Raw genomic sequence first — 72089 nt, forward strand, 5'->3', positions numbered from 1 at the left:
TTAGCGTCGTTACCGAAGCTCGATCTGAAAGAAAAGATGCATACATTATGTAGCATTTTTGTAGGATATTGAAACTGTTGAAATTTATTCAGTGATCAATATAAATATTGTGTGTCAATCTCTTGTTTCGGTCATATTCTTCCCGAGTAGTTAGCCTAATACACTTAGGCTCTCAGTCCCTGTTTAGCTGTAGCCACTACGTGTGTGAGATCTTTGTCTCGTATACGCGTACGGGCATTGCTGTTTGCACGTGTGCGTGTGCTAGCATTTAGGCGTGGCAGGTGCACCCAAGGCTTTCATGAGTTAGGGCGTGTTCTGCTTGAGAAGAATAGTGACCTTAAGAGAAGACAAAAAGAGAGTAGTCATTGTTGCGACAAAAAGAGAGCACGATTGCGCGCAAGAGTTTCCTGTCCTCCGGCGAGTAGAGCGCATGTTGTGCGCAAGAGTTCGGCAAGTAGTCGGCGAAGTGTAGCTTTGGAGGGTAATGCCCGTTGAAAGACGTACACAAACAGGTAGTCGGCGAGTTGCCCTGCATGCGGAAGACAAGCCAAAAAATAATTAGAAAAGTGACTGAGCTTGATTCATGGATGATTCACGACGAAGCCGTGGCGGTCGTCGATGAAACCGCGGCGGTTGTTGATGAAGCCAACTAGTCGGAATAGATTCGGACTAGTCGTTGACGGTGTGAGGTTTGCCCGACTAATTTTCTAGCCGAGACGAGGAGTCGGAGTAGTTGTTGGCGAGCGTCACGACGTAGTCGGGGTAGTCGTCGACGAGCATCACGATATAGTCGGAGTAGTCATCGGCGAGCGTCACGACGTAGTCGGAGTAGTCGTCGGTGAGCATCACGACGTAGTCGGAGTAGTCATCGGCGAGCGTCACGACGTAGTTGGAGTAGTCATCGGCGAGCATCACGACACAGTTGGAGTAGTCGTTGGTGAGTCGCCCGTCGAAGTAGTCGAGAAGAGTAGTTGAAGTAGTCGCTAACGAGTAGTCGATGTAGTGGCCGATGAGTCGATGCGTGTGTACAGTTCTGTGTATGAATAGCAAGGAGCATGCAACCTTCTGATGTGTTTTTTTTTGTGTGCACATAGCTAAGCTCACTTATTTCCTAGCAGCACAGCTTGATGCTCCATTTGTCTCCAAATTTGTGCTTTGTCAACTTGCTCTTTGTGTGGTGCAAAAGCTTCTGGTAGCAGCGACACTAGAAAATATAATAATATATTGATTATGGTCTTTGCTGGTGGAGCACGTCAGCTTTGCAGGTGGAAAACTCAACGAGATTGGTGCTTGACTGCTTGTGCCAGCTTTGAATTTGAGTACCAAAACTGTTTCCCGATAGGACTCTGGCTCGATTGCTGTACTCCGTCTCGATTATGCTTCCGCCATTCCGCGTTGTAGCAGCTTTTGGAGATGGATTCGTTGAGGAGTGATTCTCGCTTGCTCTGCGATTGACTTCGATTCGGAATCCAATTGATCGAGTCAACTTGGAAACATACTGTAGGATAAGGCAGAAACCAGTCATGATTCGGCGACTCCAATATGGTTGTTACCTCCGTCAATTGGATCTGTTGTGTGTAGATTGCAGCTGCTGATCGATTGATGTCGAACTTCAAAAGACGCAGCAGCACAATGATTTTGATGGTGAGGTCCTTCAAGCTCGCCTGATGATCTCGACGATCACCCCTACCTAGCGCGCCAGCTATCGGTGTTTTAACCTGGCAACCTATCAAGGGAGTACCCGAGATAGTGTTTTGGTTGGTGGGTGTCGCCAAAATCAAGGAATCGATGGTGACGCAGGGATACAATTTAGATAGGTTCGAGCCGCTAGATCGCGTAATACCCTACGTCCTGTGTGTTGTATATTTGTATTCGATTGGACTTCTTCTGAGGGGGTCCCTGCCCACCCTTATATATCCGGGGAGCAAGGTTACAGGGTAGCTTTTGAGTACAAGAATACTAGTCGGACAAGGCTATAGAGCCCTACTCTAACTTGGTAGGGTAGTTCCCCTGTATTCCGACTAACCCTTCAGGAGTTCCATGTAGTCTACATTGCCCTGTAGCGTAGTCTTCATGTCCTAATACGTCTCAAGTATGTTCCCTTGAGTGGGTCCATACAGACCTTCTGGTGGGTCCGGGCATGTATGGTCGACAAGCCCCCGAGTACTTTGTAGTCAAATGAAAGGGTTCCGAGTACTCAGCTGACATTGCTCGACTAGTCTTCGGTGTTTGTTGAGTACCTCTATCATGGTTAGCCTTTCGAGTACTTGAATTCTATCATGCGACTGGAAGGTACTCCTGCCCCATCTGTTTTGAGTAGTCTGTCTTCAAGTCTTTTATATGGAAGTGCGATGAAAATTGCACTCCATATGGAGTAGCCCCCGAGTCTTAAGTTTAATCGAAGAATCAGGCTGAGGGTCAAACTGAATTTGCTTCGGCTTTCCTTAATCCCTAAAGAAAAATAAAATTATGTTCGACGGGCAAGGTGTATGCAGCCCCCGAGCACTTTGATCAACTACGTTCAGGCGATGAAGGGGTCAATCATGATCAATGTGACCGTTGGACTTCAATCTCGCGATAAATGTTGAGAGTATCAGACTGTTGCGATATTACTGGATCTAGTTTCAGATTCTCGGGGCCATTTTAGATCCGTTGTTCTGTTATAAAAGATAGGGGCAATAGGCCCCGTGGTTTACACTTCGGGCCATTCTCATCTATTCATTCTCCATCTTGAAAAAACCCTAGCGCTGCCGCTTGTGCCGTTGCCGCCATTAGCCAAAACTAGCGATCTCAAGTAGCTTTCTCTTCTTCCCCTTGTGCACCCCATGGTGATGCGTGTGAAGAAGATGGGGAAGAAAATTTCCAAAGGAAAGGCCGCGAAGGGATCGATGAAGGAATCCAAGAAAGGGAAGGAGCCGCAGCTTCCCCCACCCAAATGTGGGCCTACCGATCAGACTGCCCTGCCGAATCAAGCTTGTGCTTGGAAGATGTCCACCATGAGAAAGGAGGCCATCCAATAGTTGGTAGATGCAAAACTGTTGCAGGAGGAGGCAGTCGTTAATTGGTGATGCGCTTATGGCAATCCCTAGAATTTTGAGGCCCATCCAAAAGAGACAGTAATTTGGGTTCATTTTGTGGAGAGAGGACTTGCTATTCCTACATCGGAGTTCTTCAGAGGTATCCTCAACTTTTATGACCTTCAGCTTGTTCATCTGAACCCCAATGGGATATTGCATATCACAATTTTTGTGCATCTTAGTGAAGCATATTTGGGGATACAGCCCCATTTTCATTTGTTCCGTAAGCTCTTCCGCTGCAAGCCCCAACCCAGTCAAGATAAGATGGTAGTACTCGGAGGTGCGGGGTTTCAGCTGAGGGACTCTGATCTGTACTTGGAGTATGAGATTCTGGCATCCCATGGCGCCTGGAGGGAAAAGTGGTTTTATATTGAGAACCATGATCCTCCAATGCCAGTGATCACCGGGTATCGGCCGAAGTACTCGAGCAAGTGGCTCGAAGAGCCTAGCATCGAGGATAGTCATCAGGTGGCCGAGTTGTTGTAGAGGATCGCAAGTTTGAAGAAGGCAGGGCTGACCGGGGTTAATGTGGCCGCCAACTTTTTGAAAAGAAGAGTGCAACCATTGCAGTTGCACCAAACCTGGGGCTATGAATACTCAGGTTTTGATGATTCTTCATGAATGTTTGCTAATGATATATCTGATGAAGCGGTTGAAGAATTGTTGTGCAAATTTTTCAAGAATTTCTAGGGAGTGCACGAGATTGAAGAGTCTATTTAAGAATTTGACAATTGGTATAAACCCAGAGAGGTAACTTGCTTTCCTTTTGAGTACCCATAATTAGTAGTCATCATATTTGCCAAACAGTAATTCCTTATACAGGAGGATGTCCTTTTATACTTTTCTCCTCCTCGTCCTCCTGATGATGATGTTGCAAAAAACACGAGATCTGTGTACTATGTGCGCTTGCCTGATGATTCCTCAGAAGAGGAGGAGGATGATGAGGACTCTGAGCTATTTGGTGATTCAATTATAGTGTCGTCTGACTCTGAGTTGTCTGATGAAACTTTTGTGCAGTCTTGAGTTTTTAAAGGGTATCAAATTGGGGCCGATACTCCAAAGTGTTCAGGAGAAGATGCTGGTGGAGAAGAGGTCCAGGCTCCAATGTCGAAAAAGAGACGGTCTGTGGTACAAATATGGTCGTTCAACAAGCATTTGGAGACGTTCAAAGCTCCACCACCAGTTGTTACCTTTCTGGAGTATGAGTACTTTATATAACTTCTTTGAGTAGTCTAATTGATTTGTTATGTGCTTGCAGGTTGTTGACGATGTGGATGAAGACCTTGAGGAGGGCGCGGACGCGACGTACGGAGCTGCCAAGACTACCACTGAAGATGTAGTCACAATAGCGAAAGATGCGGTTGCCAGCGTGATTTTTTTGGAAACATCTGCTGAGGCTGCTGAACTTGAAGTTTCGAGTGGCGGGGTGGGTGATCTGTCAGAAACTGCTATAAGTAAAGCTGTGAAAATGCCTAAGGCAATTTCTGGCGCTGCCTTGCCCAAAGTCCCTGCTAGCGGTGAGTACGCGAGTACCGGTAGTAGTCGTGCGTATGTTATCTCTGAGATGGTTCTTTTAGGTCTTGGAGAAAACATTAAGGAATTACCACTCGTACCGGCTAATGAGCCAGCTCCAAGTGTGTGGCGAAATCACCCAAATTAACCTGACTAAAATGCACTTATGTCGCCTGACACGGGATCATGCACTTTAAGCAAGTCAACTTGGTCATACGTTGGATTTCATCCGATAAACCACTTACTCAGGATCGAGAAGCATTGCTCACACGAAGGTGGGTGGCACAGAGATTACAACATTCCCCTCAGATTAATATAGTTCAACAGTTTATTATATCAGAGTTTTCAAAATTCAAACAGAGTTTGCAAGGATATAAAAATCGAAGAAGTAAAACAAGAAGAAGCTACACGACGATACAAAATACCATGGTGAAGCCAACCATGATATCCATTTCAACAATCCATGCTGTCTGAGGCTGGTTTCCACTCGATCGACCAACTCGGAGGGAGTTGGGTCGGCGAAGTCAAATTGGCAACCATTTCCTTGTACTCAGCACTACCTGAAAATATAGCCACAAGCAAGGCTAAGCAACTAGTACTCAGCAAGATTGACCCGATAGGTGATAACTTACTTCACCGACTCCTAGTCATGAAAGGCTTTTTGGCTGTGGGTTTGTTTTTGCCAAAAGCACCTAGAGTTGGTCCTTACTTTCAATATTTTAGCTCAAGTTCTAAGTTCATTAACTAGTCTAGATTAGCAACTTATAATAAGCAAGCATTGTTTCCAAACAATTAAAGACCAAGCATTAAGATTAATATCATCATCATGTTCCATCTTTACTCAGTGCAGAATAGCGATCAAGCAGTCCCTAACTGTCAAAGGTAGAAGAATTGATTCGAATTTATTAACCATGCATGGTAAACCTAATCCCACAACATCTGCGCACCATGAAGGGTTGCTTCACTTGTCAGCCGTCCCCATTGATCCCTTAGGCACGTGTCAGGTCCAGACTTCCTTTGGCATGCAATGCTCCATAGTTCTTGCCTCTTGCCATACTGTGACTGCACTTGCACCCACATGATGCACCCTTGGAATGACGTTCCAAGGATAGCAGGAATATAAGCCCCACCTGAGTTCAAGCAGGTACTAGTCTTCTCTATCCCTATGAGATTAGTACTTTCAAACTATTGATCACGAACGCTGACACGTTTCGACCTTAGCAAGTTCATTACTAGACAGATGGGGCAAACCACCACATCGGAGCCATTCCCGATCCTGTCCGTCATCCTTATAGTTGTAGAATGAGTAAACAACAACTCCTATAACTCGCGAGTGACAAGCAATCACTCGACTTTTACCGAGTCCTATTTAGCATAGCAACTACTCGACCTTAACAACTAGTGTTTAGATTCAAAGGTACTAAGTTCATACATCTACGGTTTCAAGCAACTCCTACAAACGTAAATGCACAATCATAAGCATCAACATATTGCATAAATTTAAAACATGGATGCATGCACCGGGGCTTGCCTTCAGGTTCAGAAAAAGTTAGCAGGTCCTCGTGGCCTTGATCTAGCTCAGGCTCAACTTTCACGTGATGTAGCTCTACAGCGGATTCCTCTTCCAGCGTAGGGTGGAGCTCGTAGATTCCGTCGGCGATATTAGCTTCTACACGTAATGCACTTCAGAGAGTTCAAACTTTCCATGCTTTCACATGAAGGATTCAAGACATGACTTATTGCTGAAATGAAAGTTGCATTTTGACCATATTCACCTAAACAAGGTTCTAAGTTTCATTATCTTCATGGAGTAAGGTGGGTTGTGGTTTAAAACTCGGGGTTGACTTTGATGGTGATTGTGTACATATTTAAGATTCTTACAACTTAGAGTTTCACAAGGAAGGTGGGGTCACTTTACGGATTGTTCGAGGTTCATTTGGAAAGTCATTTATTTCTGAATAGTTTTTTGTACCTCTTCCAAAAATTACCAATTCAGTTTACTAGGATTTACATTTCTTTATTCAATTAAACCGATTCCTCATCCAAAATTTGTTTCCACAAACAAACAATAATGTATGACACTGAGAAATTAGTAGTACCTCACTTATGTCATCAATGAGTTACTGTAAAAATTGGGATCCATTGGATTAGCACAAAAAGAATTAAAATTATTTTATTACCTAGGGTAGCATGCACTTAACCATTTTTATCTCAAAACCTACAGTGATTCTGAGGGTGAAACTTTAACAATGGGTTAAAGGTGTGTTATAGAGACTTAGGTGAATTTTTCATGATTTTTAGAGAAGTACATCTATTTCCCATATTTTACTCCTATTTATCTTGCTCTAAAAAGGAAGGTGGGTTTCGTCAATCTTCAACCAAGGTTTCATATTTTCCCTGTGAACTACACTTCAAAACTAAGCTACTCCAAGTGGTTTCATATTTTTCTCAGCTCTAGATTAAAACTTATGCAAAAAGTAAGATTTAACCCTAGGTTTCAAATATAAAGCGAAAATAGTGAGTTAAAGTTCTACTCCAGGGTCTTCAATATTTTTCCAAGCTTCCATACTCATAAACATATACCACAGAGTTGGATTTACCTTTTTAGCATTTTTCTTTGATTTACTATGATTTAAAAGGTCTAAGCAAGAAATAAAACTATAGGGTATTATTTCCAATAGTAACATGGGCAAGATTATTTTTGTATGAAACTAGACAGTTCACTGAGTCCAACAAAAGTGGTTTGGCATTTTTTTGATTTTTCTATGATTTATGGTGTATTTACAAAGTTTAATCTAATTTCTGCTGAATTAAAACAATTAACCGGAAATGACTTACAATTTGTTGATGCCAGATTTCGTCACTAGTAAAATCGGCGCCAAGAAGAGAGGGAATCGGAGAAGCACAGTTGGGAATCGATCGAATGGTGCTACAGTGCGAGATCGGCCGATGACTTCTGCCTCGCTCCGGGTCGAACGTGCCGGAGTCCTAAACGGTTGCCTTTCGCCGATAAGGAATCGGCCGATTAGGAGGATGGGTTAGTTGGGCCTGTATGGGCTTGGAAAGGAATAAAAGGATGAGGGGGAGGTTAGCCCATGAAGCGTGGAGTAACCAACCTGGCACGAATCGTGCTTGTAGATATTCGTTTTCTGTTTGAATTAGGGATAGAATTCTAGTCGGTTAAGAAGTTATCTGTACGGGGCTATAAATAGCTACCTTTGTAAATCTATAATCATCAACAAATCAATACAACAAACTACTTTTTCCTCGTACTTACTTTCAAGCAGGCGACTTCGCCACTACTTTCCTCTTTTTCACGAGTTCGTGCGGGTTGGCAGGGCTGCATCATCTTGATCTCCGGCCGATTCTGTAAGTTCCGCTTATCGAGTAATATCTAAGCTTTAACTTCGGGCGTATCGCTGTTGTTTCGTTTAGATTTATTCACTAGTTATCGATATTTACTAGAATCATAGGGTTTTTGCCTGTTGTTCTAGTTTTATCACCAGTTATCCAGCTAGGAATCGGTAGTTTCGGCTTCATTCACTTTCTGCTATTAAATTCATCTATTGCCGATTAGATCTATTCCTGGTGTTGTTATCATAGCTTTGTATCGATTACTCTAGTAATTTTCCGTCTACAAGGCTACAGTGATCGGCTTGCCTATAGCCGATTTCTTTATTACAGCAAATCGGTCGATTCGCTGATAAGCTCTCTCGAGATCGGAAACTTAGCCGATCGTGATTTCTGGACCTAACACGTATTCTTCCTTGCCAATCAACAGGTCAGATTGGCTGGCACGCCGCGCGAACCGCACCAGGGCAATCACCCGAACAGGAGTTAAGCAGATTCTCCCGGGTCGTGTGTCGGATGCTGGGATTCGGTTGACCAATTTCTAGCGCCAACACACTTTTGGCATGCCTGGTGGGACCAGTACAACCGCCATCATGTCGAAAGCTGCTGAAGTCTCCGAAGATAACGTCATTGAGGTGACGGAAGCAGATCTGAAGGACGACCAGAAGGAAGAATTAGATAAGTATACGACGCAGTTCCGGAAAGGTTGCCTAAAATCTTTCAGTCGCTCCAGAAGCGAGGAGACTATCAAGAAGAATCCATTCCCTGCTCCCCGCCAGATCACAATTTTTGAGGATTCGGACAAAATGTCCGATATGATTCAACAGTCTATTTATCACGCCTTCGTTGATCAATCCCCGGTACTTTCAAATATGGTGCACAACGCTGTTGTCAACTCCTTCGCTGGTGGGATACCTCAAGGGTACAGGGGACCGGCATATTTTCAGCCGATTCCACCAAACCAGAATTATTCAAATTCGGCTTCACAGCCGATTCAATTTTCTGTCGGGGGTTTAGGTGCTTCCTCATCATCAGCTCCTATGGGGTATAACTCCATCCAACTGTCTTCTACACCATTCCCTCCAGTTAGCCCATCACCCTGGGGGGCACCTTCAGCCATGGCCGGTCAGAATCAATCGGCCAGTCAAGGAAACCCTCCATTCCAGGCATCCTTCCAGGCGGCCATTTGGCCGACCGTACCACCATACCAGCCTGTCGCTCCGGAGGTCAACAAGACAGCAGAGCTCATGCTATATGATGAAACGAGTGGTTCATTCAAACAGCCGACCTTTACTACACAGCCGGCTTTCACTCAGATACCACTTGCTTTCAATCAGCCTCCGTTTATTCCGCCTCCGGTTTACCAACACGTGCCAATACCTCAGCCAACGGTTCACCAGCAACAGCCAGATTGGTCTGCACGTATTGCGGAGGTGATGCAAGAACAATTCGGCTTAAAGCCGAAAGTACAAACTTACACCTACAGAACACCATACCCGTCTACATATGACCTATTGCCGTTTCCCCATTGGTATAAAGTTCCTGACTTCACTAAGTTTTCGGGGATGGATGACACTTCGACCGTAGAGCACGTGAACAGATTCATCATCCAATGTGGGAAGGCAGCTACGCAGGATGCCCTACGGGTACGATTGTTCTCTTCATCTCTGTCTGGTTCGGCCTTTCAATGGTTCACGACATTGCCGCCAAATTCGATTATCACATGGGCCGATTTAGAAAGACAGTTCCACAAATACTTCTATGCCGGGGTGCATGAGATGAAACTGTCCGATTTGACCAGCCTCAGGCAAAGAAGTGATGAGCCGATATCCTCATATGTACAGAGGTTTTGGGAAATTAGGAACAAGTGCTATTCCCTGGCTCTAAACGACGCACAGTTGGCCGATATAGCTTTTCAAGGCCTTCTGCCTCACATCAAAGAAAAATACGCCTCACAGGAGTTGGAGAGTTTGAGCCAGATTGTCCACCGATTGTCTGGACAGGAAGTGCGTTCCTTCGATCCACGACGGAATTTTCAGAAGAAAGTGGCGTTCCTGGAAGAGTTAGAGGACGAGGAAGACGTTGAAGTCGGACTTGCGGAGTGGATCAAGGGAAAAAAGCCGATATCATGCCCATTCGGCAAAAAGGAGCCGGAGGTGTTCGGTATTGACACGACGAAGGCCGATAAAATATTCGACCTTCTCCTCCAGGAAGGACAGATTAAACTCTCGCCGTACCATACAATACCTTCTGCCGAACAACTAAAAAAGATGAAATACTGCAAGTGGCACAATGCCACATCCCATGATACTAATGAGTGCAAAATCTTCAGGCAACAGATACAGTCGGCCATTGAGCAGGGCAGACTTAAATTTGAAGTGCTGACAAAATCGGCCAAGCCAATGAAGATCGACCAGCACCCTTTCCCCACCAACATGGTTGATACGGGAAAGAATTCACTCCAAACAAAAGTGCTGACGTCTGAATCGGTTAAAAAGAGTGGCGCCATTGACCCCAGAAATCAAGCTACGCCTGAAGATGTCAAGGGGAAGCGGCGGATGGAGGATGACGATGGCGAATCGGAAGAGCCACGCATTACTTCCCAGTTCCTGCTCCAGAAGTATCAACGTCAGCATGAACGCTCAAGCTCCCGGGAAGAAGCAATGCGACGGCACGAAGATCACTGGAGGTGCCCTTTCTTCATCCACTGTTGGGAAAACAACCTTAGGCTACCTTCGACCGATAATTGCCCAGAATGCAACGGTCCATATCGTGGCAATCGGCCGTTCAACAGGTCTCGCTCCAGAGACGGAAGGCCAGAACCGATCAGCAGGAATTGGCACAACCAAGATGACCAACGCCCTCCCGTGCGTGATCGGCTGGGGGGCAGAAGTGACCGGTATGATCGGTCGGAAGACAGACGCCATGACAGGCAGGGGGGCAGGACTGATCGGCATGACCGGTCAGAGAACAAGGCCAACGTTCACAGCCGGCTCGAGGAGATGGCCGATGCTCGGGTGACAGACAAAAACCCGTTAGGACGCGAACCAGAGTGGGAACGCGCCAAGTCAGGGGGAAGACCAATAAACCCCAGGTGGTGTCCCGATGGATTGACCAAGTCTCAAAAACGAAGAATCCAACGTCTCCGCCAATGGGAACAGCAAGAAGAGGAACAACAGAGCACGACGGACAAGAAGGAAGGAAGGCCTCGGGTCTGGCGCCCCAAAAGAAACAATAAAGGGGATGACGGATCGGCGGGTGACGAATCGGCAGCCGAGATCGGCATGGTTTTCATACTGCCGATGGAATTCATGACTCCCACCGATCAACAGGATGTGTCGGTGATAGAAGAACAGACGGCACAGTTGGCTTTGGAGCCAATGATTGCCACGTTCGAGAAGCCCGAAGATGACGAACGACAACACATGAAGGCGCTGTTCCTTAAACGGCATGTTGACGGCCGCCCCCTCACTAGATTGATGGTGGATGGAGGAGCTGCAGTCAACATCATGCCATACGCCGTGCTCCGGAAGCTTGGAAAAAGCGACGGCGACTTGACCAAGACAGACATGATGCTCAAGGACTTCGAGGGCAACGTGTCAACTGCTCGCGGCGCTCTCTGCGTCGACCTCACCATCGGCAGTAAGACCCTTCCTACCACCTTCTTTATTATTAATGGCAAGGGATCCTACAACATGCTACTCGGCCAGGATTGGATACATGCAAATTGCTGTATTCCGTCAACAATGCATCAATGTCTCGTACAATGGGTCGGCGATAACATCGAGGTAGTCAAAGCTGATTCCGCATACAGCATCGCGACAGCCGACACACAGCAGTGGAGCTGCGAAACCGTCAGGTGCATATCCGGCAGAGTATGGGAGACCGATTTCCTGAAGGTCACCGATTTTGGCCTACAGCCGATCCGAGCAGTCGGCTCCGAAGACTCAGAATAGATGGATCAGTTCGCACGAGAAGATAGGAAGCTAGGGCACGGTTTCACGTCGGCCGATTCATTAGAAATGATAGATTTAGGCAATGGTACCAAACCAAGGCCGACTTATATTAGTGCAAATTTAGACCCAGAATACAAGTGTAAATTGACAAATTTGTTAAAGGAATTTAAGGATTGTTTTGCTTGGGAGTATCATGAGATGCCCGGTTTAGACCGATCTATTGTTGAACATCGGCTACCCATAAAACCAGGGTATCGGCCGTACCAACAGCCCGCACGGCGCTGCAATCCCAAGATTCTACCAGACATAAAAGCTGAAATAACTCGGCTAATCGAAGCAAAATTTATTCGGCAATGTCGTTATGCCGAGCGGATCTCCAACATTGTACCAGTGTACAAGAAGAATGGAAAGCTACGCATTTGCGTTGGTTTCAGGAATCTTAATCAGGCCACACCGATGGATGGTTACCCCATGCCGACGGCCGATGTACTGATCGACGCTGCCGCGGGGCACAAGATTATTAGCTTCATGGACGGAAACACTGGGTACAATCAAATACTTATGGCCGAAGAGGACATACCCAAAACGGCCTACAGATGTCCAGGCCACCTTGGCTTGTTCGAGTGGGTGGTGATGACTTTTGGCTTGAAGAACGCTGGCGCTACGTATCAGAGAGCCATGAATTACATATTTCACAAGCTCATTGGCATTCTGGTGGAGATCTACATCGATGACGTCGTAGTCAAGTCCAAAGGACATGAAGAGCATCTGGCCGATTTGCGAAAAGTGCTAGAGTGCACCAAGAAACACGGGCTTAAGATGAACCCCAATAAATGTGCTTTCAGCGTATCCGCCGGACAGTTCTTAGGATTCATGGTGCACGAACGAGGGATAGAGATCAATCGGAAGACCATAGCGGCCATCAACAAAGTCGTGGCCCCGCAGAACAAAACCGAACTGCAGTCTTTAATCGGCAAGGTGAATTTCATCAGAAGATTCATATCTAATCTATCTGGGCGGATTCAGGCATTCACACCACTGTTGAAGTTAAAGCCTGACCAGGAATTTATATGGGGAGAAGAGCAGCGCAAAGCACTGGAAGATATCAAGCAATACTTGGTCTCGCCACCAGTATTGGTTCCTCCTCAGACTGGTAAGCTGTTCAAACTATACTTATCAGCCGATGAAAAAGCTATTGGGTCGGCTCTAGTCCAGGAGTTCGAAGGCAAGGAACGGGTGATTTATTATGTCAGTAGAAGACTTCTGGACGCTGAAACAAGATATCCTCCAGTGGAGCAGTTGTGCCTATGTCTTTACTTCTCATGCACTAAACTCAGGCACTATTTACTGTCGGCAGAATGCGTGGTCGTATGCAAAGAGGATGTAGTGAAGTACATGCTATCACTGCCGATCTTGAAAGGACGAATCGGCAAATGGATCTTAGCATTGTCAGAGTTTGACCTACGGTATGAATCGGCAAAAGCCGTCAAGGGTCAGGTCATGGCCGATTTCGTCGCCCAACACTGCGGACCAGAGATTGCCCTCGTAGAGCCGACACCTTGGACTTTATATTTTGATGGGTCGTCATGTGGGGTCGGATCAGGAATCGGCATTGTTCTCATATCGCCTCGGGGGGCAAGGTATGATTTTTCTCTGCCGATAGAAGCTACCGCTACTAACAATCAAGCAGAATACCGAGCTGTATTGAAGGGGTTACAACTATTAAGAGAGATCAAGGCCGAGTCTGTTGAAGTCTACGGGGATTCCATGCTTATAGTAGATCAGCTGACCGAAAGATCCGAGTGCAAGGACGATGTGTTAAGAATTTATTACGAAGATTGTTTACAGCTCTTAAAATAATTTAGATCGGCAGTAATCGAACACATCCCAAGGGATCACAACGAGGGTGCCAACAAGCTCGCCCAGCACGCATCTAGATATCGGCCAATTCTGGGCGCTATGGCTCTAGAACTTGCGGCCGATGACTGGCGAAAAGAAATTGCCGACTACCTGAAAGATCCGTCTAAAAAGGTGGAACGACGAGTACATTTTCATGCTACTAAATACGTACTGCTCGAAGACGACCTATTCTACCGAACGATCGATGGTGTTCTCCTTAAATGCCTTGGAACAGAGGAGGCCAAGACTCTGATGGGAGAAATCCATGAAGGTGTGGAGCACACCAATCGGCCCATAAGATGAAGTGGATGATCAGGAATAATGGGTACTACTGGCTAACTATCCTCGAAGACTGTTTCAAATATTATAAGGGGTGCCAGGATTGTCAAAGGTTCGGGAATGTCCAGCGTGTACCCGCATCGGCTATGAATCCCATTATCAAGCCGTGGCCGTTCAGGGGATGGGGAATAGACCTTATCGGCCAAATTTACCCACCGTCAAGCAAAGGGCACAAATTTATTCTGGTGGCTACTGATTACTTTACCAAATGGGTAGAGGCAATTCCGTTAAGAGCCGTGACATCGGCTATCATGGCCGACTTCGTAAGGGATCACATCGTCTACCGATTCGGCATCCCTCAGACTATAACAACCGATCAAGGAACAATGTTCACATCGGGGGAGTTTGAGGAATTTACAACCGATATGGGAATCAAATTGTTAAATTCTTCTCCATATTACGCCCAAGCCAATGGTCAGGCAGAATCCTCCAACAAAGGGATAATCAAGTTAATCAAAAGGAAAATCGAGGAACAGCCAAAGAAGTGGCATCTAGTTTGACTGAGGCCCTATGGGCGTACAGGATGGCTTGTCATGGGGCTACCAAGTTATCTCCCTACCAGTTGGTGTACGGTCACGATGCAGTACTACCATGGGAATCGAGGGCGGGATCGAGGCGTATTTCGCTCCAGGACCAGTTAACGGCCGATGACTACTCATCACTTATGAAAAGGGAACTTGATGATTTGGCTGGCCAACGATTGAAAGCTCTGATAAGCATTGAAGAAAACAAAAAGAAAGTAGCCAGGTGGTACGATAAGAAGGTCAAAGTCAAACAATTCTCCCCTGGGGACTTGGTGTGGAAGTTAGTATTGCCGATTGGGTCGAAAGATCCTAAATTCGGAAAATGGTCCCCTACATGGGAAGGGCCGTACAAAATCGGCAGATGCGCTCCAGGGAATGCTTACATTTTGGAAACAATAGAAGGAGAAGAATTTACCAGAGCTCTGAACGGAAGGTACTTAAAAAGATACTACCCCAGTATATGGGTCGGAGCATAAGGAATTAACTGTAACACGATCACACATAGCCGATACAAAACGGTTCAAACACATAGTCGTCCAAATCGGCCGATTGTATTCATTCGGTACGGGCGATGGGTTACACGGCCGACAAAACACTAGTCGCCCTTAGAACAAAAAATACAAATAACTAATTATTCTTCTTCTTGCGCTCCCTCCCAGTTCGGTCCAACTCGTTCATGATGCGGAGGTATTCTTCTTCTATTTCTTTCATTGAAGCTTCCGCTTCAACTTGACGAGGGAGGAGATGACTCCGATCCATGGGCGGGCGCGAAGTTCCTACCGCCGCGTCTTTGAGAACGACTCGCGGAGGAAGCAGATGGCTCCTGTCGGTGGGAGGTCGCCGGCTACCATTGCTCTCCACAAAGTCCAAGACCGCACGAGCCGCCGTGGTGACATCGTCTCGAGGTTCGTCACAACGATGGCTCCTGACGGTTGGAGATCGGCGGCTACTATCACTCTCCACGAAATCCAAGACCACACGAGCCTCCGCAGTGACGTGGTCTCGAAGTTCGTCACGATGAGCCATGATCAGCTCCTTATCCTCTGACGTCAATGGGTCCTCAGAGTGAATGAGCTCAATGGCGCATACGAGCTCAGGGCTAAGACGCTGAGGCTGAAACAAAGAAGGAATAAGAAGGGACATCTTCTTCCTAGGATCTAAAAACAGAAAGGGAAATCAAGATCAAGATTTCACCTGGTTGACAGAAGAAGAAGAAGCCGACGAAGACATGACGGAAAGCCGCACCGACGAGAGGAGTAAAGAAATGAAAACCGAAAGCCAAACTGGTACGTTTGGAAGGAAGTGCCTAGGCCGGTATTTATAGGAGAAAGATGCGTGGAAATTTGGTAAGGCTACGTCCCATTGGAAATAAGAAAGGCAATAAATAGGAAGGGCATCGCGAAGGACGGTCAAAGCAGATAGTAAATGTTCGTACAAAACAATCAGTGTTTTACAAATTACCCAGAAGGGTATCGATAGCCGTGATTGCCCGACGCCGGATCTGTTCGGCAGAGTCTAGGACCCGTTGGTCGTCATCCGCCGATCCGGGGACTTCTGATGCACTGCGGTGGAGCTTCAAGGCCTCGTGGGCCAGGTGCTACCTCTCTCGCTTCTAATCGGCAATGACAGACGGGAGTTCTTGGAGCCTTTTCTCTTCGGCACTGATTGCCTTGGTCACTTGCTCCATCTCCTTGGCGAGCTCCGCCCTCCGACGTTTGAGGCGGTCTATCTCACCGATGATCCCCGGGCGGGAGTCCTCCAGAAAATGGATACGCCGATGCGCCTCTTGAGCTTGACGCTTGAACGCGTCCTCTTCTTCACGAGTCTTGGCTAGCTTGGCACGATCGGCCATGTGACGAAGGGCTCTGAAGACCGGGATCCTCATAGACTCGATGAAGGCCGCCGGCGCCAGCGCCTCCTCCGCCTCTTCTGGTACTCGTCCGCTGACGTCACTGAAGAGCTGCCGAATCGGTGAAGCGTCTTCTACTAGTCGGCCGATGTCCCCTTGAAGGAGGGATCGGATACTAGCAAGTTTGGCTCGGACGTCATCAGGAACGGAGCTCAAGGCAACTTGGCGAGAAGCAACTTCTTCATCGTCGGAGAGGGCGACCGCAAAAGAAAAGAGGCTGTTGTCGGGGGTGTCTTGTTCCTGGAGATAATAAAAAGGAAGAATGAATCGGCTGGGAGTAAAAGCAAATCGGCTGAGTAAAGCCGGAACATAACTTACCGCTTTGAAGCGAATTTCTTCATGTTGCCTTTGGGAAGCCATCACGCCTTGCTCAGGGGCCTGCGCCATGGGTTCATCAGAAGAAGAAGACTCCACAACGATCGGCGCGGTGCTTGGACCAGCTCCCTGAGAAAAGACCGGTGGTTGAGGAGCGTTTGGTGTGCCGATGGCCTGTGTCAGAGGATTGAGTAAGTACATTATGCAAATACCAAGGAAAATCGGTAAAATAGTGCTATACCTCAATGGATGGAAGCGGGGGCGCGCCGATGGCCGATTGGGTTGCTGCCGATTGTTGTATTTCCATAGGAGTGCTCTGTGCAGTCTAAAGATAAGAAGGGTTAATATCAGAACAACAAACGGGAAGAATAAAACTTAGGTTTACCTGAACGGCCTCTAATAACAATGATGCGGCGGCTGCCCCAGCTTGTGCGACGGCTTGGGTTTCGGCATCTTGGATGACCTGAGAGGGTGGTGCGGCCGGAGTTTCTGCCGATACGAGCACAGGAGGATCTGCCGATTCTATACGAGCTCGGACTCGGCGACTGGTCTTCTTGGTGATCGTCTTCTGGACTTGTTTCGATCGGCCGGCAATCACGTCTACAGACGGAGCATCATAGCCGATGAGAGGATAAGTGGTGTATGGATGATGATGCTCTATTATCCGACCACTCCGGCTGTGTGTTGGGGGCGTGCGATTCTCGGCCTGAAAAAATAAGTAGAACCATTAGCATTCAATCACGTTAAGAGGAGTAAAAATCGGCTAAGGAAAATACCTCGGCGTTCGGGTCGATGTTGGCTGGGTCCAAGAGGTTACAGTATGCCGATACCGAATTGCAGAAGAGAAATTGCTTCCAGTCGGCCCACCAGAGTTTGAACGGCTGGACAGCAAAGGGAGCTACTAGCCAGTTGTTCAGGTCAATGGTACTGGAGTCCGGAATCCGGTCTCGTAACTGACTGTAATCCAGACCAGATGTGAGTTCATCTCTAAATTTGATTCGGCCAGCAAAATACACTTGAATCGGCAGCTGACCCATGCCGAATTGACGTGCTGCAACGGAAGGGTTGTAGAACTCATACGTAGGGGCATCCTTCCCCGAGAAGAAGTTGGCTGGCAAGATTCCTGGCTTGATTAACTCATCATAGAGCTCTTCATCAAATCAGCTAGTGGTCGAATCAAAGCAGGTTGGGAGTTCAAAGATCGGGTCATCCCGCTGATAAGGAAACCAAATGGTTGCATCTTCATTAAAGCCGTTATAGAAGCATCGAAAGTACTCGGCTACCTTTATAGCAGAATACGTGCAACCTGGGAAAGCTGATGCCGCTTCACCAAAGGACATGCATCGGCGACGTTCGGTAGGGTCTTCTGCCGATTCGATGTTGGGGAACATCATACGGTCCACCCTCTGCTGAGTGATCTCGCTCATGTAAAGGTTCAGCCACAAGTTGATGAACCACCAGGGTCCGCCTGGATTTCCGATCGGCTCTCCCTTGGATAGTCTGATGCCGATTTGATGGAGCATGTGGTACGCCGCCCCTAGCAGATGTTTCCCAAGAGGGACATGGTTTCCTCTGGACAGTGCTTCAGCTAAGGCCTGGGTATTGGTTGACGGGCCGGCGGCTCTTCCGCAAAAGAAATGTTTTTCTAACCACATCATCAAGAAGGCCGTGTGCTCCCTATTCTCAACAGTCCCGGTTCTTTTATTACTTTTGATGAACCCCTTCCACCCGCCGATTCCTCTTGTGTCCAGCCGATGTGATGTTGCGGCTAGAAGGTGGAAGGGTGTGTCCGGGGAAGAAATGTCAAGGCCGGTCAACAGGACCACATTGGCCAATGTTGGGGTCATGGGTCCGTGCCCAAATAAGAAGGCATTAAGTGCATCAGACCAAAAATAAGAAGCCGCTATTACCAACGGCTCATTTTTCTCCATCTGGGACAAGGATAGGTTGATGCACTGGCCGATTTTGAGCTCCTCCCATGAGACGCTCTTTGACGCGGCTACCCGTTGGTACCACTCCCTCCAACCTGGGGTTTCATTCGGCCAGGACCTAAAAGTACCCAACCATTGATCTAAGTCCATATCGGACAGTTTGAAGGGTATCCTGTGGGTTTCCAAATTGATAAGCTCTATTGGATCTGGGTTCCCCATAGGTCCGAGACAAACAAGGTCGGGATTTCCCGTAAGATGGATGGTAATGCGATGCCTAACTGCCTAAAAAAGGAAAGGGGAGTGTAAAAAAGTAAGAAACAGATCTAAAAGTAAATGCATTGCCGATAGAAGAAGGATTCGGTATTTACCTCTGGGATGAAGTTCTGAGTAATCGGCGTGGTTGCCGGTGCAGATGCGGACGATGGGGCCGCGATGGGGATCGCCATTGGGATCTCCGATGAAGCTCCTTCTTCTGTGGATGGAGCAACGGCCGTCGCCACTACCGCCGAAGGCGCTACTTCTGGAACGTCGCGCGCTGGAGAGCTGCCGGAAGGAGCCGCCATTGGAAGAGAAGGGGAAAAGTAACAGGAGGATGGCGCTAGAAGGCTTCGGCGGCAAGGGAAAGATGCTGAAGAAAGAAGAGGGCGCGCGTGCTGGGAGAGAGAGACGTGAGCTTGAAGATGAAGTGCGGGGTGAAGCGCTATTTAAAGGATGCCTGAAGGAGGGTAAAAACGGAATTTTCACCGCGCCGGCGTTTCGAGTTTTTCGGGAGTAGTGGCTGTCGTGGGCGCCCATTTCGAAAAGATTGCAATCATCAGCTGGAAGACCGCGAAACGGAAGGATATTTTCATTGCGGCCGTTCAGAGGGGAGATTATAAAGAATTTCGAAGTAAAAGATTATGTTTTACTCCGAAACTGGGGGGCATGTGTTGACGCCAGATTTCGTCACTAGTAAAATCGGCGCCAAGAAGAGAGGGAATCGGAGAAGCACACTTGGGAATCGGTCGAATGGTGCTACAGTGCGAGATCGGCCGATGACTTCTGTCTCGCTCCGGGTCTAACGTGCCGGAGTCCTAAACGGTTGCCTTTCGCCGATAAGGAATCAGCCGATTAGGAGGATGTGTTAGTTGGGCCTGTATGGGCTTGGAAAGGAATAAAAGGATGAGGGGGAGGTTAGCCCATGAAGCGTGGAGTAACCAACCTGGCACGAATCGTGCTTGTAGATATTCATTTTCTGTTTGAATTAGGGATAGAATTCTAGTCGGTTAAGAAGTTATCTGTACGGGGCTATAAATAGCTACCTTTGTAAATCTGTAATCATCATTAAATCAATACAACAAACTACTTTTTCCTCGTACTTACTTTCAAGCAGGCGACTTCGCCACTACTTTCCTCTTTTTCATGAGTTCGTGCGGGTTGGCAGGGCTGCATCATCTTGATCTCCGGCCGATTCTGTAAGTTCCGCTTATCGAGTAATATCTAAGCTTTAACTTCGGGTGTATCGCTGTTGTTTCATTTAGATTTATTCACTAGTTATCGATATTTACTAGAATCATAGGGTTTTTGCCTGTTGTTCTAGTTTTATCACCAGTTATCCAGCTAGGAATCGGTAGTTTCGGCTTCATTCACTTTCTGCTATTAAATTCATCTATTGCCGATTAGATCTATTCCTGGTGTTGTTATCATAGCTTTGTATCGATTACTCTAGTAATTTTCCGTCTACAAGGCTACAGTGATCGGCTTGCCTATAGCCGATTTCTTTATTACAACAAATCGGCCGATTTGCTGATAAGCTGTCTCGAGATCGGAAACTTAGCCGATCGTGATTTCTGGACCTGACACGTATTCTTCCTTGCCAATCAACAGGTCAGATTGGCTGGCACGCCGCGCGAACCGCACCAGGGCAATCACCCGAACAGGAGTTAAGCAGATTCTCCCGGGTCGTGTGTTGGACGCTGGGATTCGGTTGACCGATTTCTAGCGCCAACACAATTTAACCCTTGCATCTAAGGTTTAATCGCGTAGGGGTCCCTAGTTCTTGCGCTAAGGCCCCTGGAAAAAGATAAAAGACACAGGGAGGCCCCTGGCGGCGGCCGGCGGCGATCTTCACCCGATTCCGACGATGCAAGGCTCGGGCCAGGGCAAGAAGCTATCGGTGAGAAGCACGTGCTCACCCAGGGTCGCTTGGTAGCGGTTAGGGCATCAGAGAGGGCTTGGAGAAGATGGAATGCCATGGGGACGAGGAGTGGGTTGCGGCAGCGATCCTCGAGGTGTTCCGGCGCCGATAGTACTCCGGGAGGGTAACAGGCAGCTCGAGGACGTTCTCGGTGATGCGGCAGAGCGAGCAGTGATGTCAGCGAGGTGCGGGGCGGCGCGGAGGTGGGGGCTCCACGGGAGACCTGAGCGGTGGTGCAAGGAAAACAGGGGAGCGGTGGCGCTAGAGGTGGCAGAGGGTGGTGTAGGCGGCGCCATAAGTCCTTTTATAGGGCTGGGGGAGCAACGGGTCGAGGCGGGGATCCAGGCGTGGGCGGATAAGATCAGAGGGTGCTGTGGGCTGTGGGCCGGAGCTCCATTGGTGGTGGCACCATTGGCCAGGGTGCGGAGACTGCGGGATAGGATCCCTCGGTCATTGGCCTAGGGTGATTCGGAGCGTGCAAGCGCGGCTTTGCTGTGGCCGTGGGTTGGCGGAGCGAGGCGCTCGTGCGGTCACTATCCGGGCGTCGATAGGCGTGCGGATCTTGGCCGGTTTGAGGTGGCGGCGTGGCATCCTCCGGTGGGCGGAGCTAGCTCGGGATGGGATAAAGTGGATGCGCAGCGCCAGAGAGCGGGATAAGCGCGCTCGCCTACTGGGCAGCCGGGCGCACGAGTTGTCGTGTCGCGGTCGCCAGTTGGGCGACGGTGAGCTCGTCGGTGGACGGCGGCCATGCGGCGGGTGGCGCACGGGCAAATGTGCGGGCGCGCGCTGGGCGGGGTGCACGTCGGGGCAGTCCAAAAGGACTGGTTTTGGGGGCCTTTTGCTGCAAACTTTTCAAAAGAAGTCATGAAACTCCAAAAGTAAAATATGTAGACCTAACGTCCAGCTCCAAACTTTACAAAAGGAGTTTTCTTAAAATTGAAATGGATTTGAACTTATGGATTTGCAAAGTTTGGCAGAACTCCGGCCTCCTAGGACTTAGACAGATTTTGGTTTTGCCATTTTTCAGCATTTTGGCCAACTTTGGCACAAAGTTTGAGTAGCTTCCCATTTGAATCATGCCAAGATGTAATCTAAGGAATTGTTCTTTGATCTTAGGACTCCAACTCATAGTAAGGACTTTTCTCAAGTTTAGTTCAAATTTTAGGAGGAACGGGCTTGCCAAGATGCGCACTTTGGGTGTTCTTCCAGACTTAGCGCAGAAAAACATTTGTGCTAGTTTGACCGTTCTGAGCGACTTTGACCAAGATTTTGAACAAGTTTGGTTGTGAATTAGACTTGGGTCTGTATAACAAAGTTGTAACACACTCGTAGCACTACAACTTCTATTAGTGGTTTGACTCGAGTTTAGATATAGGATTGTGAGATAACAGGTTGCAAAGTTGAGGAAAACCATGAATTCCAGGACAGGTTATTTGCAGGATTTTGATGTACTCCTGATTTGATTCTTGTTTTTGACCTCCTCCCACTCCAAATTAGCCAAAGTTTTATTAATAAAAGTTGTTTGAAATTAAAAAATTATAACTCCTATTTGGGCAAAAATTCATGTTTGTATATAAAATCTCAAGTTTCCTATTTAACTCCAAAAAGAGCTTTTTAGGGGCAATTTGGACCTTTCACTTCCTCTACTTTGTGACTAATGAGTTTCTTAAGTTTAACTACACCTAATCAAGGTAGAGTTGTTATAGAGTGTTCAGCCATCCCCCGTGCTGAAGGAACATCGACGTGTTCCTCCCCGATCCACCAAGTAATCTATTGCAATGGTGTGATTACCTACTTCGATTAGTTTTCACTTGAATCATGTTTGGTGTCAGGACTTCTGAGGATATTGTTCTCAAAGAGAGGAACTCAAAACAGGTTGAAAATCCATTGGGCGCTAACTCTGCTGCGGTACCCGTTGTTGATTTGACAATCGAAGAGCCGACACAAACAGGTGTAGTAAATCTTGCAGCTGCCATACTGCGGGATGTTATATCTTTGCTTGAGGATCCGGCGTTGCCAGCCTCCACGGATGTTAATGATGAACCTTCTCCTGCAGCTGAAATTGCAACGACTACAACAGTGGCCAGCATCGAAAAGGGGGCTGTGGTAGTCTCGCAAGGTGTCAGGACATCTGGGGAACAAGTTATGGCAGTTGCTAATCATGTATCGAAGAAGGATGTTTTAGAGGCTGGGGTTTATTTTTCCCAGCAACTAATCCTTATACCAAATGTGGCAACCGAAGCTCCGAAGCTACCACAGAAGGTTGAAATTTTTGACAAACCCCTGAAAAGCTGCCGCCGATATCGGGCTTTGTAAACTTGCACCAACAGATGGTGGTTTATACTCAGATACTTGATTTGAGAGTTTAATTACGTAGCCTGGTGCCAATTGCACTCGTGAAGAGTACTAATTATACGATTGTTGCAGGATTTATATGAAAGATCCCGCAAGAATATCCAAACTGTCCAAGAACAGAGTGAGGCTGTGCGCCGTGTGGCGCAATTGGAAAAAGATATCACTGAGGAGCACCGGCGCACTGCTGATTTGTTGAAGAAATATCAGATGTCGTTGAGTCCTTTCGAATTGAAAGGAATGATTTTGAAGTCAAGAGGAGTCGTCTGGCAACGCGCAACAAATCTTTGTAGCAGAAACTGGAGGGTGAGTACTTGTACTCGTATTTTGTTGATCAAAATTCTTGTATTCTCTCAATCTTTCTAACTGCATTGTCTTCATTCCTTGTAGAGCTAAAGGGTCAAGAAGCCAGACTTAGTAGCCAAGTTTTGGACTGGAGGAATGCACATAGTCACGCCGTTGATGAGGTTAAACAGCTCACAACTCAGCTAGCAAAGCCGAGGGAGAACTGCGAAAAAGAGAGGGGTCGGTGATGGAACTTTGTTGTTATGTTGGCCGAAGCTATGCTTGCTGTCAGAAGTCATGCAACTACTTTGCAGAAGAAGGAGCAAGATCTTAAAGAATTATTTGACGCAACGCAGGCTTTGGTTGATGTAATAGAGCCTCCTGAAGAAAGAGTGGAGTCCCGTCCCTTAATTGCAAGATTGAGGGATGCACTGGCTTTGATCACCAATATGGCCAAGTCTGTTTGCAAACAGGTGTTGGCGATTGTGAAGTCGTTTTATCCAAAGGAAAATTTGGCGCTGGTTGCTGACGGTATTGTCGGAGATTGTAGCGATGAAACATATCCACGGTATTTGGAGGAACTAGAGCCGTTCGCCAATCATGTAGCGGGTTTTGTCAATGTAGAGTAGTCTTTAGTTGCTGCAAAGACTTGTAATTTTACTGATAGACTTAATGCATCTGAACAAGTATCTGCTGTTTCTCTTGGGGTGTTTGACTATTGTATACATGAGTTCTTGCTTGTGGATCTCTACTGTTTAGTCTTGTGAGTAGTCGTCCATGTAGGCCCCAATTGCTGCAGATGGTTGTGGAGAGCGCGCATGTGATCGTAGTGAGCATTGCATTATTGTTGTAAAAAGTTGCAATGACACACGAGTGTACTATAAAGGACTTGGCAGTTTGTATTCTGAATGGTGCATGTGTGAATTTTGATTCTGCTCAGGCAGGCTTTCTTGTGGATGTTGTCCTTGAGTAGGACAATTCGAGTTACTGTGGAGTCACAGGTGCGCTTATTCTGCTTGGCCTTCCAGCTATAAATAGCCCCCCGACTGCCATTGCTTGAGATGTGGATCTGAGTATAGCGATGGTTGATCTTAGGCTACTTCTCTTTGATAGTATCAAGTTTCCAATTTAGCGGCTTGGTGCTAGAAGATTCCTCGTAGTGAGGTTCCACATTCCCTCCACAAATCTCCTCGCTAGGAGAGATAACTGCGATGCTAGAAGAATCCTCGTAGGAGGATATGCCGTGTGCTCGATCTTTTCTCCTACTCTCTGGTAGTAACCATGTTGGAGCTTGCAGGTAAAGGATGATGAGCTTCATAGTCTTTATCCAGTTGTCTGGTCGAGGATGGAGGCGTGGTGCTGACTGCTCACTCTGCCTGCAACGTCTCGGGACGAGACTCAAGTACACGACGTGTGCTTGAAGTCCAGTTCCGAGTACTTGTAAGAGGGAGAGGGTGTTGATGAAGGGCAGCAGAACTGGAGTGTGTGAAGCTCCAGTCTCCGTCTATGCCACCGCCGAGGGTTGGAAAAGGGCACAACTGACTAGAGCGCAACTTCCTTGCGTGCACTCCTCGCTTCTTGGCGGTTCTTTTTTGTGGATTGCGAGTAATCACCAGGCTCAAGTGTATCCTTGTGATATAATAAAAGCCTGTGACTTCTGTTGTAACTGCCAGTAGGCAGTTGCTTCTAGTCGTTGTTGTACACTTGTGTTGTACTCTGAACACCCTAACTTCTTAAAGTAGAGTCAACTATTGTAATCCTGCAAAATTTTGTTAATACGAAAGTTGCGTATAAGAAAGAAGATGAGTATTTTTTGTGTACTCTCTATCTGCTTGTTGCAAAAGACTGATTCTTAAGGCCACTATATAAGTTGTGGAGAGCTCGTATATACTTGTGTTTGACAAGTCAAAGCGCTAGAGCTTGTGGAGCTGTACAGCTCAAGATGCTTGTGTGAAACAAGTGGAGGTCAGAGCGCAGGGGCTCGTAGGGCTGAGTGGCTCGAGTTGTAGCTAACCCGCCTTGGCGAGCCGCTAGACTTGTTGAAAACAAGTCGAAATCAGAGCGTGCAGGCTCATAGAGCTGAGTAGCTCAAGTTGCTGCTGACCCGCTTTTGCGAGCCACTAGACTTGTTGAAAAGTCGAAATCAGAGCGTAGAGGCTTGTAGATCTGAGTAGCTTAGGCTGCAGCTGACTCGTCTTTGTGAGTTGCTAGTTTGTAGGTAAAGATGAGTAGTGGGTAGTTGCCAGTAAGAAATTCATTAGTTGAAAAATGAAAGATTGAGGCCTGTGAGCTGAGTACAGTGCCGCGTAGTCAGTTGACTATGGGTAGTAATGGCATAGGTGCTCAATGTTCCATGAATTTGCGATTTCTTTGCCGGAGAGTTGCTGCAGCCTGTACGATCCTGGTCCTATGACTTTGGACACGATGTAAGGCCCTTCCCATGGTGAGTTAAGTTTGTGTAGCCCCGTTGTGTCTTGAATGCGCTTGAGGGCCATGTCGCCAATGTTGAAAGAACGTTCTTTGACATTGCGATCATGATAACAGGGAAGTCCTTCAAGGTATCTTGTTGACTGTACGAGTGCTGCACATCATGATTCTTCCAAGCTGTCGAGGTCTAAGCGCCTTGTTTCCTTTACTATTCCTTCGTCGTATTGTTCGATCACAGGGGATTCCCACATGATGTTAGTAGGAAGTATGGCTTCTGACACGTAGACAAGGAAGTAGGGTGATTGCCCAGTGGGCTTGCATGGTTGAGTATGTAGTCCCCAGAGAACGTTGGGTAATTCTTTGAGCCACTTGCCTCCTTTGGTGTTATCGATGTCGTGCAGCCTTTTCTTGAGAGCTTCAAGTATCATGCCGTTGGCACGCTCAAGCTGGCCATTGGCTCTTGGGTGAGCGACAGAGACATAACGAACATCAATTTCGTTGTTCTCGCAGTATTCCCAAAACTCGTGATTGTTGAAGTTTGAACCTAGATCTGTGATGATCCTATTTGGGAAACCATAGTGGTGAACTATTTCATCCAGGAAGTCTAGAACCCTGTCAGCCTTGGAGCAGGTGACCGGTTTCACTTCGATCCATTTGGTGAACTTATCAATGACGACAAGTACTCGATTGTATCCTCCTGGGGTTGTTGGGAGAGGACCAATCATGTCGAGCCCCCAGCATGCGAAAGGCCATGTTGGAGGTATGCTGATGAATTTATAAGCAGGAACATGTTGTTGCTTGGCAAAAAATTGGCAGCCTTGACATCTGCGGACTAGTTCCGCTGCATCTGCCAGCGCAGTTGGCCAATAAAATCCCACTCTAATGGCTTTGCCTACTATTGTTCTTGAGGATGCGTGGTTGTCGCAAATTCCTTTGTGTCTTTCCTCCAAGATATCTTTGTCGTATTCGCGAGTAACGTACTTCATTAGTACTCCCGAGGATGCTCCTCTTCTATAGAGTTTATCTCCAACTAGAGTGTAGCTTTTGCCTCGCCGTGAGACTTGTTCTGCCTGCGTCTTGTCGGAAGGTAGTTTGTGCTCTTTAATGTAGTCGATAAAAGGACTCCTCTAGTCTACCTCGATCATCATGATCTTCTTGCTTGTTGGACCCTTGCTAGTGGTTGCTGGAGTTGCTTGTTCTGTTATGGACAGCTTGTGAAGTTCGTGAACAAAGATGCCTGCTGGGACTTCCGCGCGTGTTGAACCCATTTTAGATAAAACATTAGCAACAACATTGTTGTCGCAGACCACGTGGTGAAATTCGAGGCCTGAGAACTTGTTCTCTAGTTTGTGGACTTCCCTGCAGTATGCGTCCATGTTTTCTTTGTTTTGATCCCACTCGTCGTTGACTTGGTTGATGACTACTAATGAGTCACCATAGACTAGTAATATTTTGATGCCTAGTGAAATTGCTAGGCAAAAACTGTGTAGAAGTGCTTTGTATTCGGCTTCATTATTTGATGCTTCCCAAAAGATTTGAAGAACGTACTTGAGTTGTTCGCCTTTTAGGGATATTAAGAGTACTCTTGCACCAGCTTCCTCGAGCTTAAGAGATCCATCGAAGTACATGTCCCAGTGTTTAGGGTGTTCTATTGGTGTAGGCAATTGATTTTCCCTCCACTCAGCCATGAAATTGACTAGAGCTTGGGATTTAATTGCTGTTCTGAGTTTGAATCCAAAGGCCAATGCTCCGAGTTCTACTGCCCACCTTGAGATTCTGCCCGTGGCATCCCGATTTTGGAGATTTTCGCCGAGCGGGAAGTCAGTGATGACGGATATGTTGTGTTCCTGGAAGTAGTGTTGGAGTTTCTGCAAAGTGAGTAGTATGGCGTAGAGTAGCTTTTGGAGTTGTGGGTGCTGAGACTTGGAATCCGAGAGTACTTCATTGACAAGGTATACTGGTATCTGGACTTTGTAGATGTGGCCTAGTTCAGACCTTTCGACTACTATTGTTGTGCTGACAACATGAGTTGTTGCAGCGATGTACAAGAGCAAATCTTCGTATGGAGTTGGAGTTGTGAGGATTGGTGGCTTTGACAGGAAATCTTTCAGTTGTAACAAAGCTTTGTCTGCCTCCTCTGTCCATTGAAATTTGTCTTGTTGTTTGAGTAATTTGAAGAAAGGTAAACCTCGTTATCCAAGTCTTGATATGAATCTGTTTAGCCGCCATGCAGCTTGTGAGTTTCTGAACGTCTTTTATGCCAGATTGAGCTTGCATGGTAGTAATGGCGGAGATTTTCTCAAGGTTTGCTTCGATGCCTCGATGACTGATGATGAACCCGAGTAGTTTCCCTGATGGTACGCCGAAAATGCACTTGGTAGGATTGAGTTTCCATCGGAACGCTCGCATGCTTATGAAAGTTTCTTCTAAGTCTGCGATTAAATCATCTGGATTTCTGGTTTTGACTACTACATCGTTCACGTAGGCTTCCACATTTCGGTGTAGTTGTTTCTCAATGCACATTTGGATTGCACGTTGATATGTTGCACCTGCGTTCTTCAACCCAAAGGACATTGTCTTGTAGCAGAATGCTCTGAAAGGGGTGATGAACGCGGTCTTGGGTTGTTCTTCTTCCTTGAGAGCTATTTGATGATATCCCGAGTAACAATCAAGAAAATAGAGTAGTGCGCACCTGGCTGTGGAGTCGACTACTTGGTCGATTCTGGGAAGCCCAAAGGGATCTTTGGGGCAATGTTTGTTGAGGTCTGTGTAGTTGACACACATCCTCCACTCGTTGTTGTTCTTCTTTCAAACTAAAATAGGATTTGCTAGCCAATTAGGGTGGAAAACTTCCATTATAAACCCTGCTGCGAGTAATTTGGCTAGTTCTTTTTTAATTGCATCTCTTCTATCTTGAGCGAATCTTCGTAGTCGTTGTCTTTTTGGAGTAGCTTTGGGATCGACATTGAGTAAATGTTCGATCAGTTCTTTAGGCACACCTGGCATGTCAACTGGTTTCCACGTGAAGATGTCTCGGTTTGCCCAAAGGAAACCGATGAGCACGCTTTCCTATTTAGGATCGAGCCCTGTTCCGATTAGGGCTGTTTTAGATGAATCACCAGTTTCGAGGTTGATGGTTTTGAAATCTTTGTTGTTTGCTGGCTTGATTTTAGTAGCTCCCGGCTTGTTTTCTGGGATTTCGAGTTCTGCCGGGGTAAGCTTCTTTGATGCGGTGAACACTTGTTGCATGGAGCTAGGAACTTGAGTAGTCACGGCTATCTCAATAGCTTCCGTGTTGCACTCATATGATCATCGTAGATATCCTCGAAGAGATAGTTCTCCTTTATGCCCAGGAATTTTTAGTAGCAAGTACACGTAGTGAGGGATGGCCATGAACTTGGCCAGAGCTGGTCTTCCGAGGATGGCATGGTAAGAAGTCTCGAAGTCGGCCACCTCGAACTTGATGTACTCTGTGCGGTAATGCTCTTTGGTACCGAAAGTGATAAGTAAGATAACTTGCCCTAGTGGAATGGTTGCGTTGCCTGGGATGATTCCATAGAAGGGAGAATCCGTTGAGGTAAGCATGTTGGTGATGTCGAGGCCCATCTTGCTTAGAGTCTTGGCGAAAATGACGTTGAGTCCACTGCCATCGTCGATGAGTACTTTGGTTAGTCTTGAGCCTGCGATAAATAGGTCTAGTACTAGAGGGAAACGCTCGGGTTCTGAGAAGTTGGTCCATTGATCCTTTCTGCTGAAGGCAATGGGTACCTCAGACCATTTGAGGGGTGTAGGGGTGGCTGGTTCTATAGCCATGATTTCTCTGAGTACTAATTTATTGGATCGCTTGGAGGTAGTGCCTGGAATTCCTCTGAAGATGACATTGATGGTCTTAGATGCTGTCTGGAACTTGTCTTTGCCATCTTCAGTTTCATCCATCTTGCCCTTGCCTTTGTCCTTATTGTTGTTATTGCTATTGTTGTTGGCGGGAGGTTCTGGTAATTCTTGCATAACTCTGCGAAGGCTGTTGTAGTCTATTTGTGGCGGATCCACTTCGTATTTGCTTGATTAAACATGATTAAGCCGCCTAATATGCGACACTCATGCCTTAACCAAACAAATACGAAGTGCCGTCGGATTTCATCCGATTTAACCACTTGAACAGGACCGAATAGCAAACTCACACGAAGGTGAGAGGTTCCAGAGAATACAACAAGCCCACCGGTTACCCAACTTAACCATTCAGATCAATTCCGAAAACAACATCAGAGTTTACAAGGTTTATAAGAAAACAGCAAAAGGTAAAACAGCGAGCGGAAGCTACTTCGTCGGGGTCGGACATCCCTGGTGAGGCCAACCGGGACGTCAGTGATCCCTCTCCTCACCGTCCGAGGAGGGATCCCACTCAACCGTCCCACCCGGAGGGAGTTGGGGCGGCCAAGTGCCAACAGAGGAGGGCTCAGGGGTAGCAACTTCACCTGAAAAGGAAGAGCCACAACAAGGCTGAGCTACTAACCTCAACAAGACTTAACCGACAGGGAGTACGCTACTCCACTACTTCTAGACATGCAAGGCTTTTTGGCTGAGGGGTTTGTTTGCCAAAAGCGTTGGGCGTATCCCTACTTTCAAGTTTTAGCTCAGGTTCTAAGTTCATTATCTAGTCTAAGTTTGCAACCTATTCTAAGCAACCATAGAACCAACCAAAAGGTATATACATCATCATCAAGACTATGTCATCATCAGATTCCTTTATTACTCAGGGTGACATAGCGATCAAGCAGTCTCAAACTGTGATAGGCAGATGAATCGATTCGAGTTTCTTAACCATGCATGGCGAACCTAACCTCACGACATCCGCGCACCACAAGGGTCGCTTCCCGTGTCGGCCGTCCCCATCAATTCCCAGGCGCGTGTCAGGTCCAAACTTCCCTTGGCATGCAATGCTCCAGAGTCCCGGTCTCTATCGTACTGTGGCCACACTTGCACCCACATGATGCACCATGGGAACCTCGTTCCAGGGACAGCAGGGGTATAAGCCACGCCCTAGTTCAATTAGGTACTAGGCTTCCCCATCCCATACTAGGTATGAGATTAGTACTTTCAAACACTTGATCACGAACACCACCACTGTCGGGCCTTAACAAGTTTCATAGATAGACGGGGCGATCAACCGACCACCAAAGAGTTACCCTACACCTTGCCCCGTCCATCGTCCTTATAGTTGTAACAGAAGAGGAACAACCAACTCCTACAACTCGCGAGTGACAGGAGATCACTCGGCTTACCATTTCCTATTTAAGAAAAGCATCTACTCGGTCCAACAGCTAGTGATCAGATCAAGGGATCTAAGTCATGCATCTATGGTTCCAAACAACTCCTATATGTAAATGCACAAGCATGATAAAGAAGGCATGCGCAAGTTTGGTAAAACAAAGGGGGATTCATGCATCCGGGGCTTGCCTTCGAACAAGGAGGAGGGAAACTGCTCTTCTGCTTGGATGGCTTCGGCTTCTGGAGGCGGGAGCTCTGCTGCAGCTTCATCCTTGTGCACCGGGTGCAGCTCGTAGAAGCCGTCGGCGAGACGCAGCTCTACACGAATGCAATGCATGGGTTAGCACTTAGACGGTTATTTCAACAGCAACACTTGCAAGTTTGAGCCTAGAAACTTGCGGCAAGTTGCGGGAGGGTGGGAAGGTTCGCTTGAGTTGGTGGAGATCAAGATATAAGGGTCGGATGGGAAGGAACTTATGATCAGACCCTTAATCTAGAGGAATAGATGTGCTAGGGGTCCTCAGACTTAACGCTGAAAAGTCCCCAAGTTTTACACATATACCCTCGGTTCATGGAAAAAGATACAGCTGAGCCCTCGGGCGAGGCGGAGAAAGGTCGGCGGAACAGATAGGGTTGGGTGGATAGGAGGGGTCGGACGAGACGGACAAAGGTTCGGCAGCTTACCTTCGTCTTACAAATGGAGCTTGGGGTCGGGAAAGAACAGACTTGGGCGGGAATACTAAGGCTTGGGCAGCGGCGAGGTCCGGTGGTGCTCCGGCGGCGGCGGTGCTTCTTGTGAACCACAAGCAAGCGTTTGCGCAACGCGGATGAGCAAGTGGCTGGGTGGATTGGGGAAGGTGGTGTTTGAGCGGAGAGGAGGGTTCCTCAGGACTTAGGAGGTGGCGCTGTGAGTACGAACCGGGAGCAAAGTGGGAGGGTAGCGATGGCAAAGGGGAACTCCGGTGGGGCTCCGGCATTCCCTTTTATAGCTGCGCGGAAGAGAGAAGGGGAAAGTGGCGCGAAGGCCGGGGAAGAAACAATGGAGTGCGCTGTCGGGGCGGCGATTGAGCAACGAGGACGGTGGAGCAGAACTTTGGGGATGACACCGGCGGTCATTGGGCACCGATGACAGGGCGGCGCAGGCGTGGTTTTGCCGGTGGTTGAGATTTGGCGAAGGCGGGCGTCGTCGTGCGGTGGATCTAATGGAAGTGACCGCGGGAACGGCGCTAGAAACAAGGGCGCACAGTCAAGAAGACAGGCGGTTACGGTCGCGCGGGCGAGCACGGAGCAACAGATTGTCGGGGGCGGAGCTCTGACAGGGCGGGAAAGGAGCTGTCGCTGCCGTGGTCTGGGTTGGCGGAGGAGGAATCGTCACGTAGCGAGGATCGGGGTGGCGCGACTGTGGAGGGGCGACGGAAAAGATGGACGGCATCGAGCTCTGCAGCCGGGATCTAGCGATGTGATGATGGGCGCGGGCGGCGAGGTGCTGCAGAAAGGGTAGCAGAGGAGCTTCCGCTGCGATTGGGGAAGGGGGCGTGAGAATCCATCCGGTCGTGGCCGGCGACGATGCGGAGCGGCGGGCGTCGGAGAAGTTGAGCCACGCGGCAAGGGGACTCTGAAGCGGTCATGCAACTTGAGTGCGTCTGTCGCGGGAGATCTGGGAGAAAGATCTCGTGGGTCCACCGATCAGATCGAAGGGAGGTGTTGTGGGAGGACTTAGAAAGATCCGGCAGGTGTGTTGGGGTCGGCGGGGTCGGAATTGGGGAAAACGATGAGGGGTCGGATAACAGGGGTCGGGACCGAGCTGGAGGTTGAGCACTTAGACTTGGTAAAACTGAGACAGGGGATCAGGGACGATCAGGGACTCATCTTAAGATTAACGTGAAGGTTTTTTAACCGAGGTCGTTACAGCCTACCCCCCTTAAAAAGAATCTCGTCCCGAGATTCAGATGTAGAAGTAACCGGTGGGGGCATGTAGTCCTTACCTCCTTGGTTGAGGAGGAAACCTTGAAAAAGTTTGTTCAAGTACTCTTATGTTTCCCACGTTGCTTCATCCTCTGTGTGGTTTCTCCAGAGGATCTTGTACATTTTAACCACTTGGCGTCGGGTGCGCCTCTCCTTCTGGTCAAGGACCTTGGCCGGGTACTCTGCATAGGTTAGGTCAGGCTCGATCTGAAGCTGATCCTGTTCTAAGATCTCAGTTGGGACTTGGACACATTTCTTCAGTTGAGACACATGGAAAACATCATGTATGGCCGAGAGCTGTTCTGGGAGTTGGATCCGATAGGCAACTGGTCCACAAATTTCCACAATTTCATATGGGCCAATGTAACGGGGAGCCAATTTCCCTTTTACTCCAAACCGTTGCACTCCTTTGGTCGGGGAGACCCGAAGATATACATGATCATCAATGTCAAACTGTAGGGGCCTTCTTCTCCTGTCGGAGTAACTCTTCTGTCGGGATTGGGCAGCCTTGAGATTTGCTTGGATTACCTTCACTTGCTCTTCGGCCTCTAGCACTAAGTCAGGACCATAAATTTGCCTCTCTCCAGCTTGGGACCAATTCCGGCACCTTCACCCATACAATGCTCAAAACGGTGCCATCTTCAAACTGGCTTGGTAGCTATTGTTGTAGGAGAACTCCGTCAATGGCAAGCACTTGTCCCAATTCTTGTCATAGTGGATGACACAAGCTCTTAACATGTCTTCAAGGATCTGATTTACCCTTTTGGTTTGACCATCAGTTTGAGGATGATAGGTTGAGCTACGGATGAGTTTGGTGCCCATGGATGCTTGTAGTTGTTCCCAAAAGCGTGCTACAAACTGAACTCCTCGATCAGAGATGATGGTCTTAGGCACACCGTGTAGGGAAACTATGCGATCAAGATATAACTCTGCATACTGCTTGACCGTGTGGGTGGTGTGGACATGAAGGAAGTGGGCGGTTTTGGTCAGACGGTCCACTATAACCCAAATGGAATCATGTCGCTGCGATGAAAGGGGCAGTCCAACAATGAAATCCATGCTGATATCTTCCCATTTCCAAGAGGGAATAGGTAGGGGCTGCAGGGTACTTGCTACCTTCAGATGACTGGCCTTGACGCGTTGGCAGGTGTCACATTCTGAAATATACCGGGCAATTTCCGGCTTTATTCCACTCCACCAGAAGGTTTGATGGAGGTCATGGTACATCTTTTTGCTACCAGGATGGAGTGAGAACTTAGAGAGGTGGGCTTCATCTAGGATTTGCTTCCTCAAAATGGGGTCGGCTGGGACTACCAGTCGGTTTCCATAATACACTTTCCCAGTCTCATCCTGCCGAAACTGCTTATATCCTTCATCCTCCAAGGAAATCTTCCTTGTGATCCGCCTTACTTCCTCATCCTCTACTTGTGCTGACCTTATTTGGTGTTCCAAAACAGACTCAAGGGCGATGTGGCCAAGGGTTCCATGGGAAACAATTTCCAAATTGAGTTTTCCCATCTCGTGACACAAAGTCTTGGTGAAGGTTGTTGCCGACAAGCAGTTGCAAGAGGTCTTGCGGCTAAGAGCATCGGCCACCACATTGGCCTTGCTGGTGTGATAGTGCACTTCCAAATCATAGTCCTTTATCAACTCTAACCATCTCCTTTGGCGCATGTTGAGGTTGGCTTGGGTGAAGATGTACTTGAGGCTCTTGTGGTCGGTGTAGATATTACAGTGGGTGCCCATCAGATAGTGTCTCCATATCTTTAAGGCATGGATCACTACTTCCAACTCAAGATCATGGGTCGGGTAGTTCAGCTCATGAGGTCGTAACGCCCATGAGGCATAGGCAATGACTCGGTTGTCTTGCATAAGAACACACCCAAGTCCAGTGCCAGAGGCGTCACAGTACACGGTAAACAGCCTAGAGGGGTCGGGTTGAGCCAAAACCGGGGCTGAGGTCAGCAAGTGCTTCAGGGTCTTGAAGGCTTCTTCACACTTGTTGTTCCATACAAATTTGGCCTCTTTCTTCAGCAGCTCAGTCATCAGCTTAGCTATCTTGGAGAAGTCCGGTATGAAACGCCGATAGTAGCCTGCTAGTCCAAGGAAACTTCGGATCTGGTGCACTGAGGCAGGGGGCTTCTAGTCTATGACTTCTTGTACCTTGCTAGGGTCGACGGCTATGCCATTCCTAGAGATAGTGTGTCCCAAGAACTTGACACTATCTAACCAAAATCCGCACTTGGAGAACTTGGCATAGAGCTGGTGATCTCTCAGCCGTTGGAGAACTACACGAAGATGGTTGGCATGTTCTTCTTCGCTCTTCGAGTACACCAGGATATCATCAATGAACACCGCTACAAACTTGTCCAACTCGGGCATGAACACTGAGTTCATGAGATACATGAATTATGCGGGTGCATTGGTGAGTCCAAAAGACATGACCAGGTACTCGTAGAGTCCATATCTTGTGGAGAAGGCAGTCTTAGGGATGTCACATGGTCGGATCTTGATCTGGTGATAACCTGAATGAAGATCAATCTTGGAGAACACTCTAGCTCCAGCTAACTGATCAAACAAGACATCAATGCGGGGGAGTGGGTACTTGTTCTTGATAGTCACCGCATTAAGAGGTCGGTAGTCTACACACATGCGTAGACTGCCGTCCTTCTTCTTCACAAACAGGGTCGGGCAACCCCAGGATGATGCACTGGGTCGGATGAAACCCTTTTCCAACAGATCATGCAACTGGGTCTTCAACTCGGCCAGCTCGGCTAGTGGCATCCGATAGAGTCTCTTGGATATTGGAGCGGTACCGGGGATCAACTCTATGGAAAACTCCACATCTCTATCGGGTGGCATGCCGGGCAAGTCCTTTGGGAACACATCCGGGTACTCACAGACAACAGGGAGGCTTTCTAGCCGGGTTTCCGATAGAGGGTACGCATAGGGAAGTGCGGTCTTAGGATATTTCAAAGATAGGGTAGAACTGCCATGAAAAGGTGAGTTGATGTGGAGGGTTCGGGCAGCTGGGTCTAGAACCACTTGGTGCCTAGTCATCCAATCCATCCCAAGGATGATATCTAATCCTTTTAGGTCAAGGATAACAAGATTCTCCTTAAAAAGGTTTTGGCCTAGCTGGATAGGCACATTGACACTCATCCTATCAGATGTGATTATTCCACCCGGGGTGGATATCCTAAAGGACCCTCGGGTTTGGCATTCTTGTAACCCACACTTTCACGGGTCTTTCTTCCGATAAAACTATGTGAAGCTCCTGAGTCAAACAAAACCAAAGCTGAAAAACTGTGAATCAGAAAGGTATCCGTCATTATCGGCGCACCTTCAGGAAGCTCTGCTGCGTGGGTGAAGTTTAGTCGACCTTGGCGAACTTGCATCTTGGGCCTCTTCCCTTTGTTGAGCATTGCATTGCTCTGCCCGGGGTGCTGGCTTTGATTTCTGGGGCAGTCCTTGGCGAAGTGCCCCACATCACCACAGGTGAAGCAGCGGTTACCCGTTGCAGGACGCGGTGGTGACTGTAGAGTCAACCGGGGCGCCTGTGGTTGGAAACAAGGAAAATGAGGCGCTGTCGCTGGCGGGGGTCGGGCGATCCATCTTCCCGACTGCTGGGGTCGGCCGGGCGCCTATGGAGGAACCATCCGGAACCTTCGAGCAGGCTGGCTCGGAAATGCCACGGAGGCCTTCCTCTTCTGGTCGGCTTTGAGAGCCTGCATGCAATCCTCTTGGGAGATGGCCAAATTGACCAACTCGTTGTAGGTGCCCACCTTGATGGGGTTCAATCTCTCTCTCAGCTCTAGACTTAGACCTCTGCGGAATCTGTCCCGCTTCTTCTCATCTGTGTCCGCATGATAGCTGGCATAACGGCACAGGTCATTAAAAGCTTGGGCGTAGTGCAGGACGTCTCTGTTTCCCTGGGTAAGAGCCAGGAACTCATTGAGCTTGCGCTCCAGGAGACCATCCGGGATGTGATGCCCTCTGAACGCTATCTTGAACTCATTCCAGCTGACGATATGGTCAGCCGGCAACATGGCATGGTAGTGATCCCACCAGAGCTGGGCGGAACCACGTAGCTGCTGAGCTGCAAACCGGGCTTTGTTGTGGTCGGGGCACTGGGCGGTGAGAAGCTCGAACTTGGATTTGATGGTGCGAACCCAGGCGTCTACGTCGAGCGGGTCTTGGGTCTTCTGGAACAATGGGGGTTGCGTCCCCAAGAAGTCTTCATAACGAGCAACATGAGGTTCCTGCTGAGCCCTTCCCCTATGGGGCTGCTGCTGTTGTTGCCCCTGTACCAAATGCCTCAGCAGCTCGGTTTGAGCCGCTAAGATCGCCTCCAGTGGAGACGGGGGTGGGGTTGGGGGAAGATTGTGACGACCGGCCCAAATCTTCCAAGTTAATCTTAATCCGAGCCCCTGATCACCTGTCTTAGCTTTCCAAGCCTAAGTGTTCAAGCTCCCGACCGGTCCCGACCCCTGAGACCCGACCCCTCCCCGCTTGTCTCCAGTTCCGACCCCGCCAACCCGACTCACCGTCGGATCCTTCTAAGTCTTTCCCAAAACGTCCGTTCTATCTGACCGGTGGACCCACGAGATCTTCCCCCCCCCAGATCTTCCGCGACAGGCGCACTCGAGTTGCATGCCCGCTTCAGAGTTTCCCCGCTGCGTGGCTCAACTTCTCCGACGACCGCCGCTCCGCCTCGTCTCTGGCCCGTGACTGGATGGATTCTCACGCCCCCTTCCCCAATTGCAGTGGAAGCCCCTCTGCAACCTTTCTGCAACGCCTCACCTCCTGCGCCCATCATCACATCGCCAGATCCAGGCCGCAGAGCCGGTGTCGCCCGTCTTTTCCGTCACTTCGACACAGTCGCGCCGCCTGGTCTTCGCTACCCGACGATTCCTCCTCCGCCAACCCTGACCACAGCAGCGACAGCTCCTTTCCCCACCCTATCAGAAGCCGCCCGACAATCTGTTGCTCCGCGCTCGCCCACGCGCCCGCGGCTGCCTGTCTTCTCACCTGTGCGCCCTCGATTCTAGCGCCGTTAACCCGGTCACTTCCATCAACTCTACCGCACGACGACGCCCGCCTCTGCCAAATCTCAACCACCGGCATACCCGCTCCTGCGCCGCCCTGACGCCAGAGCCCAATGACCGCTGGCGTCATCCCCGAAGTCCTGCTCCACCACCCTCGTCGCTCAATCGCCGCCCAGGCAGGGCACTCCATTGCTTCTTCCCTGGCCTTCGTGCCGCTCCCCTTCTCACTCCCGCGCTGTTTCCCTTCTCCCTTCCCAGCCGCTATAAAAGGGAATGCGCGAACCCGCCGGAGTTCCCTCCGCCATCACTGCCTTTCCGCCATTTCTCTTGCTCCCTGCTCGAGCTCCCAGCGCCACACACTAAGTTCCTGAGGAACTCTCCTCTCCGCTCCACACCGTTTCCCCAAGCTAGCCAGCCGCTTGCTCCTCCGTGCTACGAAAGAGCTTACTTGTGATCCACAAGAAGCACCGCCACCGCCGGAGCATTGCCGGACCTAGCCGCTATTCAAAGCCTTAGCACCTCCACCCAAGTCTACTTCTTCCCGACCCCAAGCGTTCCTTGTAAGAAGAAGGTACGCTGCCGACCCCTGGTCCACCTCATCCGACCCCTATCCGCTTCGCCCGACCCCTCTTATCCGCCCGACCCCGGTTTCGTCTCGCCTGACCCTGTCTGTTCCGCCGACCCTTTCCCGCCTCGCCCGAGGGCTCGGCTGAATCTTTTTCTTCAAACCGAGGGTGTATGTGTAAAACTTGGGAACCCTTTAGCGTTGAGTCTGAGGATCCCTAGCACCCCAACCCTCTAGTTTAAGGGTCAGAGCACGAGTTCCTTTCCTCGGACCCTTACTTCTTGATCTCCATCAGCTCCCTTGAACCTTCCCACCCTCCTTCTTTTTGTCGCGAGTTGATGGGCTCAGACTTGCAAGTGTTGCTGTTGAAATAACTGTCTATGTTAACTAATGCATTGCATTCGTGTAGAGCTGCACCTCGCCGACGGCTTCTACGAGCTGCACTCGGCGCCAGAAGACGACGGTGTAGCTGAGCTCCTGCCCTCTGAAGCAGAAGCCACCCCAGAAGTTGAGCAGTTCTCTTCCTCCTTGCTTGAAGGCAAGCCCCGGTTGCATGAAAACCCTGTGTTGTTTTACCAGACTTGCGCATGCCTTCCTTAAACATGCTTGTGCATTTACGTATAGGAGTTGGTTGGAACCCTAGATGCACGAGTTGACTTCCCTGATCTGAACACTAGCTGTTGGACCGAGTAGATGCTGCTTAAATAGGAAAACAGTAAAAGCCGAGTGATTTCCTGTCACTCGCGAGTTGTAGGAGTTGGATGCCTACCTTTCTGTTACAACTGTAAGGATGATGGACGGGGCAGGGTTGAGGTAACTCTTTGGTGGACGGATGGTCGCCCCGTCTGTCTATGAAACATGCTAAGGCCCGACAGTGGTGGTGTTCGTGATCAAGTGTTTGAAGGTACTAATCTCATACCTAGTATGGGATGGGGAAGCCTAGTACCTGATTGAACTAGGGCGTGGCTTATACCCCTGCTGTCCCTGGAACGAGGTTCCCATGGTGCATCATGTGGGTGCAAGTGCGGTCACAGTACGGTAGAGGCCGGGACTGTGGAGCGTTGCATGCCAAGGGAAGTTTGGACCTGACATGCGCCTGGGAATTGATGGGGACGGCCGACACAGGAAGCGGCCCTTGTGGTGCGCGGATGTCGTGAGATTAGGTTCGCCATGCATGGATAAGGAAACTCGAATCGATTCGTCTGCCTCTCACAGTTTGAGACTGCTTGATCGCTATGTCACCCTGAGTAAATGAGGAATCTGATGACGACATAGTCTTGTTGATGTTGTATATACCTTTGGTTGGTTCTATGATTGCTAGAACAGGTTGCAAAACCTTAGACCAGATAATGAACTTAGAACCGGAGCTAAAACTGGAAAATAGGGTTCTACTTAGTGCTTTTGGCAAACAAACCCCTCAGCCAAAAAGCCTTGCATGTCTAGAAGTGTGGAGTAGCTTTACTCCTGCCGGTTAAGTCTTGTTGAGCTTAGTAGCTCAGCCTTGTTGTGGCTCCTGTTTTTCAGGTGTTGTTGCTACTCCTGACCCTTCTCCCGCTGGCACTTGGCCGCCCCAGCTCCCTCCGGGTTGGACGGTCGAGTGGGATCCCTCCTCGGACGGTGAGGAGAGGGATCAGTGATGTCCCGGCTGGCCTCACCAGGGACGTCCGACCCCGACGTTTTGCTTCCGCTAGTGGTTTTACCTTCTGTGTCTTTCTTGACAAACCTTGTAAAACTTTGATGTTTATTTCATAATCAAACTAAGTGGTTAAGTTGTTAATCCGGTGGACTTGTTGTATTCTCTGGAACCGCTCACCTTCGTGTGGGTCTGCTAAAATGGTCCTGTTCAAGTGGTTAAATCGAAGGAAATCCGACGGCACTTCGTGTTTACTCGGCTTAGGCATGAGCGTCGCGTATCAGGCGGCTATATCATGTTTAACCAAGTAGATCCGAAGTGGATCCGCCACAGCTGGTACCAGAGCAGGTTTAGCAATACAGAGAACGCAACAAAGCCCTAACACTTCTTTGAAAAGATAAAAGTTGCAAGAAACTTTTTGAAAAATCTCGTACGATCGTTAAGGATGACTTTAGTGCGAGAGGCCCTAGGGGATTTTGGGGTTGTTTTAGGTGGCTAATATTTATTTGGTTATCTTGCTAACCCTTCTAGCACTTCACCATGTTTGTCATACGTGTGCCGAGTTCCGCATCACGAGTATGCGAAGGTTGATAGGGAGTTCTATTCAAAGGACCCTAGCATCGTGGTTGTTTTCGCCCACGTCTATCATATGTGCGCAGGTTCCGTATGTAATCCATACGAAGGTTGGTACGGTTCAATTCCAACGAACCTATCAGCATGGTTGATTCGCCACGTCTATCACACGTGTGCTGATTCCGCATCGCGAGTATGCGAAGGGTTATACGGTTCCATTCAAAGGGAACCTATTTCCACGGTTGAGTGCTGTCCATGCAGCCTTAAACGCATGGGTGCCATTCCTATAGTGAGCGGTAATGTTTGAGAACGCTTTCATGGGTGCGGGCATGAAAGGTTCGTGTGGTGGTGTTTTCTGCAGGCACACTAACCGTGTTCGCTTAGGAAGCGTTGCTAGAACCGACTAGCTATTATAGGGAGAGACGTACTTGTTGCCTTGCCACCGGCACTGACTGCGTAAGACCCAAGTTTTGGGCAGTTGTTTTGGTTAGGAGTAAGGTAGGCCGCGCATGCATCATAAGCAAAAATCTGTAAAGTCACTCTCCTCAAAACCAACCTTGCTCGGAAAAGCTCTTCTTCGGTTCTAAGGATTTCTAGTTTCTTCCAGTTCCTCTCGGTTAAAACCGAATGCTTCTCTATCCGACCCCTGACCCTTGGAGTCTATCTCATGTGGTTTTGGTTTCTTGGTTCCAGATGGCCGTCCCCGGACACGTTCTGTTTGGAGCGGATGGTACCTTCCAGTCAACCTGTCTACACTTCGAGGGCTTCCCCGCGATTTTGTGGGACACTTTGAAATGGTTCGAGTACCAGTCCCCGCCATTGTACGCAGGACGACTGTACCTGGTGCAGGGCATCCAGACGTGCAATGTACAGGCGGTGGTACCTCCTCCTCCTATGCGGCCCGACTGGCCCTCCTTCGGAATATCAGCCTACGGTCTTGCTCCGGAGGACACCTGAGAGTCCGCCGCTCTCCAGCTTCTTACCCAGTTTTGTCAGCTGCATCCCCTGGAGGTCACACTAGACCCCATCGGCCTGTTCCCCGCCAGGAACCGATTGGATCCGGTGTGGCTCGACCGCGTCGGAAATATCGAGGTGCTGGCCACCACTTACTCCATGGTCACCATCTCCACCAACGTCAGATGCATGACAGCCCTCTATCGACTGATCGAGCTCTAAGGGAGAGCCATGACCATCCTTGCCCGGACCGCAGTGGATGCTCAAGGACACCTCCAGTCAGCCAGGAGAGACAGGGTAGGCCAAACCTACCAGCTTATCCAACGGGGCATTCAGATACATGACATGCAAGACAGGATCTCCGAGCTCGAAGGAGAAGTAGCCGACCTAGTGGACGGCATGATCGAGCTGTCAGAAGAGAAAATGGAAATAGAGATGGAGCTGGCAGTTGCCAATGCTCACTTGGACGAGCATCAAGCTGAGCTTGATGATATGCACACCCTCCATATGCATCTCGAAGCTCAAGAGGACCCCGAGGAGGATGAGGGAGCGTCCAGTGTGGACATTGAAGAAGACGGCGCCCCTTCTCCTACTCATAGTGTCCATTTGTAGATAAAGGGTTACAAGGGACTCATTCTTTTGTTGTACTCCTCGGCAGCCTAAATATTGGAAAGAATTGTAATAGGTTAGCCTTGAGTCGAGTACTCCCTGTGTTGGGATACCTCTATAAAGATCCCCATGAACTCAAATCTGGGTCTGACCTTTAACTCTTGCAAGGTGTGGAATGTTAGACTAAGTGAGTTGAGCCCCGACCACACACGCCATTTTCTATGAGTCTGTTCAAGTTGGCCGACCCCGGTTCGCGAGATCGGGTGTGCCGACCTTTCGAGGCAGTCTCCGCCTCGCCCGACCCCTTTTTAGTGTGGATCATTGCCGACCCTTTTCTCGGGAGGATCGCCTAGCCTGACCCCATGGCTTAAGTTCGGATTTCAGGAGTCTGGGTAGGGTATGATTCGCCCGAAGTTAAGTACAAGGCTAAGATAGACGCTAACTAATGTGATGATGAGAAAAGTATAGCTCCCCTATGAGGACGTGTGTTGCATTATCGGCAAGAGTTGTATTGGGGAATTTAACGTATGCATTCCACCTGTTGGAGTACTTCTAAGAGTATGAAATTAATGGAACGTTAACTCTTGCAGATGGCGCATTGCACCAGATCTGGTTCTGTGCCCGGCAGCAGCGAGCAACGACAGGATCTTCCCCCACCCCCACCCTCGTCTCCACTAGAGGCAATCCTAGCAACTCAAACCGAGCTGCTGAGGCATCTTGTACAAGGACAACAGCAGTAGCCCCATGGTGGAAGGGCTCAGCAGCAGCCGCATGTTGCTCGCTGTGAGGACTTTTTGGGGACGCAGCCCCTTTGTTTCAGAAGACACAAGAACCGCTCGACACCGACGCCTGGGTTCGTACGATCGAATCCAAGTTCGAGCTTCTCACCGCCCCATGCCCCTACCATAACAAGGCTCGGTTCGCAGCTCAACAACTGCGTGGCTCCGCACGGCTCTGGTGGGACCACTACCATGCCATGTTGCCGGCCGGCCATGTGGTCAGCTGGAACGAGTTCAAGACCGCGTTTAAAGCGCATCACATCCCGGAAGGTCTCCTGGAGCGCAAGCTTAACGAGTTCCTGGCTCTTACCCAGGGAACCCAAGATGTCCTGCACTACGCCCAAGCTTTCAACGATCTGTGCCGTTATGCAGGCTATCATGCGGACATGGATGAGAAGAAGCGGGACAGATTCCACCGAGGACTGAGCTTGGAGCTCAGAGAAAGGTTGAACCCCATCAAGGTGGACACCTACAATGAGTTGGTCAATCTAGCCATCTCCCAAGAGGATTGCATGTAGGCTCTCAAAGCCGATCAGAAGAGGAAGGCCTTCGTGGCATTTCCGAGCCAGCCGACTCGAAGGTTCCAGATGGTTCCTCCACAAGCTCCCGACCGACCCCAGCAGTCGGGAAGGTGGATTGCCCGACCCCCACCAGCAGCAGCGCCCCGTTTTCCCGGCTTCCAACCACAGGCGCCCCGGCCGACCCCACCCGCACCACCGCGTCCTGCAGCTGGTAACCGCTGTTTCACCTGCGGCAATGAAGGACATTTTGCCAAGGAATGCCCCAGAAATCAGGGCCCGCGCCCCGGGCAGAGCAATGCAGCGCCCCACCAAGGGAAGAGGCCCAAGGTGCAAGTTCGCCAAGGGCGACTGAACTTTACCCACGCAGCAGAGCTTCCCGAAGGTGCGCCGATATTGACGGGTACCTTTCTGATTCACAGTTTTTTAGCTTGGGTTTTGTTTGATTCGGGAGCTTCACATAGCTTTATCGGGATAACGACCCGTGACAAGTGTGGGTTACAAGAATGCCAAACCAAAGAGTCCTATAGAATATCCACCCCGGGTGGAGTGATCACCTCTAATAGGATAAGTGTCAATGTGCCTATTCAGCTAGGCCAAAACCTTTTTAAGGAGAATGTTATCATCCTTAACCTGGAAGGAATAGATATCATCCTCGGGATGGATTGGATGACCCGGCACCATGTGGTCCTAGATACAGCCGCCCAAACTCTCCACATCAACTCACCCTTCCATGGCAGTTTTACCCTATCTTTGAAACATCCTAAGTCCGCACTCCCTTGTGCGTACCCTCTATCGGGAGCCCGACTAGAAAGCCTCCTTGTTGTCTGTGAGTACCCTGACATGTTCCCAGAAGACTTACTTGGCATGCCACCTGATAGAGACGTGGAGTTTTCCATAGAGTTGATCCCCGGCACCGCACCGATATCCAAGACACCCTATCGGATGCCACCTACTGAGTTGGCTGAGTTGAAGACCCAGTTGCATGATCTGTTGGAAAAAGGCTTCATCCGACCCAGCACATCACCTTGGGGTTGTCCCGCCCTGTTTGTGAAGAAGAAGGATGGGAGTCTCCGCATGTGTGTGGACTACTGACCCCTCAATGCGGTGACCGTCAAGAACAAGTACCCACTTCCACGCATTGATGTCTTGTTTGATCAGTTAGCTGGAGCAAAGGTGTTCTCCAAGATCGATCTTCGTTCGGGTTATCACCAAATCAAGATCCGACCCTGCGACGTACCCAAGACAACCTTCTCTACAAGATATGGACTATACGAGTACCTGGTCATGTCCTTTGGACTCACCAATGCACCCGCCTATTTCATGTACCTCATGAACTCGGTGTTCATGCCCGAACTGGACAAGTTTGTGGTAGTGTTCATTGATGATATCCTCGTGTACTCGAAGAGCGAAGAAGAACATGCCGATCATCTCCATGTAGTTCTCCAACGGCTGAGAGATCACCAACTCTATGCCAAGTTCTCCAAGTGTGAGTTCTGGTTAGATAGTGTCAAGTTTTTGGGACACACTATCTCCAAGGATGGTATAGCCGTCGACCCCAGTAAGGTACAGGAAGTTATGGACTGGAAGCCTCCTGCCTCAGTACACCAGATCAGAAGTTTCCTTGGACTGGCAGGCTACTATCGGCGTTTCATACCGGATTTCTCCAAGATAGCTAAGCCGATGACAGAGTTGTTAAGGAAAGAGGTCAGGTTCGCGTGGAGCGACAAGTGTGAAGAAGCTTTCAAGACCCTGAAGCACTTGCTGACCGCCGCCCCAGTTTTGGCTCAGCCCGACCCTTCTAGGCCGTTTGACATGTACTGTGACGCCTCTGGCACTGGACTTGGGTGTGTTCTTATGCAAGACGACCGAGTCATTGCCTATGCCTCACGGGCATTACGACCTCATGAGCTGAACTACCCGACCCATGATCTTGAGCTAGCAGCAGTGATTTACGCCTTAAAGATATGGAGATACTATCTGATGGGCACCCACTGCAACATCTACACCGATCACAAGAGCCTCAAGTACATCTTCACTCAAGCCGACCTCAACATGCGCCAGAGAAGATGGTTAGAATTGATAAAAGACTATGACTTGGAAGTTCACTATCATCCCGGCAAGGCCAATGTGGTGGCCGATGCTCTTAGTTGCAAGAACTGTTGCAATTGCTTGTCGGCAACAACTTTCACCGAGACTCTGTGTCATGAGATGGGAAAACTCAGTTTGGAAATTGTCCCCCGTGGAACCCTCGGCCACATCACCCTTGACTCAGTTTTGGAAGACCAAATACGGTCAGCACAAGTGGAGGATGAGGAAATAAAGCGGATCATCAGGAAGATCTCATTGAAGGATGAAGGGTATAAGCATTTTCAACAGGATAAGGTTGGGAAGGTGTATTATGGAAACTGACTGGTTGTACCAGCCGACCCCGACATTAAGAAGCAAATCTTAGATGAAGCTCATCTCTCCAAGTTCTCAATCCATCCTGGCAGCAATAAGATGTACCATGATCTCTGCCAAACCTTTTGGTGGAGTGGAATGAAGTTGGAAATTGCCATTATGTTTCAGAATGTGATACCTGTCGACGGGTCAAAGCCAGCCATCTAAAGGTAGCAGGTACCCTGCAGCCCCTACCTATTCCCTCTTGGAAATGGGAGGACATCAGCATGGACTTCATAGTTGGACTGCCCCTTACATTGCAGCGGCATGACTCCATCTGGGTTATAGTGGACCGCCTGACCAAGACCACCCACTTCCTCCCCGTCCACACCACCCACACAGTTAAGCAGTATACAGAGTTGTACCTTGACCGCATAGTTTCCCTACACGGTGTACCCAAGACCATCATCTCTGATTGAGGCGTTCAGTTTGTGGCACGCTTTTGGGAACAGCTACAAGCATCCATGGGCACCAAGCTCATCCGTAGCTCAACATATCATCCTCAAACCGATGGTCAAATCAAAAGAGTCAACGAGATCCTTGAAGACATGTTGAGAGCTTGTGTCATCCATTATGACAAGAATTGGGACAAGTTCTTGCCCTTGGCAGAGTTCTCCTACAACAACAGCTACCAGGCCAGTTTGAAGATGGCACCATTTGAAGTCTTGTATGGCCAGAGATGTCGGACACCCTTGAACTGGTCCCAAGCAGGAGAAAGACAGATCTATGGCCCTGACTTAGTGGCAGAAGCCGAAGAGCAAGTAAGGGTAATTCAAGCAAACCTCAAAGCTGCCCAATCTCGACAAAAGAGTTATTCCGACAGGCGAAGAAGGCCCCTACAGTTTGATATTGGTAATCATGTGTATCTTTGAGTCTCCCCGACCAAAGGAGTGCAACGGTTTGGAGTGAAAGGCAAGTTGGCTCCCCACTACATTGGTCCTTATGAGATTGTGGAGATCTGTGGACCCGTGGCTTACCGGATCCAACTCCCAGAACAGCTATCGGCCATACACGATGTTTTCCATGTGTCTCAACTGAAGAAGTGTGTCCAAGTTCCAACCGAGATCTTAGAGCTAGAGCAGCTTCAGGTAGAGCCCGACCTAACCTACGCCGAGTACCTAGACCGAGTTCTTGACCAGAAAGAGAGGCATACCCGGCGCCAAATGGTCAAAATGTACAAGATCCTCTGGAGAAACCACACGGAGGATGAAGCAACCTGGGAAACAGACGAGTATCTGAACAAGCACTTTCCAGGTTTTCTGTCTCATCAAGGAGGTAAGAAAAGCACACCCTACTTTGATACCTGAATCTCGGGACGAGATTCTTTTTAAGAGGGGTAGGCTGTGACGACCGGCCCAAATCTTCCAAGTTAATCTTAATCCGAGCCCCTGATCACCTGTCTTAGCTTTCCAAGCCTAAGTGTTCAACCTCCCAACCGGTCCCGACCCCTGAGACCCGACCCCTCCCTGCTTGTCTCCAATTCTGACCCCGCCAACCCATCTCACCGTCGGATCCTTCTAAGTCTTTTCCAAAACGTCCGTTCTATCTGACCGGTGGACCCACGAGATCTTTTTCCCCCAGATCTTCCGCGACAGGCGCACTCAAGTTGCATGCCCGCTTCAGAGTTTCCCCGCCGCGTGGCTCAACTTCTCCGACGCCCGCCGCTCCGCCTCGTCTCTGGCCTGCGACCGGATGGATTCTCGCGCCCCCTTCCCCAATTGCAGCGGAAGCCCCTCTGCAACCTTTCTGCAACGCCTCGCCTCCCGCGCCCATCATCACATCGCCAGATCCAGGCCGCAGAGCCCGATGTCGCCCGTCTTTTCCGTCACTTCGACACAATCGCGCCGCCTGGTCTTCACTACCCGACGATTCCTCCTCCGCCAACCCTGACCACAGCAGCGACAGCTCCTTTCCCCGCCCTGTCAGAAGCCGCCCGACAATCTGTTGCTCTGCGCCCGCTCGCGCACCCGCGGCTGCCTGTCTTCTCACATGTGCACCCTCAATTCTAGCGTCGTTAACCCGGTCACTTCCATCAACTCTACCGCACGACGACGCCCACCTCCACCAAATCTCAACCACCGGCATGCTCGCTCCTACGCCGCCCTGACGCCAGAGCCCAATGACCGGTGGCGTCATCCCCGAAGTCCTGCTCCACCACCCTCGTCGCTCAATCGCCGCCCAGGCAGAGCACTCCATTGCTTCTTCCCCGGCCTTCGCGTCGCTCCCCTTCTCACTCCCGCACTGTTTCCCTTCTCCCTTCCCAGCCGCTATAAAAGGGAATGCGCGAACCTGCTGGAGTTCCCTCCACCATCACTACCTTTCCGCCATTTCTCTTGCTCCCTGCTCGAGCTCCCAGCGCCACACACTAAGTTCCTGAGGAACTCTCCTCTCCGCTCCACACCGTTTCCCCAAGCTAGCCAGCCGCTTGCTCCTCCGTGCTGCGAAAGAGCTTACTTGTGATCCACAAGAAGCACCGCCGCCACCGGAGCATTGCCGGACCTAGCCGCTATTCAAAGCCTTAGCACCTCCGCCCAAGTCTGCTTCTTCCCGACCCCAAGCGTTCCTTGTAAGAAGAAGGTACGCTGCCGAACCCTGGTCCGCCTCGTCCGACCCCTATCCGCTTCGCCCGACCCCTCTTATCCACCCGACCCCGGTTTCGTCTCGCCCGACCCTGTCTGTTCCGCCGACCCTTTTCCGCCTCGCCCGAGGGCTCGGCTGAATCTTTTTCTTCAAACCGAGGGTGTATGTGTAAAACTTGGGAACCCTTCAGCGTTGAGTCTGAGGATCCCTAGCACCCCAACCCTCTAGTTTAAGGGTCAGAGCACAAGTTCCTTTCCTCGGACCCTTACTTCTTGATCTCCATCAGCTCCCTTGAACCTTCCCACCCTCCTGCTTTTTGTCGCGAGTTTCTGGGCTCAGACTTGCAAGTGTTGCTGTTGAAATAACCGTCTATGTTAACTAATGCATTGCATTCGTGTAGAGCTGCACCTCGCCGACGGCTTCTACGAGCTGCACCCAGCGCCAGAAGACGACGGTGTAGCTGAGCTCCTACCCTCTGAAGCAGAAGCCACCCCAGAAGTCGAGCAGTTCTCTTCCTCCTTGCTTGAAGGCAAGCCCCGGTTGCATGAAACCCTGTGTTGTTTTACCAGACTTGCGCATGCCTTCCTTAAACATGCTTGTGCATTTACGTATAGGAGTTGGTTGGAACCCTAGATGCACGAGTTAGCTTCCCTGATCTGAACACTAGCTGTTGGACCGAGTAGATGCTGCTTAAATAGGAAAACGGTAAAAGCCGAGTGATTTCCTGTCACTCGCGAGTTGTAGGAGTTGGATGCCTACCTTTCTGTTACAACTGTAAGGACGATGGACGGGGCAGGGTTGAGGTAACTCTTTGGTGGACGGATGGTCGCCCCGTCTGTCTATGAAACATGCTAATGCCCGACAGTGGTGGTGTTCGTGATCAAGTGTTTGAAGGTACTAATCTCATACCTAGTATGGGATGGGGAAGCCTAGTACCTGATTGAACTAGGGCGTGGCTTATACCCCTGCTGTCCCTGGAACGAGGTTCCGATGGTGCATCATGTGGGTGCAAGTGCGGTCACAGTACGGTAGAGGCCGGGACTGTGGAGCCTTGCATGCCAAGGGAAGTTTGGACCTGACACGCGCCTGGGAATTGATGGGGACGGCCGACACAGGAAGAGGCCCTTGTGGTGCGCGGATGTCGTGAGATTAGGTTCGCCATGCATGGATAAGGAAACTCGAATCGATTCGTCTGCCTCTCACAGTTTGAGACTGCTTGATCGCTATGTCACCCTGAGTAAATGAGGAATCTGATGACGACATAGTCTTGTTGATGTTGTATATACCTTTGGTTGGTTCTATGATTGCTAGAACAGGTTGCAAAACCTTAGACCAGATAATGAACTTAGAACCGGAGCTAAAATTGGAAAATAGGGTTCTACTTAGTGCTTTTGGCAAACAAACCCCTCAGCCAAAAAGCCTTGCATGTCTAGAAGTGTGGAGTAGCTTTACTCCTGCCGGTTAAGTCTTGTTGAGCTTAGTAGCTCAGCCTTGTTGTGGCTCCTGTTTTTCAGGTGTTGTTGCTGCTCTTGACCCTTCTCCTGCTGGCACTTGGCCGCCCCAGCTCCCTCCGGGTTGGACGGTCGAGTGGGATCCCTCCTCGGACGGCGAGGAGAGGGATTAGTGATGTCCTGGCTGGCCTCACCAGGGACGTCCGACCCCGACGTTTTGCTTCCGCTAGTGGTTTTACCTTCTGTGTCTTTCTTGAAAAACCTTGTAAAACTCTGATGTTTATTTCATAATCAAACTAAGTGGTTAAGTTGTTAATCCGGTGGACTTGTTGTATTCTCTAGAACCGCTCACCTTCGTGTGGGTCTGCTAAAATGGTCCTGTTCAAGTGGTTAAATCGGAGGAAATCCGACGGCACTTCGTGTTTACTCGGCTTAGGCATGAGCGTCGCGTATCAGGCGGCTATATCATGTTTAACCAAGTAGATCCGAAGTGGATCCGCCACAAAGATCCTGTCTTTGCTCGCTGCTGCCGGGCACAGAGCCGGATCTGGTGCGATGCGCCATCTGCAAGAGTTAACGTTCCATTAAATTCATAACCTTAGAAGGACTCCAACAGATGGGAACGCACATGCTAAATCCTCAAATACGACTCTGGCCACAAGCACACAACACAGCTTTATAAAGGAGACACACACTCCCTCTTGCCATTCTAGTTAGCAGCCATCTCAGCTCTGCACATGACTTTGGGCGAACCCTAACCAGATTCCAGGAGTTCCATTATGTCTGACCTTAGGCCAAGGGGGCGGGTTAGGCGAACAACTCAAGAAAAGGGATCGATAAAACGAACCACACAAAAAGGGTCGGGCGAGGCGGAGAACTGCCTCGAGGGGTCGGGCGCATCCGATCTTGCGACCCGGGGTCGGCTAAACTTGGACAGACCCACAGAAAACGGCGTGTGTGGTCACAGCACAAACTCACATGGTCTGGCATCCCAAACGTTTTGCAAGGAGTCAAAGGTCAAACTTAGGATCTGATTTCACTGGGATCTTTACAAGATTGTTCCTAAAACACAGGAATACTCAACTCAAGGCTAACCTAATACAGGACTATCCAAAATTTAGGCGGCCGAGGAGTACAACAAAAGAATGGGTTCCCCACAACTTTCCATCTACGAGGGAACACTGTGAGTTGGAGAAGGGGTGTCATCCTCTTCAATGTCCATGCTGGACGCTTCCTCAACCTCCTCAGGGTCTTCCTATTCTTCCAGCTGCATCTGGAGGGCATGCATGTCATTGAGCTCGGCGTGATGCTCGTCTAGATGAGCATTAGCAACTGCTAGCTCCATTTCTACTTCCATCTTTTCTTCTGATAGCTCGATCATGCCATCCACCAAATCGGCTACTTCTCCCTCAAGCTCAGAGATTCGGTCCTGCATGTCGTGGATGTGGATGCCTCTTTGGATGAGCTGATATGTTTGGCCCACCATGTCTCTTCTGGCAGCATTGAGGTGTCCCTGAGTATCCACGGTGATCCGAGCAAGGACAGCCATGGCCCGTCCTTGAAGCTCAATCAGCCGATATAGGGCTGACATACACCTGACATTGGTGGAGATGGTGACCATCGAGTGGGACGTGGCCAACACCTCGATGTTGCTGACGCGGTCAAGCCACGCTGGGTCTAACCGGTTCCTGGCAGGGAATAGGCTGATTGGGTCCAGGGTGACCTCCAGCGGGTGCAGCTGACAGAATTGAGTGAGGAGTTGTAGAGCAGCTGACTCCCAGGTGTCTTCCAGTGTGTGGCCGTACGTTGAGATCCCAAATTGGGGCCAGTCGGGCCGTGTAGGAGGGGGAGGTACTACTACCTGCACATTGCACCTTTGGACGCCTTGCTCCAGGTACAACCATCCCGCATACAAAGGTGGAGACTGATAACCGAACCACCTCAAGATGTCCCACAAGATAGCGGGAAAACCCTCGAAGTGCAGGCACGTCGAGTGAGAGGTGCCATTTGCGCGATACAGAACGTGTTCGGGGGCGGCCATCTGGAACCAAGAACCAAATCAACATGAGATGAACTCTAAGAGCCAGGGGTCGGACAGAAAAAGCATCCGGATTTTAACTGAGAACAAGCTGGAAGAAACTAGAAATCCTTAGAACCGAAGAAGAGCTTTTCCGAGCAAGGTTGCTTTTGAGGAGGGTGACTTTACAGATTTTTGGCTTATGTCGCATGCACGGCCTACCTCGTTTAACCAAAACAACAGCCAAAACTTGGTATTACGTGGTTAGTGCCGGTGGCAAGGCAACCAGTACGTCTCTCCCTATAGTAACTAGTCGGTTCTAGCAACGTCTCCTAAGCGAAAGCGGTTAGTGCACCTGCAGAAAAACACAACCACATGAACTTTTCGTGCCAGCACCCACGAAAGCGTCCCCAAACATTACCGTTCACTATAGGAACGGCACCCATGCGTTCAAGGCTGCATGGACAGCACCCAACCGTGGAAATAGGTCCCCTTGAATGGAACCATATGACCCTTCGCATACTCGTGATGCGGAATCAGCGCATGTATAATAGACGTGGCGAACAACCGTGATGATAGGCTCGTTGGAATCGAACCATACCAACCTTCGTATGGATTAACATACGGAACCTGCGCACGTATGATAAACGTGGGCGAAACAACCGGGATGATAGGGTCCTTTGAATAGAACTCCCTATCAACCCTCGCATACTCGTGATGCGGAACTCGGCACACGTATGATAAACGTGGTGAAGTGCTGGAGGGTTAGCAAGATAACCAAATAAATATTAGCCACCTAAAAACAACCCCAAAATCCCCTAGGGCCTCTCGTACTAAAGTCATCCTTAACGATCGTACGAGATTTTTCAAGGAGTTTCTTGCAACTTTTATTTGAAAGAAGTGTGTTAGGGCCTATTGTGTTCTCTGTCTTGCTAAAACCGGCTCTAGTACCAGCTGTGGCAGATCCACTTCGGATTTGCTTGATTAAACATGATTAAGCCGCCTGATATGCGACACTCATGCCTTAACCAAATAAATACGAAGTGCCATCGGATTTCATCCGATTTAACCACTTGAACAGGACCGAATAGCAAACTCACATGAAGGTGAGCGGTTCCAGAGAATACAACAAGCCCACCGGTTACCCAACTTAACCATTCAGATCAATTCCGAAAACAACATCAGAGTTTTACAAGGTTTATAAGAAAACAGCAGAAGGTAAAACAGTGAGCGGAAGCTACTTTGTCGGGGTCGGACATCCCTGGTGAGGCCAACCGGGACGTCAGTGATCCCTCTCCTCGCCGTCCGAGGAGGGATCCCACTCAACCGTCCCACTCGGAGGGAGTTGGGGCAGCCAAGTGCCAACAGAGGAGGGCTCAGGGGCAGCAACTTCACCTGAAAAGGAAGAGCCACAACAAGGCTGAGCTACTAAGCTCAACAAGACTTAACCGACAGGGAGTACGCTACTCCACTACTTCTAGACATGCAAGGCTTTTTGGCTGAGGGGTTTGTTTGCCAAAAGCGCTGGGCCTATCCCTACTTTCAAGTTTTAGCTCAAGTTCTAAGTTCATTATCTGGTCTAAGTTTGCAACCTATTCTAAGCAACCATAGAACCAACCAAAAGGTATATACATCATCATCAAGACCATGTCATCATCGGATTCCTTTATTACTCAGGGTGACATAGCGATCAAGCAGTCTCAAACTGTGAGAGGCAGACAAATCGATTCGAGTTTCTTAACCATGCATGGCGAACCTAACCTCACGACATCCGCGCACCACAAGGGTCGCTTCCCGTGTCGGCCGTCCCCATCAATTCCCAGGCGCGTGTCAGGTCCAAACTTCCCTTGGCATGCAATGCTCCACAGTCCCGGTCTCTACCGTACTGTGGCCGCACTTGCACCCACATGATGCACCATGGGAACCTCATTCCAGGGACAGCAGGGGTATAAGCCACGCCCTAGTTCAATCAGGTACTAGGCTTCCCCATCCCATACTAGGTATGAGATTAGTACTTTCAAACACTTGATCATGAACACCACCACTGTCGGGCCTTAACAAGTTCCATAGATAGACGGGGCGATCAACCGACCACCAAAGAGTTACCCTACACCTTGCCCCGTCCATTGTCCTTATAGTTGTAACAGAAGAGGAACAACCAACTCCTACAACTCACGAGTGACAGGAGATCACTTGGCTTTTACCGTTTTGTTGGCGCTAGAAATCGGTCAACCGAATCCCCAACGTCTGACACACGACCCGGGAGAATCTGCTTAACTCCTGTTCGGGTGATTGCCCTGGTGCGGTTCGCGCAGCGTGCCAGCCAATCTGACCTGTTGATTGGCAAGGAAGAATACGTGTCAGGTCCAGAAATCACGATCGGCTAATTTTCCGATCTCGAGAGAGCTTATCAGCGAATCGGCCGATTTGCCGTAATAAAGAAATCGGCTATGAGGCAGCCGATCACTGTAGCCTTGTAGACAGAAAACTACTGGAGTAATCGACACAATGCTATAGTAACAACACTAGGAATAGATCTAATCGGCAATATGTAAAAATAAGCGAATTTAATAGCAGAATGTAAAGAAAGCCGAAACCACCGATTCCTAGCTGGATAACTGGTGATAAAACTAGAAAGACAGGTAAAACCTATGATTCTAGTAAATATCGATAACTAGTGAATAAATCTAAACGAAACAACAGCGATGCGCCCGAAGTTAAAGCTTAGAATTTACTCGGTAAACGGAACTTACAAGATCGGCCGGAGATCAAGTTGATGCAGTCCTGCCAACCCGTATGAACTCGTGAAAAAGGAGAAAGTATTTGGCGAAGTCGCCTGCTTGAAAGTAAGTACGAAGAAAAAGTAGTTGGTTGTATTGATTTGTTGATGATTACAGATTTACAAAGGTAGCTATTTATAGCCCCGTACAGATGACTCCTTAACTGACTAGAATTCTATCCCTAATTCAAATAGAAAACGAATATTTACAAGCACGATTCGTGCTAGGTTGGTTACTATACGTTTCATGGGCTGATCTCCCCCTTATCCTTCTATTCTTTTCCAAGCCCATACTGGCCCAATTATCCCAACCTCCTAATCGGTCGATTCCTCATCGGCAAAAGGCAACCGATCGGGAACCCGGCACGTTCGATCCGAACCCCAAGGGTTAAGTGAGGCAGAAGTCATCGGCCGATCTCGTACTGTAGCATTGGCCGATCTTGGACTGTGGCGCCAACCAACCGATCTTGAACTGTAGCACCATTCGGCCGATTCCCAACTGTACTTTTCCAATTTCCTCTCTTCTTGGCGCCGATTCTACTAGTGACGAAATCTGGCGTCAACACATGCCCCCCAGTTTCGGAGTAAAACATAGTCTTTTACTTCGAAATTCTTTTCAACTTCTCCTCCAAAACAGCCGCAATGAAAATATCGTTCTGTTTCGCGGTCTTTCAGCTGATGATTGCAATCTTTTCGAAACGGACGCCCACGACAACCACTACTCCCGAAAAACTCGAAACGCCGGCGCGGTAAAAATTCCATTTTTACCCCTCTTCAGGCATCCTTTAAATAGCGGTTCACCCCGTACTTGGAGGGAGTGGTACCAACGGATAGCCGAGCCGAAGAGGGTCTCATGGGACGAGCTCAAAATCGGCCAGTGTATCAACCTTTCTTTGTCCCAGATGGAGCGAAATGAACCGTTGGTAACAGCGGCCTCTTACTTTTGGTCTGATGCCCTCAATGCTTTCTTGTTTGGGCATGGACCTATGACTCCCACACTGGCCGATGTGGTCTTATTGACCGGTCTTGACATTTCCTCCCCGGACACACCTTTCCGCCTCTTAGCCGCAACGTCACATCGGTTAGATACAAGAGGAATCGGCGGGTGGAAAGGATTCATCAGATGCAACAAAAGAGCCGGGTCTGTTGAGAATAGGGAGCACACGGCCTTTTTAATGATGTGGTTAGAAAAACATTTCTTTTGCGGAAGAGCAGCCGGCCCATCAACCAACACCCAGGCTTTAGCTGAAGCCCTATCGGCAGGAACCCCTGTTCCCCTTGGGAAACACTTGCTAGGGGCGGCGTACCACATGCTCCACCAAATCGGCATCAAACTATCCAAGGGGGAGCCGATTGGAAATCCAGGCGGACCCTGGTGGTTCATCAATTTATGGCTGAACCTTTATATGAGCAAGATCACTCAGCAGAGGGTGGACCATATGATGTTCCCCAACATTGAATCGGCAGAAGATCCTACCGCTCGTCACCGATGCACCTCTTATGGTGAAGCGACATCAGCCTTTCCAGGTTGCACGTACTCTGCTACAAAAGTGGCCGAGTACTTCCGATGCTTTTACAACGGCTTTAATGAAGATGCAACCGTCTGGTTTCCTTATCAGCGGGATGACCCAATCTTTGAACTCCCAACCTGCTTCGACTCGAGCACTGGCCGATTCGACAAAGAACTCACCGATGAGTTAATCAAGCCAGGAATCCTGCCAGCCAACTTCTTCTCGGGGAAGGATGCCCCCACGTACGAGTTCTACAATCCCTCTGTCACAGCACGCCAACTTGGCATGGGTCAGCTGCCGATTCAAGTATATTTTGCTGGCCGAGTCAAGTTCAGAGATGGGCTCACAACAGGTCTGGACTACAGTCGGGTACGAGACCGGATCCCGGATTCCACCACTATTGATCTGAACAATTGGATAGTAGCACCCTTTGCTGTCCAGCCATTCAAACTTTGGTGGGCCGAATGGAAACAATTCCTCTTCTGCAATTCGGCATCGGCATACTGCAATCTCCTAGATCCAGCTAACATCGACCCGAACGCCGAGGTATTTTCCTTAGCCGATTTTTACTCTTTTTCAACGTGATTGAATACTAATACCTTGCTTCATTTCTTCAGTCTGAGAACCGTACTCCTCCAACACACAGCCGGAGTGGTCGGCTAATAGAGGGTCATCATCCATACACCTCCTACCCTCTCATCAGCTATGATGCTCCATCCGTGGATGTGATTGCTGGCCGATCAAAACAGACCCAGAAGAGAGTCACCAAGAAGACCAGCCGCCGAGTCCGAGCCCGTATAGAATCGGCGGATCTTCCCATGCTCGTATCGGCAGAGACTCCGGCCGCGCCACCCCCTCAGGCCACCAGAGACATTGACACTCAAGTCATCGCACAAGCCGGGGCAGCCGCCGCGTCATTGTTGTTAGAGGCTGTTCAGGTAAACTTATGTTTTAATCCTCCCGATTGTTGTTTTGATATTAATCCTTCTTATCTTAGACTGCACATAGTACTCCCATGGACACACAACAATCGGCAGCAACCCAATCGGCCATCGACGCGCCCCCGCTTCCATCCGTTGAGGTACGACACTATTTCACCGATTCCCCTAGTATTTGCATAATATACTTACTCAAACTTCTGACACAGGTCATCGGTACGCCAAGCGCTCCTCAATCACTGGTCTTCTCTCAGGGAGCTGGTCCAAGCACCGCGCCGATCATCGTGGAGTCTTCCTCTTCTGATGAACCTATGGTACAGGCCCCTGAGCAGGGAACAACGGCTTCCCGAACGCAACTTGAAGAGATTCGCTTCAAAGTGGTAAGACATCTTTCAAGCTTTATTTGGCCGATTCACTATCACCATCAGCCGATTTATTTTTCCTTCCTTATTATTTCCAGGAACAGGACACTCCTCACAATAGCCTCTTCTCTTTCGCGGTTGCCCTTTCTGACGACGAAGAAGTCGCTTCCCGCCAAGTCGCCTTGAGTTCCATCCCTGACGATGTCCGAGCCAAGCTTACTAGTATTCGATCCCTTCTTCAAGGAGACATCGGCCGATTAGTAGAAGATGCCTCACCGATTCGGCAGCTTTTCGGTGACATCAGCGGACGAGTGCCAGAAGAAGCGGAGGAAGCCTTGGCGCCGGCTGCATTCATCGAGTCCATGAGGATCCCGGTCTTCAGAGCCCTTCGTCACATGGCCGATCGCGCCAAGCTGGCTAAGACTCGTGAAGAGGAGGACGCATTCAAACGTCAAGCTCAAGAGGTGCACCAGCGTATCCATTTTCTGGAGGACTCCCGCCCAGGGATCGTCGGTGAGATAGACCGCCTCAAATGCTGAAGGGCAAAGCTTGCCAAGGAAATGGAGCAGGTGACCAAGGCAATCAGCGCCGAAGAGAAAAGGCTCCAAGAACTCCCTTCCGTGATTGCCGATTTGAAACAGGAGAGGCAACACTTGGCCTATGAAGCCCTGAAGCTCCACCGCAGTGCGTCAGAAGTCCCCAGATCGGCGGATGAAGACCAACGGGTCCTGGACTCTGCCGATCAGATCCGGCATCGGGCGATTGCGGCTATCGATACCCTTCTGGGTAATCTGTAAAGCACTGACTATTTTGTACGAACATTTAATAACTGCTTTGACCGTCCTTCGCGACGCCCCTTTTATTTATTGCCCTTCTTACTTCCGATGGGACGCACCCTTACCAAATTTCCACACCTCTTTCTCTTATAAATACCGGCCTAGACTTCCCCTTCCGAAAGCATCAGTTTGGCTTCGGTCTTATTTTCTCAACCTGTCCTTATCGGCGCAACCTTCTGTCATGTCTTCGTCGTCGTCTTCTTCCTCTGTTAACCAGGTGAAAACCTCATCCTTCTTCTCCGTTCAACTTTTCTAAAGGAGATCACTTTTTAATTCTTTCTTTTCTCAGCCTCGGCGTCTTAGCCCCGGACTTGAGCGCGCCATTGAGGTTATACACTCTGATGAACCTTTGTCGTCGGAAGATAAAGATTTAATCGAGGTTCATCGTGACGAACTTCGAGACCATGTCTCTGCCGACGCCCGTCGGGTCTTGGACTTTCTGGAGAGCAACGGCCGCCGGCGACCTCCAGCCGACAGGAGTCATCCGCTTCCTCCGCGAGTCGCCCTTGAAGACGCGGTGGCAGGAACGTCACGCCCGGCGGTGGACCGGAGCCACCCTCTCCCCCGTCAAGTCGAAGCGGAGGCTTCAATGAAGGAAATAGAAGAAGAGTACATCCGTCTCATGATAGAGCTAGGTCGGACTGAGAGAGAGCGCAAGAAAAAGAATAATTAGTTATTGTATATTTTTGTTCTAAGGGCGACTTGTATCTTGTCGGCTGTGTAATCCACCGTCCGTACCGAATGAATACATCGGCCGATTTGGACGATTACATGTTTGAACCGTTTTGTATCGGTTGTGTGCGATTGTATTACGGTCAATCCTTTATGCTCCCACCCATATACTAGGGTAGTATCTTTTTAAGTACCTTCCGTTCAAAGCCCTAGTAAACTCTTCTCCCTCGATTGTTTCCAAAATATAAGCGTTCCCCGGAGCACATCTGCCGATTTTATACGGCCCTTCCCATGTAGGGGACCACTTTCCGAATTTAGGATCCTTTGACCCAATCGGCAACACTAACTTCCAAACCAAGTCCCTAGGGGAGAATTGTTTGACTTTGACTTTCTTATCGTACCACCTGGCTACTTTCTTTTTATTTTCTTCAATGCTTATCAAGGCTCTCAATCGCTGGCCAGCCAAATCATCAAGTTCCCTTGTCATGAGTGACGAATAGTCATCAGCCGCTAGCTGGTCTTGGAGTGAAATGCGTCTCGATCCCGCCCTTGACTCCCACGGTAGTACTGCATCGTGACCGTACACGGGTGGCCCCATGACAAGCCATCCTGTACGCCCATAAGGCCTCAGTCAAACATAGATGCCATTTCTTTGGCTGCTCTTCAATTTTCCTTTTGATTAACATAATTATCCCTTTGTTGGAAGATTCGGCCTGGCCGTTGTCCTGGGCGTAGTATGGAGAGGAGTTTAACAATTTGATCCCCATATCGGCTGTAAATTCTTCGAATTCCCCCGACATGAACATTGTTCCCTGATCGGTTGTGATAGTCTGGGGAACACCAAATCGGTAGACGATATGATCTCTTACGAAGTCGGCCATGATAGCCGCTGTGGCGGAACCGCCCAACTTAAGCTGGTTTAAGTGCGCCTAATCGCTGTTGGAACAGCAATTATCTGAAACGCACCTAAAACAACATAAGTCCGGTAGTCCGTCGAGTGTCCCTAGGACTCCTCGAAGGATCCACGACGTGTTTCATAGCCATACATCAGGATGATATCCGTGATGGGATAATATCAACAAACATTACATTTTTACATACATATAAAAGGTACGAGTTATTACAGAACATAGATTGAAACAAATTTAGCGATGCAGTGTTAGACAGAGTTCTAAGATTTAAACAAAAACAGTTCAGGAGAAGATGCGCATGTAAAACTTCTTTTCTAGGGGTATTGTGAGACTCAGGACAATACCCTAGGACTTTGGGGTCTCCTCCTCTGTAGACTCCTGCGGAGCTTCTAAAAGATAGCCACAAGGGGAAAACCCTAAGTACGGGGTACTCAGCAAGTCTTACCCGACTAACCAATATAATAAATTTTTCTTTGGAATGCATGCTAGCTTTTGGGGTGTGTTTGGCTAACATAACTTTTGCCGAAAAGCTTACTACGAGTAATGCCTTAGTTTTATCTTTTATTTGGGTTAAGTTATTACCTAACCATTCTAAATGATGAGCAGGAAGTAAAAACAACCATGGATGTTAAGTCATACATCAAATATTAACCAAAGGTATACACATTGCATGAATTGATACTACGATGCTCGATCAAGTGCATTCATAACCGAGAATTGCGGCCATCCGGATCTAGTTACATCCTGCAGGAGAGTACCCTGATCACCAGTGTTATACGACTGTCCAGGTCGTATCTAACAACCTCTCGATTAGCAAACTCAATGATTAGGAATACGACTACCCGGACCCAGGGATGCACCCCCACATGGGACCCCACGTCTGGCCTGATCACCATGTGACTTTCAGGCTACACCCCTGCCAATCTCCAGCACGTCAAGCGCGGGTACGAAGTATTCCTGATCACAGAGTTTACTAATCTACTGGGCTTTACTGGTCCCATACCCAGTAAGTGATCAGATGCTTATCACTTGATCAAAGGTTAAGACAACGAATCGGGCCTTAACCAAATTAATCTAGCACATAGAACTACATCTCTAGCTTCTGTCCGCTTTCAACTTTTCAAGTTATCTTCCATAAGCAACATGTATGACTCAAAAGTTTTTCTTAAGGTTGGTAAACCAAGCATTTAAGCAACTAAGCATTTCTAGACTTGGGTATCTTCTAAGGTTTGAACAAGTGGCAAAGATGTCCTTAAAACAAGGCATAATCATACACAAGAATAGGGTTCAAGCAACTCCTAGACTTAGTGCATATATAAAGCAAATAACCTATAATAAGTCACATGAAATAACGACTCCAAAATAGATAGGTATACATGCACCGGGGCTTGCCTTGTTCATTAAAAAGATTAGTATTCTCCGACGGGTGGGCTTCACAGGGGACTAATTCAAAAACTTCTTCGGACTCCGAAGGTCCTTCTGAAAATTCCAAATATTCTCCTTCTGGTGCTTCGGGATCTATAGCACAATACATGCAGCGGTTAGAAATGCAAAATTTTGAATAAAAGACTATACAACTTTCCTTCATGATAAATTTGCAAGCCAACAAGGACTATACAACCTATCATGATAAAGTTGCAAGCCAACACACATAAACCCAAAAAGATTAACCCACAATTTTATTTTTCTTACTTAACCCTTTTTAAGGCTTTTTCTTTTATTTTTAGAAAAAGTTATAATTATTTTCTAACTTGAAAATCTAATTTCCTATGAGTTAAGAATAATTTGTGATTAAGAAAGTGTTATTTATATTTTATACATTTTATAAATATTAAGCATTTATTTAATTACCTTAAAAGGAAGGCATTAAATAAATACCCGAATTTTTATTATTTTCCTAGGGTGTAAAAATTTTAATGTATAAAGGAAAATAAAACAAGCCTAACAAAATTGGTTTCACTAATTTTGGACACTCCTAGAAATTTCTGTGATTTAAATGGTGTAAAACGGATTTAAACTAATTACTTTCTTAAAGGAAATCTAATTTTCCCGAAAAACACCCGGAAAAACTTTTCTTACTCAGCCTAACTCTACCCCCTCTCATGCGCACTGGGCCCCACGGTGCGGACCCACCTTTCTCCTGTTCTATTTACCCGCCGGCCCCTTTCTCCTCTTAACGGGCCCCGTGGGCCGTTTTTCTTTTTCTTTTCTCCTTTTCCGATCCAACACTGGCCCACGGCCCTCGTTTTCTTTTTCCGTTTTCTGCGGGCGCGGCCTACTCCCTACTGGGCTCCCGGCCCTTTTCCTTTTACGGCCGACCGCGCGCGCGTCGCTGGGCTTCAAGGCCGCGGCCCAACAGACGGCCGCGCGCCCGGCCTCCTTCTCCTCCTCCTCTCCTTTCTTTCTCTGCCACGCGGGCCCGAGCGACCAGACGCTTCTTCCTCCTCCCGCCAAAACGCGCGCGACAGGGGGTGGCGCGACTCGCCGGCCGGCGTCCCACCGGCGGCGAAGCTAGGCCCAGACGACACCTCTACACCTTCACGCACCCGTGCGCGGCAACAGCTCCTCGGGAGATGGCCGGAGCCAGTCCCTCCATGGCGACGGGCGGCGACACCTCCGGCCGGTCGCGACTACTCACGACGACGGCACAAACTACTCGAACAACTACTCTTACACCATCCTAGGACCCCAAGGACTCGCCTACGACTACTTAAGAAGCAAGGGGAGCAGCGCAAGGTAGGGCTCACCGTGAGCGGGTGGCGCGACGATGGCGGACAGAAGCGGCGGCGGCTCAAGGCGTGACGGCGAAGAAGCTTGGCGACAAGTTGCTAAGGTTGCTGGTGGGGTGTAGGCGGAGGTGTGGGCGGAAGGAATCGACGGGAGCTGCGGTGTGGCGGCGGAATTTTGCTCGGCGGCGGGGCTTGACAGAGGAGCGGCGGCGGTAAAAAGACAGCGGTAGAAACGGCGGCGCGGGAGCGGTAAATATATGAACGGTTTACCGTGCGCATGGCTGCCACCGTGGTCTACCCATAGGCTTGCGTGGTGAGGAGGTGGCCTAGCTATCTGCGCTGGCGAGCGACCGACGACGGTGGCAGCGACACGTCGAGCTTGGCTCTGCTGCTCTCCCCTTTTCTGATTTCTGGCGCCCAAAATTCAGAGCTTCCCCATGGTGGATTTCCAATCCAACGGTGCATATGTGTCTTAACCGAAGTTGTAGATAATCTCGAGCTTTCCAATTCACCTATAAACACTTGCCCGAGATAAACATCCAAAAGTCTTGTAGTCCAAAGTTCATACTTTAATATGGTATAATTGTACTGGTGCATTTATTTGGAAAATTCTTCAGAAATCAATTTCCAAGATGGACTCTAAGGCTGTTTTTCTGAAATTCTATTTTCAGACGGGGAACAGTAACTTCGGTTTTTCCTTTTTCTTTCTTTGATTCCTCTGAGCTATTTAGCATCATTTTTTATCCAAATTCTTGATCCCTAAGTTCTAATTACTCTCACACTTGCATTCCACATTTTTGCCGAATTTTTCTGAATTTCAAATTCAAAATTCAAATTTCGGCCAAATTTGACCCGAATTTGATTTTCGGCTAATTTCTTTTTCTTTTCTTCTCAATTTGCTTTTAATTCTTCAAAGTCATTTAGATGACTAACTTGGCAGCTGTTACAGCCGATGTCACGGCTCTTAACGGAATTGCTTCTACCCATTTGGTAAAGTAGTCGGTAGCCACCAGAATAAATTTGTGTCCCTTGCTTGATGGTGGATAAATTTGGCCAAGAAGATCTATTCCCCATCCTCTGAACGGCCATGGTTTGATAATGGGATTCATGGCTGACGCGGGTGCACGTTGGACATTCCCAAATTTCTAACAATCCTGGCATCCCTTATAATATTTGAAACAATCTTCGAGGATCGTTGGCCAGTAATACCCAATATTCCTGATCATCCATTTCATCTTATGGGCCGATTGGTGTGCTCCACATACCCCTTCATGGATTTCTCCCATTAGAGTCTTGGCCTCCTCCGTTCCCAGGCATTTGAGTAGGACGTCGTCGATCGTTCGGTAGAACAGGTCGTCTTCGAGTAGTACGTACTTAGTATCATGAAAACGTACTCGCCGTTCCACCTTCATAGACGGATCTTTCAAGTAGTCGGCAATTTCTTTCCGCCAGTCATCGGCCGCGAGTTCCAGAGCCATAGCGCCTAGAATTGGCCGATATCCAGATGCGTGCTGGGCGAGCTTGTTGGCATCCTCGTTGTGATCCCTGGGGATGTGCTCGATTACTGCCGATTTAAATTCTTTTAAGAGTTGTAGGCAATCTTCATAATAAATTCTTAATACATCGTCCTTGCATTCGAACCTTCCGGTTAATTGATCCACAATAAGCATGGAATCCCCAAAGACTTCGACAGAATCGGCCTTGACCTCTCTCAATAGTTGTAAGCCCTTCAATACAGCTCGGTACTCCGCTTGATTGTTAGTGGCGGTGGCTTCTATCGGCAGAGAAAAATCATAGCTTGCCCCCCGAGGCGATATGAGAACGATGCCGATTCCGGATCCGACCCCACATGACGACCCATCAAAATATAAAGTCCAAGACGCCGGCTCTACAAGGGTAACCTCTGGTCCGCAGTGTTGGGCGACAAAATTGACCATGACTTGACCTTTGACGGCTTTTGCCGATTCATACCGCAGATCGAACTCTGACAAAGCTAAGATCCATTTGCCGATTCATCCTTTCAAGATCGGCAGGGATAGCATGTATTTTACTACGTCGTCTTTGCATAGGACCACGCATTCTGCCGACAGTAAATAGTGCCTGAGTTTGGTGCATGAGAAGTAAAGACATAGGCACAATCGCTCCACCGGAGGATATCTTGTTTCAGCGTCCAGAAGTCTTCTATTGACATAATAAATCACTCGTTCCTTTCCTTCGAATTCCTGGACTAGAGCCGACCCAATAGCCTTTTCATCGGCTGATAAGTATAATTTAAATGGCTTACCAGTCTGAGGAGGAACCAATACCGGTGGTGAAACCAAGTACTGCTTGATATCTTCCAATGCTTTGCGTTGCTCCTCCCCCCATATGAACTCTTGGTCAGGCTTCAACTTCAATAGTGGTGTGAATGCCTGAATCCGCCCAGATAGATTAGATATGAATCTTCTGATGAAATTCACCTTGCCGATTAAAGACTGCAATTCGGTTTTATTCTGCGGGGCCACGACTTTGTTGATAGCCGCTATGGTCTTCCGATTGATTTCTATTCCTCGCTCGTGCACCATGAATCCTAAGAACTGTCCGACGGATACGCCGAAGGCACATTTGTTGGGGTTCATCTTCAGCCCGTGTTTCTTGGTGCACTCCAGCACTCTTCGTAAATCAGCCAGATGCTCTTCGTATCCTTTGGATTTAACCACGACGTCGTCGATGTAGATTTCTACCAGAATGCCGATGAGTTTGTGAAATATATAGTTCATAGCTCTCTGATACGTGGCACCGGCGTTCTTTAAACCAAAAGTCATCACCACCCACTCGAATAAACCAAGGTGGCCCGGGCATCTGAAGGCCGTTTTGGGTATGTCCTCTTCGGCCATAAGTATTTGATTGTATCCAGCGTTTCCGTCCATGAAGCTAATAATCTTGTGTCCCGTGGCAGCGTCTATTAGCACATCGGCCGTCGGCATGGGGTATTCGTCCATCGGTGTGGCCTGATTAAGATTCCTGAAGTCAACGCATACGCGTAACTTTCCGTTCTTTTTGTACACTGGTACAATGTTGGAGATCCATTCGGCATAACGGCATTGCTGAATAAATTTTGCTTCGATTAGCCGAGTTATTTCGGCTTTTATGTCTGGTAGAATTTTAGGATTGCAGTGCCGAGCGGGTTGTTGGTACTGCCGATACCCTGGTTTTATGGGTAGCCGATGTTCGACGATAGATCGATCTAAACCGGGCATCTCATGATACTCCCAAGCAAAACAATCCTTAAATTCTCTTAACAAGTTCGTCAACTTACATTTGTATTCTGGGTCTAAATTTGCACTAATATAAGTCGGCCTGGGTTTGGTACCATCGCCTAAATCTATCATCTCTAATGAATCGGCCGATGTGAACCCGTGCCCTAGCTTCCCATCTTCTCGGGCAAACTGATCCATTTATTCTGAATCTTCGGAGCCGACTGCTCGGATCGGCTGTAGACCAAAATCGGTCACCTTCAGGAAATCGGTCTCCCATACTCTGCCGGATATGCACCTGACGGTTTCGCAGCTCCACTGCTGCGTGTCGGCTGCCGCGATGCTGTATGCGGAATCGGCGTTGACTACCTTGATGTTGTCGCCGACCCATTGTACAAGACATTGATGCATTGTTGACGGGATACAGCAATTTGCGTGTATCCAGTCCCGGCCGAGTAGCATGTTGTAGGACCCCTTGCCGTTAATAATAAAGAAGGTGGTGGGAAGGGTCTTACTGCCGATGGTGAGGTCAACGCAGAGGGCGCCGCGAGTGGGAGACATGTTGCCTTCGAAGTCCTTGAGCATCATGTCTATCTTGGTCAAGTCGTCGTCGCTTTTTCCCAGCTTCCGGAGCACGGCGTGTGGCATGATGTTGACTGCAGCTCCTCCGTCTACCATTAATCTAGTGAGGGGGCGGCCGTTGACATGCCCTTTGAGGAACAATGCTTTCAGGTGTTGTCGTTTGTCATCTTCGAGCTTCTCGAACGTGGCCATCATTGGCTCCAAAGCCAACTGTGCCATCTGTTCTTCTATCGCCGACATATCCTGTCGATCGGCAGGAGTCATGAATTCCATCGGCAATATGAAAACCATGCCAATATCGGCTGCCGATTCATCACCCGCCGATTCGTCGTCCCCTTCATCGTTTCTTTTGGGGCGCCATACCCGAGGCCTGCCTTCCTTTTTGTCTGTTGTGCTTTGTTGTTCCTCCTCCTGCTGTTCCCATTGGCGGAGACGTTGGATCCTTCATTTTTGAGATTTGGTCAATCCATCGGGACACCACCTGGGGTTTATTGGTTTGCCCCCTGACTTGGCGCGTTCCCACTCCGGTTCGCGCCCTAAAGGGTTCTCGTCTGTTACCCGAGCGTCGGCCATCTCTTCAAGCCGACTGTGAATGTTGGCCCTATTTTCTGGCCGGTCGTGTCGATCAAACTTGCCCCCCGGTCTGTCACGGCGTCTGTCTTCTGACCGGTCATATCGGTCACTTCTGCCCCCCCAGCCGATCACATACGGGAGGGCGCTGATCATCTTGGTCGCGCCAGTTCCTGCTGATCGGTTCTGGTCTTCCGTATCTGGAGCGGGACCTGTTAAACGGCCGATTACCACGATACGAGCTGTTGCATGGCAATTATCGGCCGAAGGTAGCCTGAGGTTGCTTTCCCAACAGTGGATGAAGAATGGGCACCTCCAGTGATCTTCGTGCCGTCGCATCGCTTCTTCCCGGGACCTTGAGCGTTCATGTTGATGCTGATACTTCTGGAGCAGGAACTGGGAAGTAATGCGTGGCTCTTCTGATTCGCCGTCTTCGTCCTCCATCCGCCGCTTTCCTTTGACGTCCTCAGGCATTGCTTGATTTCTAGGGTCTACGGCACCACTCTTTTTAGCCGATTCGGACATCAGCACCTTTGTTTGGAGTGAGTTCTTCCCCGTATCAACCATGTTGGTGGGAAAGGGGTGCTGGTCGATCTTCATCGGCTTGGCCGATTTTGTCGGTACTTCAAATTTGAGTCTGCCTTGCTCAATGGCTGACTGTATCTGCTGTCTGAAGATTTTGCACTCATTAGTATCATGGGATGTGGTGTTGTGCCACTTGCAATATTTCATCTTTTTTAGTTGTTCGGCAAAAGGTATTGTATGATATGGCGAGAGCTTGATCTGCCCTTCTTGGAGGAGAAGGTCGAAGATTTTATCGGCCTTCGTTGTGTCAAAACCGAACGCCTCTGGCTCCTTTTTGCCGAACGGGCATGATATCGGCTTCTTTCCCTTGACCCACTCCGCAAGTCCGACCTCAACGTCTTCCTCGTCCTCCACCTCTTCCAGGAACGCCACTTTCTTCTGGAAATTCCTCCGTGGATCGAAAGAACGTACCTCCTGTCCAGACAATCGGTGGACGATTTGACTTAAGCTCTCGAACTCCTGTGATGCGTATTTTTCTTTGATGTGGGGCAGGAGACCTTGAAAGGCTATATCAGCTAGTTGTGCGTCGTTTAGAGCCAAAGAATAACATTTGTTCCGGATTTCCCGAAACCTCTGAACATACGAGGATATCGGCTCGTCGCTTCTCTGCCTGAGGCTGGTCAAATCGGACAGCTTCATCTCATGCACCCCGGCGTAGAAGTATTTGTGGAACTGTCTTTCTAAATCGGCCCATGTGATAATCGAATTTGGCGGCAATGTCGTGAACCACTGAAAGGCCGAGCCAGACAAAGATGACGAGAACAACCGCACCCGTAGAGCATCTTGCATAGCTGCCTCTCCGCATTGGATGATGAATCTATTCACGTGCTCCACGGTTGAAGTATCATCCATCCCCGAGAACTTGGTGAAGTCAGGAACTTTATACCGATGGGGAAACGGCAGTAGGTCATATGTAGACAGGTATGGTGTCCTATAGGTGTAAGTTTGTACCTTCGGCTTTAAGCCGAACTGTTCCTGAATCACCTCCGCAATACGTGCCGACCAATCTGGCTGTTGCTGGTGAACCGTTGGCTGAGGTATTGGCACGTGCTGGTATACCGGAGGTGGAATAGCTTGATGCTGAGTGGCATCTGAGTGAAAGCCGGCTGTGAATTAAAGGTCGGCTGTTTGAATGAGCCACTTGTTTCATCATACAGTACGAGCTCTGCTGTTTTGTTCATCTCTGGTGCGACAGGCTGGTATGGTGGCATGGTCGGCCGAATGGCCGCCTGGAAAGATGCCTGGACTTGTGGGCTTCCCTGACTGGCCGATTGATTCTGACCGACCGTGACTGATGGTGCCCCCCAAGGCGATGGGCTAACCGGAGGGAACGGCGCAGAGGACAGCTGGATGGAGTTATACCCCCATAGGAACTGATGATGAGGAAGCGCCTGAACCCCCAACAGAAAATTGGATCGGCTGAGAAACCGAATTCAAATAACCTTGGTTTGGTGGAATCTGCTGAGTATATGCCGGTCCCCTGTATCCCTGAGGCACCCCACTAGCGAAGGAGTTGACAACGGCATTGTACACCGTATTTGCACGCACCGGGGATTGATCAATGAAGGCGTGATAAACGGACTGTTGGACCATATCGGCCATCTTGTCCGAGTCCTCAGAGATTGTGATCTGGCAGGGAGTTGGAAACGGAGACTTCTTGATAGTCTCCCCGCTTCTGGAGCGACTCTGCAGGCAAGCTTTCCGGAACTGTGCCGTATGCTTATCCAGTTCTTCCTTCTGGTCGTCCTTTAGATCTGCTTCCGTCACTTTGATGACGTTATCTTCGGAGACTTCAGCAGCTTTCGACATGGCGGCGGTTGTATTTGTCCCACCGGGCGTGCCAAAAGTGTGTTGGCGCTAGAAATCGGTCAACCGAATCCCCAGCATCTGACACACGACCCGGGAGAATCTGCTTAACTCCTGTTCGGGTGATTGGCCTGGTGCGGTTCGCGCGGCGTGCCAGCCAATCTGACCTGTTGATTGGCAAGGAAGAATACGTGTCAGGTCCAGAAATCACGATCGGCTAATTTTCCGATCTCGAGAGAGCTTATCAGCGAATCGGCCGATTTGCCGTAATAAAGAAATCAGCTATGAGGCAGCCGATCACTGTAGCCTTGTAGACAGAAAACTACTGGAGTAATCGACACAATGCTATAGTAACAACACTAGGAATAGATCTAATTGGCAATATGTAAAAATAAGCGAATTTAATAGCAGAACGTAAAGAAAGCCGAAACCACCGATTCCTAGCTGGATAACTGGTGATAAAACTAGAAAGACAGGTAAAACCTATGATTCTAGTAAATATCGATAACTAGTGAATAAATCTAAACGAAACAACAGCGATGCGCCCGAAGTTAAAGCTTAGAATTTACTCGGTAAACGGAACTTACAAGATCGGCCGGAGATCAAGTTGATGCAGCCCTGCCAACCCGTATGAACTTGTGAAAAAAGAGAAAGTATTTGGTGAAGTTGCCTGCTTGAAAGTAAGTACGAAGAAAAAGTAGTTGGTTGTATTGATTTGTTGATGATTACAGATTTACAAAGGTAGCTATTTATAGCCCCGTACAGATGACTCCTTAACTGACTAGAATTCTATCCCTAATTCAAATAGAAAACGAATATTTACAAGCACGATTCGTGCTAGGTTGGTTACTGTACGTTTCATGGGCTGATCTCCTCCTTATCCTTCTATTCTTTTCCAAGCAAATACTGGCCCAGTTATCCCAACCTCCTAATCGGTCGATTCCTTATCGGTAAAAGGCAACCGATCGGGAACCCGGCGCGTTCGATCCGAACCCCAAGGGTTAAGCAAAGCAGAAGTCATCGGCCGATCTCGTACTGTAGCATTGGCCGATCTTGGACTGTGGCGCCAACCAACCGATCTCGAACTGTAGCATCATTCGGCCGATTCCCAACTGTACTTTTCCAATTTCCTCTCTTCTTGGCGCCGATTCTACTAGTGACGAAATCTGGCGTCAACACGTTTTCTATTTAAGAAAAGCATCTACTCGGTCCAACAGCTAGTGATCAGATCAAGGGATCTAAGTCATGCATCTATGGTTCCAAACAACTCCTATACGTAAATGCACAAGCATGATAAAGAAGGCATGCGCAAGTTTGGTAAAAACACAGGGGGATTCATGCATCCGGGGCTTGCCTTCGAACAAGGAGGAGGGAAACTGCTCTTCTGCTTGGATGGCTTCGACTTCTGGAGGCGGGAGCTCTACTGCAGCTTCGTCCTCTGGCGGTGGGTGCAGCTCGTAGAAGCCGTCGGTGAGACGCAGCTCTACACGAATGCAATGCATGGGTTAGCACTTAGACGATTATTTCAACAGCAACACTTGCAAGTTTGAGCCCAGAAACTTGCAGCAAGTTGCGGGAGGGTGGGGAGGTTCGCTTGAGTTGGTGGAGATCAAGATATAAGGGTCGGATGGGAAGGAACTTATGATCAGACCCTTAATCTAGAGGAATAGATGTGCTAGGGGTCCTCAGACTTAACGCTGAAAAGTCCCTAAGTTTTACACATATACCCTCGGTTCAAGGAAAAAGATACAGCCGAGCCCTCGGGTGAGGCGGAGAAAGGTCGGCGGAACAGACAGGGTCGGGCGGATAGGAGGGGTCGGACAAGACGGACAAAGGGTCGGCAGCTTACCTTCATCTTACAGATGGAGCTTGGGGTCGGGAAAGAACAGACTTGGGCGGGAAGACTAAGGCTTGGGCAGCGGCGAGGTCCGGTGGTGCTCCGGCGGCGGCGGTGCTTCTTGTGAACCACAAGCAAGCGTTTGTGCAGCGCGGAGGAGCAAGTGGCTGGGTGGATTGGGGAAGGTGGTGTTTGAGCGGAGAGGAGGGTTCCTCAGGACTTAGGCGGTGGTGCTGTGAGTACGAACCGGGAGCAAAGCGGGAGGGTAGCGATGGCGAAG

This window comes from Setaria italica, chromosome VII, assembly GCF_000263155.2.
Source record: "Setaria italica strain Yugu1 chromosome VII, Setaria_italica_v2.0, whole genome shotgun sequence".
In the NCBI taxonomy this organism is placed as follows: domain Eukaryota; kingdom Viridiplantae; phylum Streptophyta; class Magnoliopsida; order Poales; family Poaceae; genus Setaria; species Setaria italica.